The sequence below is a fragment of the Mesocricetus auratus genome, unplaced genomic scaffold (genome assembly GCF_017639785.1).
Source record: "Mesocricetus auratus isolate SY011 unplaced genomic scaffold, BCM_Maur_2.0 Super-Scaffold_100004, whole genome shotgun sequence".
In the NCBI taxonomy this organism is placed as follows: Eukaryota; Metazoa; Chordata; class Mammalia; order Rodentia; family Cricetidae; genus Mesocricetus; species Mesocricetus auratus.
Genome location: NW_024429189.1, coordinates 78,449,793 through 78,521,881, shown reverse-complemented (window position 1 = coordinate 78,521,881; position 72,089 = coordinate 78,449,793). Strand labels below are relative to the sequence as shown.

The 72,089-nt window shown below is 37.0% G+C and overlaps 4 protein-coding genes and 1 pseudogene across 4 annotated transcripts; 3 read left to right on the top strand and 2 right to left on the bottom strand.

Moving 5' to 3' along the window:
* Positions 1–19,602: 19,602 nt before the first annotated feature.
* LOC101832764 (olfactory receptor 4K3-like) lies at positions 19,603–20,541 on the bottom strand. Its single transcript, XM_005064795.1, has one exon. It carries the CDS (start codon positions 20,539–20,541, stop codon positions 19,603–19,605), a length of 939 nt encoding a protein of 312 aa, XP_005064852.1.
* Positions 20,542–33,708: 13,167 nt separating this feature from the next.
* On the top strand, positions 33,709–34,653 carry LOC101832062 (olfactory receptor 4K3-like). The gene has a single exon (XM_005064530.3). It carries the CDS (start codon positions 33,712–33,714, stop codon positions 34,651–34,653), a length of 942 nt encoding a protein of 313 aa, XP_005064587.1. The 5' UTR covers positions 33,709–33,711.
* A 7,511-nt stretch (positions 34,654–42,164) lies between these two features.
* LOC101832319 (olfactory receptor 4F4) lies at positions 42,165–43,157 on the bottom strand. Its single transcript, XM_005064531.3, has one exon. The coding sequence runs from the start codon at positions 43,155–43,157 to the stop codon at positions 42,165–42,167; it is 993 nt and encodes a 330-aa protein (XP_005064588.2).
* An 8,967-nt stretch (positions 43,158–52,124) lies between these two features.
* LOC101832580 (olfactory receptor 4K13-like) lies at positions 52,125–53,066 on the top strand. Its single transcript, XM_005064532.2, has one exon. It carries the CDS (start codon positions 52,128–52,130, stop codon positions 53,064–53,066), a length of 939 nt encoding a protein of 312 aa, XP_005064589.1. The 5' UTR covers positions 52,125–52,127.
* A 2,549-nt stretch (positions 53,067–55,615) lies between these two features.
* LOC101832838 lies at positions 55,616–56,517 on the top strand (annotated as a pseudogene).
* The last annotated feature ends 15,572 nt before the right edge of the window (positions 56,518–72,089 follow it).

Genomic DNA, 72,089 nt, shown 5'->3' with positions numbered 1-72,089 from the left:
TTCTTCACAGAAGTTTTACTGGAGTAACAAACTACTCTTTAGGGTAGGTCCCATTCCCAACAATAGGCGGCCAACAGAAAACGAATTTAAATGCATCTTCAGAGGTTTCTTGTTTCATAATGTCATATCAGTATTATATTTTAATTTTTACTTAGTTTAATTTTTTTAGTCATACAGATTTTATGCATATATCATGGCTTCTAGTTCCATGTTTCTATGGGATTCCTGAGAGTATGACCACGGGGATTCTCTGGGTCTATATGTATTTCTTGTCCCTTGGGTTCTTTTCCATCTGCTAGTTTACTTTGTCCTATTTTAACTTGTTTGTGTTTGATTTACCTTATTTTTTGTTTTATTTTACTATTATCCCTTAGATGCCTGTTTGTGTTTTTTAAAAATGGGAAACAGAATAGATGCAGATTCGGATGGGTGGGGAGTAAGAAGGAGCTGGGAGGGGTGGATGTGGGGGAACTGTAATTAGGACAAGGCAGAGCTTATCCGAAGTGTCTGAATTCATTTTAAGTCATGGTTTTCAGTGATTTTGAAGATGTCTTGCGCTCTATGGTGTGTGTGAATATTAGAAATCCCCTATCAATGTGTATCTACTTTTATTATAGTTCACTCACTGTGTTCTCAGAAACCATTTTAGAATTGCAGATTTTAGGAATCAAGCTTTAGATAGCTCTAGTCAGAATAAATCAACACTTCTAAGGCATGTATTGATATAATCATTGGTGTTTATACATTACATCATTGCTAATTAAAGATTTTTATGAACTAATGAGCCACAAATGATTCTACTCTCTTGATTTATGTGATTTCCACATCATTATCCTATTGGTTGCTTCTATTTGCTAACAAGAAGTTAATAAGTAGATAAGACAAAGGAAAATACTGTTCTATGCACTTCAATTATAATGTCTCTGATAATAATATGATTAGCATTCTTGTTTTTTTGTTTTGTTTTGTTTTGTTTTTTGAGACAGGGTTTCTCTGTATAGTTTTGGAGCTTGTCCTGGATGTGATTAGTATTCTTAATCAAGATCTCATATTGCAAAAACAGTTTTAAAAGAACATAATTGCTTTTCAGTTTTTCTTTCTGTTATTTTTAATTCAATTTTAATTTGATTGTTATTTAGCTTCCTGGACAGTAAATTATGGCAAGGAGAAATAAGCATTAATTTACGGGAATAGATACAAACCCCAAGTGACCCATTAACCAATATGATTCCAAAAGACAGCTCCCAAGACAGATCTTTGCAGGCAATGTCTGGTCTCTGAAGTTCCTCTTGGTCACTACCCAAGCACAATTAGGGCTCTTAATTAACTGCTTTCACTACGGCAGAATTTTATAACACTCTTTACACAGTGGACTCTCATGCAGCAGACAGAAACTTTCTGTGTTGCCATGATTCCCTGAAGACTTAGTTGCCTATGCCGTGTAGTCACAGGAGTGAAGTTTCCTTCTGTTTATTGTTTCCACCAATAGTACAGGGGCTGAAATGATTTGTTTCTATCAGTGTTGATTGAACATTGGTCTCAGATATGGGGGATTATAAATTGGAGGTATATTCTCAACTTGCTCACTAAGCACTGAATTTTAATTTTTAAATTAAATTTGTAAATAAATTACAATACAGAAAAGAGTGCTATCTTTGTTAGCATTTCATGTTTCTGTGATAAAATACCATGACCATACACAACTTGAAGATTACAGTCCATCATTGAGAGAAATCAGGCCAGGAATTCAGGGCAGGGACTTAGAGATGGGTACTGGGGCAAAGATGATAAGGAGTGCTATGGCCCACTCAGTTGCCTTTTTTTTTTTTAAATTCTTCTCAGATATATTACATTCTGATTTCAGTTTTCCCTCCCTCCATTCCTCCCAGACCCTTCTCCTACCTCCCCTGTCTCCTTGATCCATTCCTCTTCCATTCCCTTAAGAAAAGAGCAGGCCTCCCCAGAATATCCACTAACATAACACAAGTTACAAAAAGACTGGGCACAAACCTGCTTTCTTAACCCTCCTGGATCACCTCCCCAGGATGGTACCTCCCACAGTGATCTGGGTCTTCTCAACTCAATCATAAGTAAGGAAAATATCCCACAGCCATGTCCATCTGCAAAGCTGGTGGAGAAATTTCCTCAATTGGGGTTCCCTCTTCCCAAATTACTCCAGCTAGTGTCAGGTTGACAAAAAAGTTAGCCAGTACACCTGCTAGACAAATTATTTTTATAAAGTGATTGCCCTTGTAATTCTTACCCAAGTCAAGATATTGCCAGATGAGCAGGATGTTGGTGGCACATGCCTTTAATCCCAGCACTCGGGAGGCAGACGCAGGTGGATCGAGTTCCAGGACCCTCCAAAACAATACAGAGAAACCCAGTTTCAAAAAAAAAAAACAACCAAACAAAAAAAGATATTGCCAGACATCCAGAAAATGCTCATGGGATTCTTCCCAATCACATCTGCCTTTCTCCACAAATGCAGATGTGATCTGAATTGGTGTCCAAAGATTCCATTGTGTGTTAGTTTTCCATGTCCCGTGTGTTTTACAAAGCACCACAGTGTATTCTTACTTGATTTTGTGTTTTTTTCCTCCCATGTGTGTTGGAGTATATGTCATTTAGTCTGTAGTCCCTCCCTCTACTTCCCACTATATATATTTGTTTTGCTTTTATGTCAGTCCTCTGGTGAATTTTGTCTATTTGAACATAATCAAGGGAGAAAGTCAACTGTAGTCACAACTGTGATAGTATGACATTAATAAATCCCAATGTTAACTGAAGGAAAATATACTTAATTTGTGTCTCCTATAAAGTTTAGAAACAAGGTATACTAGAAGCATGCCTTTAGTGAAAGGGAGAATCATGTAGAGGTTATGAAGGGATAACATAAGAATGAGAAAGAAAGTGTATGGGTTAGAGGTGTGAAAATTGGTAGAAAATGTTGTCTATTAGGTTTGGAGGAAGGAAAGGCAGACATAGGAGAAATGTCCAACACAAGAGAAATGTCTCTGAGGGAACCACACCCTTTCTTACACATAGCATCAGGCTTTTCTTTATTCTGTTTACACTTCCTGGTTCCTCCTTACTCCTCAAATTGTATATTTTGTATTTTTTCTTTCTCAGCTTGCTCCTTTTCATTATAGATCTGTATAAGACTAATAACCAGGCAACACAGTCAACGCTAGGTTGCTTTGAAATGTCTTCTGCCAAAGCTGCTAATCCAAAAGTCTTCAACTTAACCTCAGGTGATTTTTTTTGGATATGGGAAGAAAGCAGCCACATTCTTCACCAAAATATCACAAGAATGGTCTCCAGGCCACATATTAATATTCTTCTTTGAAACCTCTTGAGCCAGGCTGTCACAGTTCAAATCATCCTAAGCACACAGTCTTCCATGCTCCTACTTGTATGGTCCATTAAGTTCCACTTACAGCATCCCAATGCTTTCCAGTGTTCACATTCCTCAAAACAAAAGCATGGTCATGCCTTTCAAAGCCATACCCTATTCCCTGATACCAAATTCTGTCTTAGGGTTTTATTTCTGTAATACCTTGACTATGACAATTTTCCCTAAAGTTTCCATTCTTCCCTCGCCAATGCCTCCTTCCGGTCCCCTCATCCCCCGCTGTGTTCCCCCCTTCCCAATTTACACAGGAGATCTCTTCTATGTCCCTTTCCTAGGGAATTCCATGCATCCCTCTTTGGGTCCTCTTTGTTATCTAGCCTCTCTGGGATTGTGAATTGTAAATTGGTTATCCTATTCTTTACTCCTAACATTCACTTATGAGTCAGTACAAACCATGTTTGTCTTTCTGGGTCTGGGTTAACCCACTCAATATGATTTTATCTAGTTACATCCATTTGCCTGCAAATTTCATGAGGTCATTATTTTTTATAGCTGACTAATACTCCATTGTGTAAATGTCCCACATTTTCTTTATCTGTTCTTCAGCTGAGGGGTTGTTTCAAGATTCTTGCTATTATTAATACTGTTATTATGAACATAGTTGAGCAAGTGCCCTTAGAGTATGATTGAGCATCCTTTGGGTATATGCCCAATGTTGGGGTAGCTGGGTCTTGAGGTAAATTGATTCCCATTTTTTCTGGCAAATTACCATATTGATTTCCAAAGTGGCTGTACAAGTTTGTATTCCCATCAGCAGTAGAGGAGTGTTCCCCTACTCCACATCTTTTCCAACATAAGCTGTCATTAGTGTTTTTGATAGCCATTCTGACAAGTGTATGATGGTATCTCAGAGTCATTTTGATTTGCATTTCTCTGGTGACTGAGGATGTTGAACAATTCTTTAAGCATATTTCAATCACATGAGATTCTTCTGTTGAAAATTTTCTATTTAGATATGTGCCCTATTTTAAAATTGGTTGATTCGGTATTTTGATGCCTAGTTTCTTGAGTTCTTTATATATTTGGAGATCAGTTCTCTGTCAGATGTGGGTTTGGTGAAGATCTTTTCCCATTCTGTATGGTGCTGTCTTGTTTCATTGACTGTGTCCTTAGCATTACAGAAATATTTCAGTTTTAGGAGGTCCTATTTATTGTTGATCTCAGTGTCTGTGTTACTGGTGTTATAATCAGGAAGTAGTCTTTTATGCCAAGGTTACTTCCCATTTTTCTCTTCTATCAGGTTCAGTGTATCTGGATTTATGTTGAGGTCATTTATTCACATGGAGTTGAGTTTTGTGGATCTATTTGCATTCTTCAACATGCCAACATCCACTTATGTTAGCACCATTTGTTGAAGGTGCTTTCTTTTTTCTATTGTATCATTTTGGCTTCTTTGTCAAAAATAAGGTGTTCATAGGTGTGTGGATTTATTTCAGGGCCTTTGATTTGGTTCCATTGATCCACAAGTCTGTTTTCATGCTAACTAAGATGTTTTTATTACTATAGAGCTATGTTAGAGCTTGAAGTTAGGAATGGTAATACCTCTGGAAGTTCCTTTATTACACAGGATTGTTCTGGCTATCCTGGGTTTTTTTGTTTTTCCATATAAAGTTGAGTATTGTTCTTTCAATGTCTGTAAAGAATTGTGCTGGGATTTTGATGGGGATTGCATTGAATCTGTAGATAGCATTTTGGCAAGATTGCTATTTTTATTATGTTAATCTTACCTATCTGGCAAGATCCTCTGAACAGATGGGGAACACAGCGAGGGGTGGGGGGAGGGGGACCTGGGAAATAGAGAGGGGGAGAAGTGGAAGAGAGAGTAGGTCATGGAGGAACAGGAAGGTTGACTGGGGGGGGTAGGATAGGGGGAAGAGGGAATCATAGGTTAGAAGACAGATCAGGCACCAGTGTGACCTCTAGTGATCTAAACGGATGACACCAATTGGCAAGGTAAGCAATAGTGTAGAGACCACCTCGAATGCCCATTCCTGATAGTGAACTTGATGTCTATAACCATCCTGGAGCCTTCATCCAGTGACTGATGGAAGCAGAGGCAAACACCCACAGTTAAATACTGATCCGAACAGGGGAGAGCTCTTGGACCCCAGACCGACAGCTGGGAGGCCAACATGGGACTGATCCAGACCCCCTGAATGTGAAAGTCAATGAGGAGACCTGGGCTACCTATGGGGTCCTGAGCAGTGGATCAATGTTTATCCCTCAAATACTAAAAGTCATTGTGTGTCCATAGCACAAAGAGGGATGCTCTCTCTGCCTGGACTCTTATGGAAGTGCCTGGACCCTACCCTGAGTGAAATGATAGACTCTAGATATCCCCTATGCGGAAGGAATTGGCAATAGGGTGGGAGGATGGGGGGGATGGTGGGTGTGTGCGGGAGGAGGGGAGGGAGAGGGAACTGGGATTGACATGTAAAACAAGCTATTTAAAATTAAAATATAAATAAATAAATTAATAAAAGAAAAAAGAATTCGGCAATGTTACTTCTGTTTCTATTGTGTGGAACAATTTGTGGAGTATTGGTATTAGTTCTTCTTTGAAAATCTGATAAAATTCTACACTGAAACCATCTGGCCCTGGGCTTCTTTTTTTTGATAGGGGAATTTTTTTATGAGTGTTTCTATTTCCTTAGGGATTATAGGTTTACTTAAATTGTTTGGCATGTAGTACCTATGGTGAAAATTTGTCCATTTCTTTTAGATTTTCCAATTTTGTGGAGTACAAGTTTATGAAGCATGAAATCATTATTCTCTGAATTTCCTCAGTGTCTGTTGTTATGTCCCCCTTTTCATTTCTGATTTTGTAAATTTGGATATTCTTTCTCTGCCTTTTGGTTGTTTGGATAAGGATTGTCTATTGTGTTGAGTTTTTGGAAGAATCAACTCTTTGTTTCAATGATTCTTTGTATTGTTCTCTTTGTTTCTATTATGTTGATTTCAGTCCTGACTTTATTGCCTGCTGTCTACTCCTGTTTAGTGAGTTTCTTCTTTGTGTTCTAGAGCTTTCGGGTGTGCTGTGAAGTCACCAGCGTGAGATTTTCCAACTTCTTTATGTAGGCATTTAGTACAATGAACTTTCTTCATAGCACTGCTTTCATTATGTCCTGTAAGTTTGGGTACGTGTGCATTCATTTTCATTGAAATCTTGGAAGCCTTTGGTTTCTTTATTTATTCCTTGATCCAGTGGTAATTCAGTTGAAAGTTTTCAGTTTCCATGAGTTTGTAGGCTTTCTGTTGTTTGTATTGTTGAATTCTAACTTTAACCCATGTTGATTTGGTAAAATACAGCAAATCATTCCAATTTTTTTTAATCTGTTGAGATTTCCTTTGTGACTGAATATATGGTCAAATTTTAGAGAAGGTTTCTTTAGGTGTTGGGAAGAAAGTAAATTCTTTTGTGTTTGGGTGAAATGTTCTGTAGATGTCAAAGTGTTGTTTAATCTTATTTGCAAGTATTATATTGAAGATTTTGTGTATCGTTCATCAAGGAAATTTTCCTGTAATTTTTACTTCTGCTATTGTGTTGGCCTCATCTGGATTTACAGTCTGGTTGATACTGAGTTTATAGAACATGCTTCAAAGTTTTTTCTTTCATTTTTCACATAATTTATTTTAGGAACATTGTTGTTTCTTGTTTTTGATAGGCCTTGAATACAATTCATATTTGTCGTTCTAGGTCTGTGTTACCTCACTCACAATAATTTTTATGCATCCATTTTCCTGCAAATTTTAAGATGTCATTTTTTTAAACAGTGGAGTAATAAATACTCTACTTTGTAAATGTAACTTTGAAGGCAGCCATGGAAGTATACAGCAGGTGACAATTAGTGTTCAACAGGGGGAGCCCCAATTGGAAAACTGCAGGGTAACTGTTTGTCTCTGTAATTTCTCTCATGATTTACTTTATTTCTTCTCCAAGAATAGCTTTGGGTGTTTTCCCAGTGTTTGTGTGTTTACCTCATGGAAATATTCTGTTCTCTGGGCACACATATATCTGTGCATGATCAGGAAGGTGACTTATCGTTAATATGTATAATTTTGATATATAGCTAATATACTAGGACATGCTTCATCACTACACCTATTATTCCACAAGAGTATAAGACACTTAAAGCCAGTTTTGTTCCTTTTACTCAGACTAACATGAGAAAATAACAATTTCTCTTTTTTTTCATTTTTTAAAATTTTTTATTTTAATTTTAAATAGCTTGTTTTACATGTCAATCCCAGTTCCCTCTCGCTCCCCTCCTCCCACACTCCCCGATCCCCCCCCCCCCCAGCCTCCCACCCTATTGCCAATTCCTTCTACATAGGGGATATCTAGAGTCTGTCATTTCACTCAGGGTAGGGTCCAGGCACACAATTTCTTCTCAGTCTAATGCAAACTCCATACAATTAGCTCATTTTACCTCAGAGCAAGTTCAAACTAGACTAAAGGTTTTTGTAAATGTAGCATAAGTTTAGAAGCTTACCGTTATACACAAAGTCAAAGTCGTAGGGGTCTACCCAAGGTTGTTAACACAAAGCAGCCTAAAAAATTCATGCCATTTCTTCTTGTGTCAAGTCTTAAAGATGTTGTCTTGAAACTTGTCTCATTGGGGACTATACCCCGCCCTCTGGTCACAGTCTTCCTTCAGAAACCTTGAAACTTTGCATTGTCATGGTAAAGGCAGAGCCCTTATTGCAGATACCAAAGGAATGTGCCTTGACCAATGAGATGTAACTTTTGTAATTTTTTTATTATTGCTTCAATGTGAAAAATGCATTTAAGCTAGGTGAACAGAGAAGCAGGGAGAACTGAAACAGAGAATTGAAACAAAGGAGCACTAGTATCTATAGAGGCAGAATTAGAGCTAACAGAAGAATAAAGACCATGACTCAAGTTATTCCCTTAACTCACAGATTAGAAATTTTCTAAATTCCCTTTGCTAAGCTGTAGCCTCTGACCTGAACCCTGGGAGGCAGTTTTGCGACCTGTACTCACACACTATTGATATACCACATTTTCTTTATCCATTCTTTTTTTTTAAGGTCTTTTTTTATTTCAAGCTTGCTTCACATGTCAATCCCAACTCCCTCTCCCTCCCCTCCTCTCCTAATCCCCACCAGTTACCCCAGGGAAGGTGAGACCCTCTGTTGGGGATACCCAGAGTCTGCCATTTCAACCAGGGCAGGGCTCAGGTCAGTTGAGGGATATCTTGGTTGTTTCCACTTTCTGATAGTTATGAATAAAGCTGTTGTGAACATAGCTGAGCAAATGTCGTGGTAGATATTCACTTATAGGTAAACACTAGTTGTTAAGTAAATAATAAACAAGCTATAATCCACAGACCCACAGAAGTAAACCATAGTATATAGAATTATCTGCATGAAATGCTTGAATTCATTAGGGCATATGCTTTCAAAATATCTCCAAGTGTTTCTATTGATTTCAGTGGTTGTATTGTAATTTCCCCTTTATTCTTTTAATTTTATTAATTTATCTTACCTGTTTTTTGTTTATATTTTTGCTAAGGTTCTGTCAAACTTTTTTATCCTCCAATTTAGCAATCTTAATTTTATTGATTCTTTGTATTTATATTGTTCTTTTCATTTATTTCAACTCAAATACTGATTTTTTTTACTGTATTAATTTAGTGTTTGCTTTTTCTCGTTTTTCTACAACCTTGACTTGTGCCATTAGGTTATCACTATGATTTGTATATAGGCAATTGTAAACATATCATTCTCTCATAGAATCACTGCTGTCATTGTATGTCATATTAGGTATGGCATGCATGCTATTAGGGAATTTAAAGTTTTAAAAATGTCTAACAGGGGTAAGACTTCAAAACCAAGTGCTTACTTAGTAGGTTTTCTTTGCATCTACATAATCACTCTGTTAACTGTTGTTTTGATCTCCCTTAAAACCTCCTTCCTATCCCATAGCACAGTATATGATGGGAAGTTTTCTGGGGAAATCAATATGTGCCTCAAGAAGAACAAATATTCTACATGCCACATTCCACACTGAACAGTCTCTTTGTTTCGTCTTTTAGGGAAAAGCAACCCTTTGTCATCTCCAGTTCTTCAGGTAGTAGATTTCTTTTGTATCCTTTCAAAACTGCAGTCACAATGTTAACATATATAGACTTTTGTCTCTTTGTATTTTCTCTTCTGACTTGTCTTTTTTGCAAGAGAGTCTTTTTTCCCTAGGGTCATTGAAAACTTTTGCTGTTTGACTACCTTTCAAAGTGAGAAAAGACATTATGGGTTTGACCAAGCACTGGACTGTACGTGATACAATACTGACTTGCCAAGTTGTATGAGCCAGCTGTGGCAAGAGTGGCTTGGCTATTACAGGCTAATCGATTCCTTTCTGATTGAATTTAAGGATTGCTCTATTGTAGGGAATGTATGCCTAGTATTATAAACCTAGCCAAAATCCAGTATCTAGAAGGTCATAGGAAATAGGGTGTAACCTACTATTGTTATTTCTAAATAATTATGCTTATATTCATAGACTTGCAAACTTTTTCATAGATGCTTATTTTTCCATGTGCAATGTCAATAGAAACATATGTACCTAGTCATGATGCTGATAATGCAACTGTAAACTCTCATCCATAAATGGAACATCTTTAGTCAAGACTAAAGGAACATATTGGAAGAAGAGGACACAAGAATGTTAGATCTGAAGGACGGAGAGATCTGTGTGAAATTCTGTCTTCGGCATGTGGTTATTGTATTCATTCAACACACAAAAGCTGTGTTTAGCTGCATGAGTCCTACACAAGTTCAAACCTGCCAAAATTCTAGCATGGATAGGGATGCGCTCCCTGGGCCCCACCCCTAACTGAACAGCTAGTAGTGGTTTTCAGCTGTCATTATTTAGTGTTTGTCCATTGTAATGTTGCTTGTGCTCCACTGGATGGCACCAGACCTCTGCACTTAATGTGACCACTTTAGACTGAAGAAGGTGACCTGAAATTTGGGAGGGAGTCATGTTTGCTGGCATCTGAGTAGATGTATTTCATTGTATACATATTTGGAATTCTTAATTATAAAAAGAAAATTTAATAGAAAATATTCCTCACTCAGGTCATACTCTGAGAATGCACTTAATGAGCTTGATAAGATCAAAAATTTAAAAGGTACAATGAATATAAATGGTGGACTTCTTATACTTGCCAGAAACAATATCTGTTATAAGTAAAACTGAAGAAATTAAATATATGAAAGTTATTTAGTGTTACCTATGTGTCAGCACGTGTTACATTTATACTTCAGAACCCATATCAGAATTACAAATTATACTGCATTGTAGAAACAGAATGCACAAAATAACAAAATTATACTACATTGTAGAAACAGAATGTACAAAATAAAAAGTGCATCATTAAAAATAATCTGAACTTAAGAGCTGTGTTTTGGCATTTCATTTAGCATGAGCTATTCTTTACTTCCTTGTAAAAAGTTATTATTTTAGTATATTGTACAATAGCATTTAAAAAATGAATATTGTTGAATATCATAGTTTTCTGCATTCTTCAAGTATGGAAAAACTCAACTCTTTTTTTGCCTGGAAGAATTTAATATATATTTCTAAGTCTTCAACTATTAAAACATTTGAAGTTTTACCACAGACCATGCCAGCTACCAAAACTCTAGGTAGGCTATCTGCCTGCTGACCTCCACTACTGTCTTACCTTGGTAACCCATCCTATCTCCAGTTCTATGCCCTCCTCATTAGACCCCAGCTGGGAAGGAGATTCTCTACTCTACCAGAGAACATGCTGGTTACCAGAAGTCCAGGTAGGTAACCTTTACATGGACCTCCCGCACTCTTTCACTCTCTCCTACTCCCCCCGTTCCCCAGTCACTACCATCTCTTGGTCATCATGTTCTAGCCCCCAACTCAGGTGGAGACCTGCTTGACCAGAGAAAATGCTGGTCACCAGAATTTAAATCCCCAACTCTAGTGGAGACCCCCGCTCAACCAAGGGTCATGCCCACCATAACTCCAGGGAGGAAGCAGAAACTAAGGAACAAAACATCCATCCAAAAAAGACAAAGTCAGAAATCAGCATGTAGACATATAATCACTACAAACCCAAGTGCCTAGACACCAACGCAAGAACACAATTAACAACAGCCAAGGCAATATGTCACCACAAAGCCCATCTATCATAATACAGCAGGTTCTGGATATTCCAACACAGGAGAAGCATAAGAAAAAGGCTTGAAAACCAACCTTATGAAGATAATTTAGGTTCTTAAAGAGGAAATGAAAAAAATTCCTCAAAGGAATTGAGAAAAGAAAAACAAAAATTAGAGGAAATGAATAAATTCATTAAAGAACATTAAGGAAAAGAAACAGTTAAAGGAAACAAATAACTGTTCAAGACCTGAAAGTGGAAACAGAAGCATTAAGAAAACACAAACAGGGAATTCTGGAAATGGAAGTGATTAGGAACTACAGATTCAAATGTCACCAACAGAATACAAGAGATGGAAGAAAGAATTTCAGGTGTTGAATGTATGATAGAACTCAATACACAAGTCAAAGAAAAGGTTAAATCTAAAAAAAAAATCCCTGACACAAAACATCTAGGATCTGGGACACCATGAGAAGACCAGACCTAAGAATAATATTAATTGCTGGTGGCCATGTCAGAGGCACAAGGTGGCAAATGAGCTTTGGGAGATCAGACAGCCAGTAAGCAAGGCACTGATGGGTGAATCTCTGATAGTCAAGGCCCTAAGGGCTTCACTCTAGAATGTCTCTTGCTACTGCTGCACCTTAACAGGTTTGCCATTGCCATTTTTCTCTGGTATCTGGCATGGTGTGAATGGGTATAGGGGGTCCCCACTACCTTTAATGTAGTGTGATTATCTCATGGAAATATTCCTTTCTACTGGGCATTTTCACCTGTGGATCATTATGAAGATGATTTCCTTTTAAGCTGTACTGTTTAACTGGAGCAATGATTTTTTATACAATAATGGTGTTAGTTTAAATAGAATTTTGATGACTGAGTGTTTTTAATAAATATAGCAAGGGGTTGTGATAGAGGTTTAGTGGGAAAATAAATATAGGTAAAGGCAGAATATGGTTTGCTCCTACCCCTGATAAAGCAGGGGCTGCAGAGAAAATAAGAACAAGGAATTATCACACAGCTAGGATTTAAGAGTTTCTCTTGAAGAACTGTATGCTGATTAATGATGAAGAAAAATAATTGTGTCCCTGAAGCTAGGCTAGCTAATGTTCTTTTAATCATAATGTTGGGTGATGTGTTCTCAGGTTTTGGTGTGCATCATAGCTAAAATGAAGGTTTAGATAATAACTTAAGGTTAGGCTAAATTGTTTTTGTTAATGTCTTTGAGGTAGAAATCTTGGGAAGGAATTTAAAGTTTAGAAAGAAACATAGTTGAGTGAGGAACTTGTTGAGATCAAGAAATAAGAGCAAAGATGTTCTTAGATTATGCCTAGCTGTTATTAGATGATGTGCCTTTCTTGGTAGGATAGATTGGTGATCAAAGATGATGATTAATTCCATTTCTGCCCTCAACTTCCTGAAAAAAAAACTGTTGATGAAGGGGTTTTCACCCTGAGGATTTAAAATAGAGCTGATATATTGTTTTTCTTATATAAAAGTTTAGATTTGTGCCAGGCAGTGGCAGCACACACCTTTAATCTCAACACTTGGGTTACAGAGGCAGGCAGATTTCTGTGAGTTCAAGACACGCCTGGTCTATAAAGCTCCACAGAGAAACCCTGACTTGAAAAAAAAAGTTTAGATTTGTGATTCTTTTAAGACCTTTTATAAGATCACCATTTGAGATAAATAATAAAATGATTGATCCTTCCCTTGTAATTGCAAAATGCAGCCTGCCAGCCAAAGAACTGGCTCAGAAAAATACCTTGCTTGCTTACACTCTGTTAATTTATAAGAAGTTGTCTAGACATGAGAGCATGTGTGTTCTTATGAATAATTTGTTTTTCACCTGTGGTAAATAAAGTGTTTAATCATGTAAGGAAAGTGAGAAAAATTATTTTTCACCTGTGTTTATTATAATCATTTACTTGAAAAATCGAATGTAATCACATTGCAATTTTTATATTTCTTGAAAGATTTTTCTGGGATATATAAGCTTTAAAGGAAAAATAAAGAGAGATGGTAGGTAGACACTAAAGGGGTGTGTGTGTGTGTGTGTTTTTTTTCCTGTTTCCCTTTTTTACCAGTCACAGAGAGTTAAGTTTTGCCCAACTTGCCAGCCCCAGAAAATTAAGTTTTACTCCCTCAGATAGAAAAGTCAAATTGAGTGATTAGTTTGCCAACTCTGTGGCTGCTGCTTAAACCCTGAGATGCTGAAGGCTGGTACTCATGGCAGCAATATCTATTATAAAATATAATATAAATGACTATAGAAAAAGAGGCCTTAAGTTTGTGAGAGATAGAAAATGGTAAATGGGAATGGTCAGAGGGAGAAAAAGGAAGAGGGAAGTTATACTATAATTTCACAAATATTATTAGGAAAAGAAGTATTTGTTATAGATTTTTCTTTGCAAGTTTGGTAGAATTCTGTTAATCTGTATGGGTCTGGGTGTTGTTTATTCAAAGTTTTTTAAAATTAATATTGCATATTTTTTATTGATTCTTTTGGAATTTCATCTCTTACTCCCAAATCCTACTCCTCAGGGCTCAGGGAATCCTGCAGAAGATGAGGCAGAAAGATTGTAAGATCCAGAAAATATGGACAACACCAGGAAAACATGGCCCTTTGGATTAATTAAGCAAGGTACATATAAGCTTACAGAGACTGAAGCAGCAAGCACAGGGCCTACATGCATCTGTACCAGGTCCTTTGCATATACACTATAGTTTTTATCTTAGTATTTTCAATGGGATTATGAGTCAGTGAGTCTCTGACTCTTGAGCCTGCTCTTGGGACTCTTTTCCTCCGCTTGGGTTGCTGTATCCAACTTTGATATTACAGTTTTTGCTTCATGTTATTATATTTTATTTTGATATATTTGGTTATCTCTTAGAAGCCTGTTTTCTAATGAGAGACATAAAGGGAGTAGATCTGGAGGGGAGGGGAAGTAAGGAAGAACTTAGAGGAGTAATGGGAGGGGAAACTATTATCAAGATAGATTGTTTGAGAAAAGACTATATTATCTTCTTTTTTTAAAACTTTCTTTTTATTTATTCTTTGTGTACTTCACATCATGCATCTTGATCCCATTCATTGTCCCATCTTTTCATATTCACCCTCTGCTCTTGCAAACCCTGCCCAATAAAATAAAATTTTAGAGAAAAAAATGAAAAAAAGGGGGGAAGGAAAATCTTGTCATGGAAGCTGTAGTGAGGAAAAGTGAGTCATGCAGTAAACCCTTTGTCTACGTATCTTTTCTTGCAAATGCTTGTTGTAAGGAATCATTGATCAGGTTTGAGACCTCTGGTTTCTATTACAATATCAAAGCTGGGCTCTCACTGAGGCCCCTCTTGAATATCCTGTTGTTGCCCTGTGTTGTGCAGATCCCACAGATTTGGGTCTGCAGGACTGGCCCTTTCACATTCTCTAACAAACCACAGATATGTTGGGTGTTGGGATGGGCCAATTCTGAGTCTGGGCAGTTGGAGGGTTGGTCAGCCCACCAGCTCTTCTCCATCCTCACCACCAGTGTGAGTTCTCCAGCATTGGCCCAGGACAGCTCTCTCACCTGCCCAACTGGTTGGTGCAGAGCAGTTGCTGGAGTCCTGATGCTGGCCATGGCTAGAATCCCTGGCTGCATTTGACCTCAGGGCACAGGGTGGAACTGTTGCTGGAGTCCTCTCCTGGGCTGGGGTTCAAAAGAATCTATTATAGAGCTATAGTCCTGAAAACAGCTTGGTATTGGCAGAAAAACAGAAAACCCTGATATTAACCCACACACGTATGAACATCTGATCTTTGACAAAGAAGCTAAAAATATACAATGGAATAAAGAAAGCATCTTCAACAAATGGTGCTGGCATAAGTGGAGGCTGGCATGTAGAAGAATGCGGATTGATTGATGTTTATTGCCATGCACAAAACTTAAGTCCAAATGGATCAAAGACCTCAACATAAATCCAGCCACACTGAACCTCTTAGAAGAGAAAGTGGGTGGTACCCTTGAATGAATTGGTACAAGAGGCAGCTTCTTGAACATAACACCAGTAGCACAGACAGTGAGATCAACAATTAATAAATGGGACCTCCTGAAACTGAGAAGCTTCTGTAAGGCAAAGGATACAGTCAGCAAGACAAAAAGGCAGCCCACAGAATGGGAAAATATTTTCATTAACCCCACATCTGACAGAGGGCTGATCTCCAAAATTTACAAAGAACTCAAGAAGCAAGTCTCCAAAACACCAAAGGATTCAATTAAAAAGTGGGCTACAGAACTAAATAGAGAAGTTTCAATCGAGGAGTCTAAAATGGCTGAGAGGCACTTGAGAAAGTGCTCAACATCCTTAGCCATCCGGAAATGCAAATCAAAACAACTCTGAGATAACATCTCACTCCTGTCAGAATGGCTGAAATCAAAAACACCAATGACAATTTATGCTGGCAAGGATGTGGTAAAAGGGGAACACTCCTCCATTGCTGGTGGGAGTGCCAACTGGTTCAGCCACTTTGGAAATCAGTGTGGAGATTCCTCATGAAAATGGGAATAAACCTATCACAAGACCCAGCAACTCCACTCTTAGGCATATATCCAAAAGATGCCCATTCATACAACAAGGATGTCTGTTCCACTATGTTCATAGCAGCATTTTTTGTAATATCCAGAACTTGGAAGCAACCTAGATGTCCCTCAACCGAAGAGTGGATAGAGAAAATGTGGTACATTTACACAATGGAGTACTATTCACCAGAAAAAAACAATGGAATCCTGAGATTTGCAGGCAAATGGATGACACTAGAAGAAACCATCCTGAGCGAGGTAACACAGTCACAAAAAGAGAAACATGGCATTTACTCTCTCATATATGGATTTTAGATGTAGATCTGGGGAGTGCCAGCCTACAATCCCATGGCCAGAGAGTCTGGGAAACAGAAACTGCATTCAGTGGCTGAGGGAAGAAGAGGCAGACTCCCTTGGTTAAGTACTGAGCTGAACTCAAGAAAGCCAGTAACAGAGAGGGAGGACTGATGACCAAAGGGATTATGATTGGGCTGGTTTAACCCCCAGAAACAGCTGACCTGACAAAGGTTAACTCTTGAATCCCAGGCATCAGCCTGGGAATCCAGCATGGGACTGATCAAGACCCCCTGAATGTGGGTGTCAGTGAGGAGGCCTAGGTAATCTATTGAGCCTTGGGCAGTAGATCAGTATTCATTCCGACTGTTCACATGGACTTTGGACTTCCATCCAACAATGAGAGATGCACTCTCACCCTGAACTCTTGTGGGGAGTGTCTAGGCCCTGCCCTGGATGAAATGACAGTCTATGGACACCCCCATGGAGGGCCTCACCCTCCCTGGGGAAATGAGGGGATAATCGGGGGGGGGGGCTGAGAGGAGGGCACGGGAGGAGGGGAGGGAAAGGGAGAGGGACCTGGAACTGACTTGTGAAGCAACTGTGTTTCTAATCTGAATTTAAACTTAAAAATAAATAATAAAAAAAACATAAAAAAGAAAAACAACTGAGATGATCCATATAAAATGCCTAGTATTGTGCCAGACACATAGTGAGCATTTAATAAATAGCTATTATAGAAAAAAAAGAATCTATTTTCAATAAAAGGAAAAAACTATAAATTCTTCATCAGAGACTTTGCAAATAATCTTAGGCACTCACCAGTAACGGACAGTTTTTCTCTGGTTAGTTTTTTTTTCAGGCCAATTTTTGTTATTAAGTGAAGTCATGATTGTCTCAAAGTTCTTTTTTCTTAAAATGACTTCTTTGATAGTTTGAGCTTTACAAGCTGTTGTGATTATTTACACCTCTCCTCCAACTCTCTTCAAATCTATCCCTCCCATACCGACTCAGCTTTGTGTTTTCATTTAAAACAAACAAAACCATCAAAATCATTTTCTGGTGCCCAAATATTCTTAGATGCATCTTCTTCCACTAGATGTGTGTTCTTCCACTGGAGACTGGTAGACTCATCAGGGGATACAGTTTTAGAGAAATCTGTATCAATATTTGCTGCTTGGAAAGGTTAGTTTCTCATTGAAGAAGTTTGTTTTTGATTGTAGTTTTTGCAACCTCCTTGATTTGTGCCTGCCTTAACACTCTTCATCACTAGATGGTGACCTACATCTAAGTTTGCGATGAATTTATCTGAATTTGTGGTCTTAGTATATTCGTTTTGTGTCTGATGTAAGATTCTAGCCTGCTACTGCTGATAGGGCTTATCTATCTTGCTATGTCGAGCAACCAAAAGCAAGATCAAACCAGATAAAAATTCCAACATGGACAGAAGAGAAACTTCCAAGGTCTCATCTCCAGTCTAGCAGTTATTTAAAACAGATAGCTGCTGGGGAGGCTACTTGTAGCTTTCCCATGTCCCAATGGATAACCCAATACTCATGTGCACATGGTCATCACTAATTGGACTCAGTGGGTTACTATAAAGAGAATGTGGATTTACAAGGTCCCTGTGTTAGAGGAAGCACTGGGGAAGTTGGAAGGATGTAATATGGATAGATATGATTCAGATACATTGTAGACATGTGTGAACCTTTTAAAAATAAAATTTAAGGAAACTGACACTTCATAGCCCCAGTCATTGTGTAACATATGTATTTTAGGTAGCAGAGATACGATATTTTGGTGCAAGTTTTATGAAAATATAATATTATTGGATCAGTTCATCTTTGATAAATTGTTTCTACTTATATCAACATTTAGATAGGGTTTGACTGTTTCATTATACCTTTTAGTGAATGTGATTACTTATTGTAATTCTATCAGAAGATTCACAAATTTAAATTTAAATTGCTGTATTATAATTGACCTACTTTTTCTATGTGCATTGATCTTTTTACTCTAGTAATATTCTTCCATCAGAAACTTGCTTTGACTAATATTAAAGCAGTTGCTGAAGTTTCTCTTAATATATGTTACTATCATGTGTGGTTTTCATTTTTTTGAGATGGAACTCCTGGTGGACACTGCTCATATAGCCAAGACCCTAAGACTAGACTGACCAAGAACCTAGGGGAAACCAAATACTACCATTTTACTAAAAGAATATAGTGATAAAATGACTCCTAATAACATGCTATACTCATAGATCAGTGTCTTGCTCAGCCATCATTAGAAAAGTTTCTTTCCACAGTAGATAGGAACGAATACTGAGGTTCACAACTGGACATTGTGCATTGAATAATTGACCTTGGAATATTCAGTCCTAACTGGATGTCTCTTTCTGATCTCTGCCCTCATGGCTCAGGGAAGTATGGAGAAGAGGATGCATAAAGATTATAGGAGCCATCTGGAAGAGCAGACACAAGGAAACAAGACCATATAGATACTGAAGGACTGATGCACATATGGAAAAACTGTAGTTCTTGATTTTCTTAAAATAATAAACAATAATTCAGGAGACAACTTTAGTTATTGAAATTCAGATGATTCGAGAAAGCATTGCATTTGATTATACAACAAGTTTATTTTTATTAAGGTAATAAAGTCAACACCAAACAATGTCTACTTGTATTTCTTTTGCAGTTTATAATTTTTGTTTTATCCTTCCACAATTTATTTGCTGTTTAATGCTATTAGAGAAAGTTGGAATAAGGTAAAGGCAGTGTGGTTGCCTTTTTAAAAATGGATGAATAAAATGTGGGATGTGATAAGATAAAGAATACATTTTATATGTTGTTGGAATAATATTTAAGTGACTTTTACAAAAAGTTAGGTATGAGCTTAATAAATACATTTATGTTCTTTTTCATATTTACTAAAGGTATATAAAAGCCAATTCATTAATTTTGTCAGGAAGAAGAGTCAGCTTTTGAAAAAATTCACAAATAATTTAGTGTTCTATATGATTAAAATGTTTAGCCTCTAGAATTATATTAAGCCTATTACATATCAAAATACTGAAACTAACTGTAAATTCAAATTAAATACCTAAACTTGTATCCTCTATTAATCTTATTAAAATGTCAATTTAAAATATTTATAGAGAATTTTCTGGGTTTTAAGTATTTACCTTGTGATTCATGAAATAGCTTTTAAATCTCTTCAGAGCAGTTTTTATTTCTTTATTTCTTAGTGTATAAATGGCTGGATTTAGGAGAGGTGTAACAACAGAGTAAAACACAGCAAGAAATTTGTCTAACCAGGTGATATTGAGGGGCCACACATAGATGAAAATGCAGGGCACAAAAAGGAGCATCACCACTGTGATGTGGGCACTGCAGGTGGAAAGAGCCTTAGAAGCACCAGCTTTGGCGCTCTGGCGAACAGTGATAAGGATGTATGTGTAGGAAATGAGCAACAGAATGAAACAGGTTACAACCACAACACCACAGTCAGCATTCATTAGAATATCCAAATCATGGGAATCTGTGCAGGCTAGCTTGATTACCAGTGGCATGTCACAGAAGAAGCTGTCAATTTCCAGTGGGCCACAGAGAGGCAGCTGCAGAACTGCCACAAGCTGACTCATGGCATGCACAAAGCCAATAGTCCAGGAAGTCAAGACGAGCCCCGTGCATCTTTTCAGGTTCATAATGGTGAAGTAGTGGAGTGGTTTGCAGATGGCCACATAGCGGTCATAAGCCATTACCAGCAATAACACCATCTCTCCTGCAGCAATGCAATGGGCAAAGAAGACCTGGGACATGCAGCCCTCAAAGGAAATGGTTTTGCGTTTCCTGAGAAAGTCTGTGATCATCTTTGGCGTGGTGACTGAGGAAAGCCATATATCGACAAAGGACAGGTTGGCCAGTAAGAAGTACATAGGAGAATGGAGATGGTGATCAATGGTTATTAAGATCATGATGGCAATATTTCCCAACATAATGAATAGATAAAATATCAAAAATATCACAAACAGTAAGACCTGAAGATTCTGTGATTGGGTAAGTCCCCGGAGCATGAATTCTGATACAGAGGACTGGTTGCTTCCATCCATTTTATCCTCAGAAACAACCTGCAGAGAGGGGTGTGTAAGAAGGCTTAGACTGCAGGGTTTGACATTCACACTGAGGCTTCATGTCTGTGCATCAAACAAATGTAAAGAGAAGTCTTTGCCAAATATGCTATCCAAAGTGAAAGCTCATGAGACATGATTAACTTTAGCAGAAGCAGAGCATGAGACTAATTCAAATGAACAATGGTTCATAAATTTTCTCTGTATGAGGGCAGTGAGCAACACAGGACAGCAAGCTCAGAAGGTGCTAATAATTATATTCTCTCTTTGAGGGATATTTTACCCACTAGTTCAGTTTAAACAATATCTGAATGTGGAACCAACAGTTATTCCACTACTCTATAAAAACTAACTCATAACCTCAGGGAAATGGTGATAAATTTTACAGAATTTCAATGCACAGGAAGTTCTACAGTCTTAATATTCTTATCACTACCGATAGTGATTCTTTTAAGATACAATGGAGTTTCTCTTAAAATACTTCATATTACTAAATATTATCTTACTCCTCTGAAGGAAATGCTATGATAATCATTTTGAGAGAACCTATAGAACACTATGTAGAATACTTGAGTACATGTTGATTGGGATGTGAACATCATATTCATACTTAATATCAATTAAAACATATCAGGGAATTTATTTGGTCAACTAGAGTCACTAAAAATATTGTCAGTGAAGTTGAATGTAGAAATGGTTTAGCCAAGCAGAAGGACTATTCAGATTCAAAGTTAAACTTTACATATGGTTTAATCTTATAATTAGAATGTATTTATTTAAAATCATATCATAGGTAGTAATGAATCACTAAACTGTACAGTATTAGTGACTTTTATTGTAAACTATGTATTCAACTCCTAAAAGCCTGTCATCTATGTATGTATGCATGTATGTATGTATATATGTATGTATCAATCTATCTATCTATCTATCTATCTATCTATCTGTTATCTATCATCTATCTATCCATCTCTCTATTATCTGTCTGTATGTATATCGTCATCATCATCTATTATCATTATCTATCATTTATTTATCTTCAATTTGTATCATTTATCTGTTGATCACTTATGTTACCTGAAAGATGAGGATATATTGCATATACATCTAAATAACATGAGTCTTTAACTGTTAGTCTTGTATTAATGTCAGGTCAAACATCCAGTGAAAACTAATTATGTACATTCAAGGACAACAGTGTCCATACTGACAGATAATATTAACAATACTCAAACTGCATGGGGGGGAGGATATTTACAATTTTTTTCTTACTTCACTAATTACTTGGGTATTCTCTTCAAATTGAGTGTCTTACATATTGTAACCCTTTTCAATAACTTGGGTGGGTAAGTGAAGAAGTTGACCAGGAGAACATTCCCATCATCATGCATTATTTTACCTTCCCTTTTACTGAGGACAAAACTAATGAACTAAGGAGCAAAGGAAAGAAATCAGACAAAACACTTGCTGTGCAAAAGGTGCATGTTAGACAATCTTTTAAGTTGAAAAGAAATCTATTTTCTATAACAGAGGTTCACCAGTTTTCTAAGGAAAAGATTCTAATATTACGGCAAACATGTTAGTGGTCCTTGTAAAGGCTGAATAAACTGAATTTGCCTCTAACTTTGTTTTATATCAGTATGAAATTTACGGTATTTTCAAAATATAATTTTGTACTTTATAGAATAGTTTATGATAATAGTAGTAAAGTTACACACAATAAACTTGGGCAGGCTAGGCTCAGGAGGCAGGTTAGAAGCAGGGCATAGGGGGATGTAATTAAAGAGATGTCCTGATGAGGGGTCGTTTGGAGATTAGGGAGAAACCAGGTTGGTGCCAGGGAAACTCCAAGGAATCCACAAGAATGATTCCAGCTAAGACTCATAGCAATCGTGGGTACCTGAACTGGTCATCTACTGTACTCAGATTGGTGACTACCCTGATTGTTATCAGAGAACTTTTATCCAGTACCTGATGGAAGCAGATGCAGAGATCCATAGCCAAGCACTGTGCTGAGCTAGGGGAACCCTGCTGAAGAAAGGGAAGAAGGGAGGAAGGACTGTACAAGCTAGGGACGTCAGAATCATCACAAGGGAACTCACTGAAACAACTAACCAGGGCTCATAGGAACTCACAGAGCCTGACCAACAGCTAGGGAACCTGCATTGACTGACCTAGTAACCACGATATATAGACACAAATGACATTCAGGAATGTGATAACTATCTCACTCTTCATGTCTTCTTCCCAGAAAAGCTACATAAAAATTTCCATTAAAACATCTTTAGAATTCTTGGTTTTGATATGGTTGGGATTCTTCTAGAAAATGCTAATTATTGGTTTTACATTTAATAATATTAAAGATTGTCAAATGGAGACTCTTTTGTGTTACTCCTTTATGAATATTGAAATGTTTTCATGTTGGAGCTGAAGAGATTGTTCAGTGGTCAAGAACACTGACTTCTCCTACAGATGACCTGAGTTCAGTCCCCAGCACCCATATGATGTCTCACAACTGACTGTAACTGTAACCATCTGTAACTTGCATGGGGATATGATGTGTTCTTATATACACACAGTACACAGACTTTATATAGGCAAAACACTCACATAAAATTAAAAAAATTACAAAATACATTCCTTCCCTTGTGGGATTAGTGTTCTTCCAGAAAGTTTATATATAAAACTATATAATAGTCTCAACATTTGTACCTTTGTAAGCAATTAAGCATATATTAGTACTTAGTAAAGCAGATTCTGTGTGGTGTACTCTGATGTAGTACCAAGGATATTCCAGGAGCTCATCGGTGTCTTTATATTTGTCATATTCCTTTTCATTTTTGCAATACCCAAGTGTCACACTACTTCTTACTAGATTGGTGATCCTTTTTACATTTCCCTCTATGCTGAAAGCTATCCTAAACACAAAGTATATCTAGTGTAAGAGGACTCTATCCTGTTAACTGGTAGAGGACTCTGAAGAAGAAGAGCTGGCAGCCATTCCTGTGGTATAGCAGGTAAATAACAATGATCTGATGAAGTCTTAAGCACACTTCCGGGACCACACTTTGTCTTGTGTGGACGAATGATAATCCACAGAATTCTAGCTGGAATAGGATATGTTGTGAAACCCATGTATTATTTTCTAAAATGAGACAAAGCAAAGAAACATTTCCCATTCCCCATCATACTGCATGTTGGTAAAACAGATGCACAAATGTATTTTCAGAGTTGTCAAAGAGAAGAGAATCAGGGAGACAACAGTTTACCAGATTCGATATTTTCTTTTAGATTAATTTTCTTCCTCTCCGATGTGCACTTGTGAAGATACCCATGTTGTTTAAGGTTGCTGTCTAGAAATCACTATTCTTTGACCTGGTTTTTATTCACCACCTGAATTTGTCCCAAGGTAAACTCATCTAGCCTACATTCTGAGAAAAGAGAACCCTGGAAGTAATTATCTCTGACATCTCTTGGGGATTTATTTGTTAGAGTGATAACCAGTGTTGCATATTTATTAAATATAACAGAGATACAAGCAGAAATTATAAATAGATACCAAATTTAAAATTAGTTAAGTATTATGAATTTCTCCCTTGACAAGTAACTGCAATAAATGCCGCCACAGTGATACCTTATTAATATTTGATCTGCTACTCTATGTAGCCAAAGTTCATAAAAATTTTGCTCCCAGTTCTAAGCATGTAATGTGTGGCCTATATGATCATAAAAAAGTGGTTCTCTAATACATGATGAAAGTTGTCTGAACCAGACAGAAAATGATGACCATATAGAAATTGTATTCAGTTTGTTCTTTGATCATTTGTTATGTTGGAGGATATAAACTTTATTTTTCAAATTATTAAGAACTATGGAGGCTTAAAAGAGGACATTAACGTGAATTTCAAACACATTCATTTTGATTCAGACTGACTAGGAGAAGACCCACATGCTCACCCAGTGCTCTCCTCCTTGGCAGGGAAAAGAAAACATGGGCCTGTCCAGTGCCTAGCAGTGCCTAGCAGTCGGGCACTATTATGGTGAGCAAATATGTATGGCGGTGTATGAAAGGGAGAGAGAGAGAGAGAGAGAGAGAGAGAGAGAGAGAGAGAGAGAGAGAGAGAGAGAGAGAGAGAATGGTTTATGTCCTGTTGAGACAGGCAGATATGACGAGGTGAAGATGATGAGTAGTGGGCTGAAGTCAGTGGACTTATTGCCATCTGGACATGGTGATGCCCAGGCCTGGGCAGCTGCCAAGGTCTGTGTCTCGACACATGGCCCTGCTGCAGCCACGGTCTGTGTTGTTTGTGGCTCCTATTTCCACCAGTGGCCCAGATGATAGGACTGCACAGTGTTGGCTCAGGCCTTTATGGGCTGCAGCACTAGGGCGAACTGGTCCTGCCCCTTAAGTGGGCAACAGGACAGAGCTGAAGCTGTTGGCAGGGGACAAGGGCAATCTGGCCCTGAGGGAATGAGGGTGGGAGAACTGGCCCTTCCCCTATCCTCTGCCATATGGTGGTATGGTATGGTTGAGGGAATGATGCCCCTTCTCTCCTGAGCTCACCAACTTTAGCGTTAAGGACAGCGGTCCTGCACCTAACCTGGACAGCACATCAGAGCAGATCCTGCTGACACAGGCCTGGGTGACCAGATCCAGAGAACATATGGGAGATTTTGTGAGTGAGAGCTCTCCACTTCCCCTACAAGAGTGAGAGAGCTGGTCCTGCCTCTCCCAAGAAGCAACACTCTGGAGAGTAGGCCCTGCATCTCACCTGGGCAGCACAGTAGAGTTACCCTGGTGGTGCAGGTATGAGTGAGCTGGCCCAGAGGGTAGAAGAGCAGGGGGAACTGGACCTGACCCTTGCTGCTTCCTGGATAGGATGAGCTAGCTGGGGTGATACTGGAGAGCTCGCCTTGATGGTCAGGATGAGGGAGTGCTGGTGGACTGACCAACCCAGCAGCTACCCAGGCTCGGAACCAGGGCTATGAGTTGGCCCATCGCAGCACCCACCCTATTTGTGTTTTACAGCATGTGAAGGGGCTGCTGCTTCAGAACCAAAGTGACAGGATCCCTATGACACAGGACAACAGGATATCCAAGAGGAGTCCCAGTGAGGGCACAGTATCAATAATGTAGCAGAAACAAGAGGCATCAAACCAGATGGATGACTCATTTCAATCAACATTTGCAAGTAAAGATGTATGGACTAAAGGGTATACTGTGTGATTTACTGTGTCACACTACAGCTTTCATAATGAGATTTTTCTTTAACATTTTATTTTGCTTTAATCTTGGGGTGAGGGAGATTGCAAGGGTAGAGGACAGATGTGAAGGGACAGGGAGATGAGTGGGATCTAGATGCATTATGTGAAATCCACAAAAAAATCAATAAAAAGTTAAATTAGGAAAAAACATTTATTTTGATCATATATCCTTATATAAAAACTGTGTATGTATATGTACATATATGTATATATCTTATATTCAAATTGCTTTATTGTAATAATGTAGATAACTCCTCTTTAAAATATGCAATTTAATATGTATTGAAACATGCATTTAAATATGAAAAATTCATATGAAATAGGTGAAAAATAAAATTTAACAAAATTAATAATTGTTTTATAGCCCAGATCATTGTGTAACATGTTATTATATACTTTACATATTTTAGGGAGATGAATAATTGATGCTCACTGAAAGTATAATGTCACACTCATCCAAGGCTGACAATCAAAGAATAGCTATGCTGACATGCTTATGTAATTTATTCTGCTCTTTAAAACAACAAAGATATTTGCTATGCAAGTGACAGTCTGAGATCAACTCCTAGAAAACTGGAAAAGGTAGAAGAGAATTGACAGAATGAACTCTGATCTACATACATGTGCATATATTTATGCACATATGCATACATACTATGCCAAAAATTCACATGCACACAAACACAATAAGCATAGGTAAATAATTAAAAAATATACTGAGTTCTGAATAACTTGCCAGCCAATTCAAACATAGCAAAATCTCATACAAGCATAGAATACACTGGAGTACATTAGTTATGTGACCAAGACTTGGAAAAGATTTGCCATACGTTAGGGAATTATGTTCACAACATGGGTTTGGTTCTAGTGATAGCTCACACTTTTAGCAAATGGTCTCATAACTATAATTTTAAAATTTAAATTTAAAACAAACTTGCTTCACATGTCAATCCCAGCTCCTCTCCCTCCCTTCCTTCTCTGTCCCCCATCAATCCCTCCAAATCCCCACCACATCCCCCCTCTGCTCCTCAGGGAGGGTGAGCCCCTCCATGGGGGATCTCCAAAGTCTGTTATATCATCCTGGGCAGGGCCTACTCTCTCCCTCATGTATCCAGGCTGACAGAGCATCCCTCCATGTGGAATAGGCTCCTAAATTCCATTTGTATGCCAGGGATAAATACTGATCTACTACTTAGGCCCCATAGAATGCTGATGCCTTCTCACTGATACCCACGCTCAGCGGGTCTGGATCAGTCCCATGTTAGCCTCTCAGTCATCAGTCTGGGGGTTCCTGAGCTCCACCTTGTTCAGGTCAGCTGTTTCTGTGGGTTTCACCAGCCAGGTTGATCCCTTTACTCATCACTCCTTCCTCTCTGCTACTGGTTTCCAGGAGTTCTGTTCAATGTTTAGCTGTGGATGTCTTCCTCTGCTTCCATCAGCTACTAGGTGAAGGCTCTAGGATGGCATAAAAGGTAGCCATCAATCTCATTATCGAGGGAGGGTACTTAAGGTAGCCTCAACACTATTGCCAGTTGGTGTCATCCTTGTAGATCTCTGAAAATCTCACTAGTGACAGATCTCTCCTCAAACTTATAATGGCTCCCTCTATTATGGTGTCTCTCATCCTGATCTCCTTCCCCTGACTTAACATTTCTGCTCCCTCATGTCCTCCTCTCCCCTCTTCTCCTCTTCTCTTTCTCCCAGCTCCCTCTTTCCTCTCCTCCCCCCATGCTGCCAGTCAGCTCAGGATATCCTGTCCATTTCCCTTCTCCAGGATTCCATACATATCTCTCTTAAGGTCCTCCCTGTTTCCCAGACTCTCTGGCAGTGGGATGGTAGGCTGGCAAGCCCCTGCTCCATGTGTAAAACCCATATATGAGTGAGTACATGCCGTGTTTGTCTTTTTGTGACTGGGTTAACTCACTCAGGATGGTTTCTTCTAGTGCCATCCATTTGCCTGTGAATTTCAAGATTCCATTGTTTTTTTTCAGCTGAGTAGTACTCCATTGTGTAAATGTACCACATTTACTTCATCCACTCTTCAGTTTAAGGGCATTTAGGTTGCTTCCAGGTTCTGACTATTACAAATAATGCTGCTATGAACATAGTTGAATAGATGTCCTTATTGTTTGAGTGTGAATCTTTTGGGTATATGCCTAAAAGTGGAATTTCTGGATTTTGTGGTATACCGATTTCCATTTTCCTGAGGAACCGTGATACTTAATGCAGAAATATTAAACTACACAAAATAGGTATGTCCTATATTATTTTATTGAAAGAGAAATCACTTACGTGAAAAGCCAAGAAAGCCGAGAACCAAAAGTGTGCAAGCTGCTCTCCAGGTCAAAACCTAAACCCAAAGAGAGTCTCCTCCCTCAGCTCTATTTTTCCCCTGTACATTCTACATACCTGTGATCACACCCACATGGGAGTTGTCAACACTACGGAAACGTAAAATCTCTCTCTACAGTTCCCCTTTTCATCTAAAGAAAAGATTTATACTTAAGACAAAACTAAATTGTGTCAGTATACAAATGTCTCAAACATATATAAAGCATATATACATAGATGATAAACAAATTATATACTACCTATATCCTATCCTAAGCATATCTATCCCATCTAAATCCTAACTTATCTGAAAGAGATGCCAAGTCTGAACACCTTCTTCCAATTACAACCCTAAATAATTGAAAATTAACACTAACAGGTGTAAACTATCCTGTAATATCAACAGTAGGGAAAGAGGTGCAGTATTCTCAAAATTACTTCCTGCTGAAATGGGACAACGATTTCATGGGATCCTGTAGGAAGAAAATGTTAGTGTAATGAAAGTCTCATTTACATTCAGTTTCTGTTGGTGGGAGATGCTTGATCAAAGTTCTTGACTGAAGTTCTAATGTTGATTGAAGCTCTTGTATGAGGCTGTGACAAGATTCTAGAAAATGCACCATGTCGGTTCATTGGTACTTGTCAGATGGAGTCGATGATGTGGGGCCCTATTTTCTTATGACGCTTTTGAAGATATTGCTCTTAGGAATTCCTTGTTCTCTGTAGAAAATACAAACATTAACGTTAACAGAGAAATTTTCATCTTTTATATGTATGCTTACCGGGAAAGGCAACAATAAGGAAGATGGTAAATGTGAGGGAAATTAGACTTTCATAGAAAGAACAGAGTATAAACAGTTGACAGTCCCTAGATTTTGTTTTCTTCTGTCTTACATCAATGGCTCCTTGATATGATACAGAAATTCTGAATTTCATTTTAACAACATGCTTAGATTTAGAGGAGAAGAACTCAATGGGTAGAGCATAAGACTCTCAATCTCAGGGTCGTGGGTTTGATGCCCACATTGGGTGCCATATGCAACATGTATTCTTCCTGCCAGCTGCCTGGGTCCTGCAGCTGTCTCAGCCCCTAAATAACACATGAAAACTATATTAATTATGAAGCTGTTTCACATTTGCTATGGTTTCTTAAGGGCTAGCACTGACGAAATTATTAACCAATAATTACTAATATATATTTATATAAGGACTTATCATTCTGAGGATGGCATCCTGACCCGTCCTTTCTTTCCTGGCATCCCATGGTGATGGTTCTCTTCACTACATTTCCCAGAATCCTCCTAGACTCCTAGTCCCACATATCTTGCTTCCCAATTGGCCTACAGTGCTTTATTCATCAACATATACACAGAAAGACTTCCCACATCAGATACTGATCTCCAAAGTGACCGTACAAGTAGGCCCTTCCATTTGTCGAGGAGTGTTCCCCTTTTTCCACATCCTGTCCAGCATAAATTGTCATTGGTATTTTTGATTTTAGCCATTCTGACAGGAGTAAGATGGTATCTAAGAGTTTTTTGATTTGCATTTCCCTGATGGCTAAGGATGTTGAGCATTTTCTTAAGTGTCCATCAGCCACTTTAGACTCCTCTAGTCACTTTGTTTATATTGACACAGTAATTGACTAGGCAGCAGCATGCTTATCCTTCATCATTATTGATGAAGTGAATAATTTTGAAAAGTTGACTAACATTATCAATGCTGGGCTGGCTAACAGAGCATTTTACTTGTCTCTCTTTCTATTTTCACAAATATGCAGCACTCAGTATCACTCTTAACAGTGAAATCCCTAAGAGATGCCCAAGATAATTATTTCCAAGGCTCTCATTTTGTTCAGAACACAGAACAAGTGACATAGTTTACCCATGGGACAATTTCAGCAAGTGGAGATTGGTCAGGCTGAAAAGAAGACTATTTCTATACAATGTGAATGTCTTCATAAGTACAGATCAGATGGGAAGAAAATCCGACCAAAGAGATAATTATGACTTTGGTAAGTCAGCTCTCTGATATTCTTCTGTTTAGGTAATTCTTAAAATATTTATAGTTTTCTGTTTTTACCAATACCCATTATGTGTTGGGTTGAGAATGGTTTATTTGTCTTTTTGTCATCTTGAAGGCCAATTAATGCATTTTTCATCTCTCATATTCCTTTCCTATTTATTTCTACTCAGAAGATCATTCTTTATCAGATAATCTATAAAGCAGTATAAAGCTACCATTATACAAATATTCCCTTCAACTTAACCAAGGTATTTTTAATTTAGAGTGAATAGTATATAAGAAAACTTTCATCATAGAAATAGGAAAAATGATAGCAAATTAAATGAGAATAGGCATAACATATGGTTACTATAGAACTCAAATTAAAACAATATGTAAGTGAATTATTCTAGGGAGAAGGAGAATAATCAGCTCCCAGATATGAGATCCTTAATTTGTTTTCAAATGTAGAGTGGAATCAACAGGTTATTGTGTATGTTTGTACATACAAATACATACACATGTATACAGGTAAGAATAATTACCAGAGAAAAAGAGGCTATTAATTTTATTGGTGGTATTGGAAGGGTTGATGGAGGCTAGTTGGGAGGCATTTTAGGGAGGAAAGGGAGGGAAAGAAGTTTTGTCATTTTATTTCATTTAAAAACTTATTTAAAAAGTAAAATAAATCTACACCCTGTAAAAACAAAACAGAATCACAAAAACCCAACAGCAACCAATCTGCTAGCAAGGAAAACTATTAGAAGCTTACTAAAATAAAACTCTTTAATTATTTATTACTTGATATCTATTAAATTCTATAAGTATGACTATATCCATAAATCTTCAAAGGAATATAAATATTGAGACTATTACAAAGTTCAGCAAATAGAAAAAACATTACACATAGAAGAAAATAGCTTGCTTCTAGACTCTAAAAAATATAATTCAGTTTGTTTCCCTTCATTATTGTTTGTTAATATAAAAGCCAACATTAGAACTGTGACACTTTAATAGAGTAATGTATATGCTATTCAGTCTTTTCAAATGCTAATAGGTCCTGGGTAAGATAAGAGAATGATGAAATAGTTATTATGCTTCTGAAAGGAAATTTGAAGTCAAATGTCTTTTATATCTTCTTATCTCATAACTACTTACTGCACAGATATGTGTGAACTTAGGAAAGTGGCAAGTATTTTAAAGAAAGGTCACATAAGTGCACATGTATTGTATAGCAAAGGTAATTGTTACCTGATCTATCTATCTATCTATCTATCTATCTATCTATCTATCTATCTATCTATCTATAATGTTTTATATGTGTGCTTATATACTTTACACAAAAACTCATTTGAACAACAAAATAATTGCCTATAACTTTAAGAACAATATTGTTTAAAAATACAGTAGGAAATATGATAGAAGGAGACAACTCATGTATCACTGTACTCTGGATACTAAAAAGACTTATTGATTCCTGTGTGTACATTTTCTTCTACATCTTTACTACATGTTACATTGAGTGTGTAATACTTTTTAAGCTATTGTAGTATCCGGAACCCTGTTAACTAATGTCTCATTCATCATCTAAAAGTAAAATATTCTGAATAACATCATTAAAAGAGTTTCAATGAATCATAGTCACCAGAATGTCTCACAAAGCAGGTGTAAGATATTTTACACCCATAGATGTATGATGCAGTAGTGTCATACATCTGTAATACTAGAGGAGGGAATTTAAAAGGTATTACTTGAGACTTGGTTCTACTTTGCAGCAGAGCTCAAAAAGATAGTCTGACAGCTCTGAAAAGAAATGTACTTGCTACCTTAGAAAGCAATTTCTTTCATGTGTGGCACAGTTCTATCGCGATTGCCTAAGCTTGTGCAGAACAAAGACAATGACACAAAACATGCAAAGGAGATAGGTGAAAGTCGAGGAAGACTCAACCCTACACACAAAAATAGACAATTAGAAAATGCTGAGAGCTGGGGAGAAATAGTCTTCCTCAGGAAGGAACACATCAATGAGTTATCTAATGCCACATGCTCACCCACTCCATATATATACAAGTAATATTATTTAGATTGAGCAGGTTACATTTTGGTATAAGCATTTTTCAGGTTGACCAGAAGCTGTCGTGTGAAAAATCAAAATTATCAAGAAATGTGTACTCATTTCTATATAATCAGTGTATTTTCCTTAGATATTTGATAAATCTTTGTAAGACTCATGTGTTTGTTTATCTGCTATCATGCTATAGCAGATGGATGTGGTACCTGATATCTTCAGAATTTTCTTGCTTTTCATCCTTACCCAACCTTTATGGGTCTTTGGAGAACAGGAATGTAAAATAGTTTAGATGATAGCATCAGGGATCTCATTGTTCACCTGCTGTAGTCCTTCTACCTAGAGATTCCAAAGACAAAGGATGATAAGCCCCACAAGTTGAGAACCACTAAATGGGGCAGAAAAAGAAGAATTATTGTCCAACATCCAGCTTGGGTGTTATCCACTAGATCAGTATAAGCATACCTGTCTGTGCTTTGAGGTGAATAACTGATGCTTGCTGAAAGTATGATGTCACACGCATCCAAGACAGATAGTCAAAGAACGGCTATGCTTACACGTTTATATAATTCATTCTTTTCTTTAAAACAACAAAGGTGATCAGTAGATAAGTGACATAATGAGAAAATACACTGTTGATAGATTTATGGTAGATAACATTATTTATGTCAAGAAACTACAATATTTCAACATCTAAAGATTCTCGATATCTGCTGATGCAAATTAAAAGCAACATTTTCTAGTGCTAAGACTGAATTAAATGTAACTTCGAGAGCTCAGGTTTGAATATGTAAATTCACTACTACAGATTTGCCATGTTATTTTGTTAAACAGTTAGTTGAATAAATACATTAAATGATATATGTTTGTTAATAAATAACTGTGAACATAGTTTAATATTTCTATCTGGTATTAGTGTATATCTCATATGGTACACTTCTCCACTGAGGTTTTCAAATTCTGTACTCCAGCATCTTAAGCTAAAACTTTTATTTATATCACAAATATTATTTTAATGATGTTCAATGAAATCATAATATATGATTCCAAAAACAGTATAATTTTTTCTGATCATTGAACTTCAATGCAATTTCTGAATTGAAACCTCATTTTATAAATGGAATATCATGATTACTAGTGACAAATTCAGACCATTTATTTAAGAAGCCACACATATTTTTTGGTATTCACATGGTTGTCCTGCTTCCTCACTGCACTTCTGCTGAGGAATTTCCTGGTGGAGTTTGTGGATAACAGTCACACCTAATGCTTCTCTTCATGGGGACCTGCTCTTGGCTCATTAGTTTTCACTTGGGCAGCAGTGTCCCTCATATTTGCCTTAGATTTCTGTTTACATTTATGCATTTATATTCAGGTAAGTTTCAAAGTGAGTATCAAGTTCTACAAAGGAAGCAGACTTCCGCATATGACAGTTGGTAATCTTTTTTTCTTTGCAGGTTACTTCTGAGGACACAATAAGTAAAATGGATGGAGGCAATCAGTCTGTGGTGTCAGAATTTATACTTTGCGGACTTGCCAACTCCAGGAACCTTCAGGTCTTACTCTTTGTGATGTTTTTGATACTTTATCTGCTCATTGTGTCTGGAAATATTGTCATCCTTGTTCTAATCACCACTGACCCCCATCTCCATTCTCCCATGTACTTCTTGTTGGCCAACCTGTCCTTTATTGATATGTGTCTTTCCTCAAACACTACTCCCAAGATGATCTCAGACTTTCTCAGAGAAAACAAGACCATTTCCTTTTCTTGCTGCATGTTCCAGGTCTTCTTTTCCCATTGCATTGCTGGAGGAGAGATGGTGTTGTTAGTTGTAATGGCTTATGACCGCTATGTGGCCATTTGCAAACCACTCCACTACTTCACCATTATGAACCTGAAAAGATGCATTGGGCTGGTGTTGATATCCTGGACCACTGGCTTCATACATGGTATAAGCTACTTGGCAGTGGTTGCACAGCTGCCTTTTTGTGGACCCAAGGAAATAGATAGTTTCTTCTGTGACATGCCATTGGTAATCAAGCTAGCCTGCATGGATTTCCATGATTTAAATACTTTAATGAATGCTGACTGTGGGGTTGTGGCTGTAACTTGCTTCATTCTGTTGCTCATTTCCTACACATATATCCTTATCACTGTTCGCCAGAGCTCTAAATCTGGTGCATCTAAGGCTCTGTCCACATGCAGTGCCCACATCACAGTGGTGATGATATTTTTTGTACCCTGTATCTTCATCTATGTGTGGCCACTCAATATCACCTGGTTGGACAAATTTTTTGCTGTTTTTTACTCTGTTTTTACACCTCTCCTAAACCCAGCCATTTATACACTGAGAAATAAAGAGATGAAAAATGCAATGAAAAGGTTCATAAACAACTTTCTGCATCCCAAAGGAACTTCCTTGTAGGCAGGCTTTACTTTCCCACTGACAGTTCACAAATAACTTACAGGGAGACTTCATTTTAATTATAAATGTTTTGCCAATAGCTCAGGCTTATTACTAACTAGCTCTTATAACTTAAGTTATAACTCAATTGCTAACAGTATACTGTCCAAAATGAACTAGTATGATGCAAAAAAGTGACTGCCAAACTTTGCCAAGACAAGGTAGGAAGTTGTTCAAAATGCTTTGTTTTCAGAAATGTTTGACAAATATATCAGGCCTATAAGCCAGAGTTGTTTGCCTTAACATTACAGAAGAACTTAGGGTAATAGTCCAGGAAGTCAGATGTCTGGTTGTTAGGTAACATTTCACCCTTCTGAGGTCTTTGACGGAGTTAAAGACTAAATAATTAGATAAAAAGTTTTCCTTAGCTATGATTAAAAGGTAAATTAGATATGAAACTGTAGGTTCACAAAGATAAGATAGATAACAGAATATTTTCTCTGATTTTGTAAGACTGGATACTGTAACTGTAATTCTTACTTGATAACTGTTTTGTTGTATATCATTTTACTATGTTGAAGTTAAAAATTTCCTTCTTTATTTAGAAGGGAAAATTCTGTGAAATAATCCTTCTGTACATTGTGTGAATTATGCTGTCATTGGTTTAATTAAGAAGCTGACTGGGCAATATCTCTACAGTTAAGGTTATGTAGAAAAACCAGACAAAAGACTCTGACAAGAAGAAGTAGGGAACCTGAGGAGTCACCAGCCAGATATGGAAAGGAAAGAGAAGGCACAAGATGAAAGTGAGGTAATGCCAGATTGCAGAATGTAGACTAATATGAATGGGTTAATTTAAGCTGCAATAACTAGTTAGTAATAGGCCTGAGCTATTGGCCAAACATTTATAATTAATAGGAATCTCCATGTCAGTTATTTGGCAACTGGCCCATGGGACAGAAAATTTGACCTAAATTTCCTAAAACCCAGAAATGTAAACTAATCATTTCAAATAATGAGACTGATTTATAAAATGAATTTAAAGTCAGGATGGCCAACATCATCATTTTTGCCTCATCACAACTATCTACCAAAACACTAATGGGGTGGGCAGAAAAAAATTAAGAAAAGATGAAAGAAAATGATAAACTTCAGAAGAAATAACAGTGAACCTTTCTTTGTGCTTTTTATTAGATAAATAATATGTCATTATAAAATGTATGAATAAAGATTAATTACATTTCTAATTTATCTCTATCTAGCTCGATCGTTTATACTTTAAACCATCATCTAATAGTATACAATACACTGAAATTTAATCTCTATGCAGACTGTGTCCATAAATCCACTGATTAACTATTTCAACTATTGTATTTAATTCAGTAGCTAACACACATGAGCCATTTAAAAAATATTTGGAAGTACACATATGCTGTTGTTGGTCTGTAAGGCTGCATATGTACCTAAAACAGCAAAGCTATTGTCCTTGCCCTTGTTTGCCCACAATAAATACATGGAAAGATGGTGTGGATGAATAGACAGCATACTTTGGTTGCAGGATACAGAGAAATCAATTTCAATTTAACTGGGGAACTTCCTCTTATTCAATAGCATTCATGTTGTCAACAGCTTCACAGGGCACAGTGGAAGAAAAACAATACTTCAATGTTCTTACCTACCTCTAAACACTGATGGGAAAATACAAACTCACTCAGTGTCATTATTCTGATGGGGTAGCCAACTGTATTTTGGATGCGTTTTCACATGACAGAATTTATTCCTGACACTGTAAAGCTGGTTAAACTCTGTAGTCATTTGAATATTAAGAGTTTCAGATTTTTAAAAAAAATTTTTTATTTAACTTTTTACACATGTTTAGGAGCTATGAGTTCTTGTCAGGCTAACTACCTTTATTTATTTATTTATTTATTTTATATATATATATTTTTATTCTTTTTTATTAATTTAGATAAGAAATAAGGTTGCTTCACAAGTCAGTTCCAGGTCCCTCTCCCTTTCCCTCCCCTCCTCCCGTGCCCTCCCCCCATCCCCCCCCCCCCGTTATCCCCTCGTTCCCCCAGGGAGGGTGAGGCCCTCCATGGGGGTGTCCATAGTCTGTCATTTCATATAGGGCAGGGCCTAGACCCTTCCCCAAGAGTTCAGGGTGAGAGTGCACCTCACATTGTTCTATGGGAGTCCAAAGTCCGTGTGTATACTTGGGATGGGTACTGATCTGCTGCCCAAGGCTCAATAGATTCCCTAGGCCTCCTCACTGACACCCAGATTCAGGGGGTCTTGATCAGTCCCATGCTGGATTCCCAGGCTGATGCCTGGGATTCAAGAGTTAACCTTTGTCTGGTCAGCTGTTTCTGGGGGTTAAACCAGCCCAGTCTTAATCCCTTTGATCATCAGTCCTCCCTCTCTGATACTGGCTTTCTTGAGTTCAGCTCAGTACTTAACCAGCCACTAAATGTAGTTTCTGTTTCCCAGACTGTCTGGTAAGTCAATTCTTAAACCCGGTAAGGGGCTCCATATATGGTGCTTGCTGGCTCAAGCCCACGGGCAGTGGCTGAGAGCCTCAACTGTGTATGCCATGGTCTGTCCAAGAGACTAGGACTACGAAACTATGTCTGGCTCCATGTTTGTGTGTTTGAAACTTTTAAAAACCACTTTGTCAGGTCCTATGAGGAAATATGTGCCCCTACATTGAATGCCATATGTAATTGGACTTTCCTTTCAATTGCCATGGTGAGCTCACAAATAATGATATCGAAACTTACCATTAATTACGAAAACTCAGCCTTAGCTTAGGTGTGTTGCACTAGCTCTTATAATTTTGGTTGTGAGCCTAGCCTTTAATGGCTGAGCCATCTCTCCAGCCCTCCACTAGCTCTTATAACTTATAACTTATAACTTATAACTTAAATTAACCCATATGGGTTAATTTAGCTACATTATATCATTTGGTTTTTATCTCTTCAATTTTGTGGGTCCAACTCATTTCACATCTTGACTGTGTTTCCTACAACCCATAACAGTGGTTAATGGTTTTTTAGTCTTCCAGTCTATACCACTTCTTCACAACTGCTTTTTTACTCCTTGAATTTGATAAAGATTCCAGACCATTTGTCCCTGTGACCATTCAGTTTCAATAATATGTTATTGAATCTCTCTAGTATTTTTGTACGTTTCTCTTTTGTACATATTTTCTATAGTAGATCATAAGAAAATATGAATTGAATAGGCTAATTAATATTTATATTTTATTTTCCTCACATGATATGAATCATGATCTATGTGTTCAAGTTGCCTGCTTATCTATCTCTTGTAAATTTTATTGAAAAACTCTTATCTCATAACTTTAGCTTATATTGTTTACTTTATACCATTAATTGACTTTCTAGTATCATGTTACAAATTTGAGTTATGAATTTGAATTTTCCTATTTGAACTATGTAATTACCTCTTCCCAAACGTAAAATATGAAAGGAAATATACTTGATTCTGTCTTCATTTTTAATAATCACATTATAGAATATTTTGGTTTCATTATATTTATTGCAGAACCCAAGAAATTTCAGAATATTTAAGCTTACTAGTTCCATCACAGGAACGGAAAATGTCATTTTTAAATTTGTTATCTTTTTAATATGTATTTATTTTTATTTGTTTTTTTTTTTGGTTTTTGCGACAGGGTTTCTGTGTATGTAGCTTTGGAGCTTGTCCTGGAACTCGCTCTGTAGACCAGGCTGGCCTCAAACTCATGGAGATTCACTTCCCTCTGCCTTCCAAGTTCTGGGATTAAAGATGTTAGCCACCACCTCCCAGCTGTTTTTGTTTTGTTTGAGATAGGGTCTCCCTGTACAGTCTTGGATGTTCTGGAACTTGCTCAGTAGATCAAGTTGGCCTCAAATTCACAGATATCTACCGGCTGTGCCTTCCGAATGGAGTAATGAGGTTAAAGGTGTGTGCCACCACTACCTAGCTTTTGTTGTTTTATTTTGAAAATCATTTTGTGCATATTTTATGTACTAATGCTTCAACTTAGGCTCATCATTCCCTCTCTGATCCTCACATTAATCATTTCTTGGTAAAGTATTCTATTTTTTTCAGCGTTATTTTAGTTTTACCATAGAAATTAGATTCCTTTAACTGTGATACAAAAATTGTTTGTATCTGTGCATAATAGTACATGTCTGCATTCAATTCATGAATTTGAGGCATCATGGGCAACATGATGAGTTATAGGCCAGTCTTGATTTCAGGGCATGATACTCTGTCACAAAGAGTAAAATACAGAAGTTACAGAATAATCTTGCATGTTTATACTGCAGACCTAGGATCAACTATTTACCTAAGAATTATAGATTTGTTTTAGCGACACACTTATGAACTACTTATATTTTTATTAAAACAAACAATTAACTGATACTCACAATTGAAATGAAAGAAAATTGATTTATTATTTTAGTGCTGAAAATTTTTACTATTAGTATTAATATTGTTCAATCATTTGCCATTTGATGTGATGTTTCAATTTTTTTTAGTCTCATGGCTGATTGTTTTGTACTTTAGATAAGATTGCTCTTTGATAGAAGTAAAATACATTACTGATTAGTTACATGTTATTTTTCAGCCACTGCCATTTTAGTTGCTCCATTTATGTTCTCATCAAGAGTATAATTAGCAATTTTTCTTTCTCTATGTCTCCATCCATAGACTGTACAACTAAATATTTAGATCATGTATCTCCTAGCCAGAGCTAATAATTAGGTATAATTTTAACATGCATGTATTTTACCATAAAACAACTTTATAATTTTTCTTGTAAGTATGGTTTTCATCTTACATATAAACTTTAAGATCATACCTTTTGCCCAACTTATATGAGATCATTGAGTTCATGGAAAGTTACATATATTAATATATATAGTACTGTCTGTTTTTTAATTAGTAAAGTTATTACTCTTTGAAATGAAAGTTATTCTCTCATTCATCTTCTTTTTATGTAATTCAGTATAACATTAAAATTAATTATGTATATTGGTATCAGAACACTTTACTTCTTTATGAATTATAATGATATCAGTTCAGTTAAAAAAGTCTATACAATTTGTAAACAGATTTATGGCTTGAGAAAATTAAGAAATTGTTCTCTTTTTAAACCTATACTGGTGTCCTCTATTGATGTGTTTCTTTTCTTGCTCTCCTCTATTCCTAACCCCACTCAATCTTCCTGATCCTTCATATTATCCTCCTCCCTCCACTTCTACCCTCCCCCCCCCCAAGCTCCCCATTTGTTCAGGGGCTCTTGTCCCTTTCAGCTTCACTGGGGGACCGTGTAAGTCTCTCTTATGGTCCTCTTTGTTTCCTAGCTTCTCTGGAGGTGTGAATTGTAGGCTGGTAATCCTTTTCTCTATGTCTAGAATCCATGTATGCAAAAGGATGACGTCCGATTAGGACTCTAAGCAATAGTGGAGAGGCTACCTTAAATGTCCTTTGCCTATAATGAGAATGATGACGACCTTAAATGCCATCCTAGAGCCTTCATCCAGTAGCTGATGGAAACAGAAGCAGAGATCCACAGCCAAGCACTGAGTCAAACTCCTGGAATCCAGTTTCAGAGAGGTAGTAGTGACAAACAAATAGGTCAAGACCCCGCTGGGAAAACCCACAGAAGCAGCTGACCTGAGCAAGTGGGAACTCATGGACCCTGTCTGACAGCTGGGAAAACAACATAGGACCAATCCAGGCTCAGTGAACGTGGGTGTCTTTTAGGAGCATAGGTGTCTCTGGGACCTCTGACAGTGGAACCAGGATGTATCCCTAGTCCACAAATGGACGTTACATTTTCCATACTCTTAGCCTAGATACACAGGGGAGGGCCTAAGCCCTGCCCCAAATGATTTGACAGATTTTGATAATCCCTCATGGAAGACATCTTTCTTGGGGAGTGGATGGGAGATGGGATGGTGGGCATCCATGGTGGGGCATGGGAGGATGGGAGGGGGAGATAACTGGAATTGATATGTAAAATAATATTGTTTCTCATTTAAATAAAATTTATATATACACAAAAGAAATTGTTCTCTGAAATGAAGACTAGATCCAATAACTCATGTTCCACATTATCCCAGTTAATCCACCAATTTATCAATAGCTCCTATATCTTACCATTGATTAGATAAGTCTTTTGATGTGATTTAATATTTGTGAATATTTGTACTATTTTTTCAGGTGAGTAGGCATAATTTCAAGGCTGTTATTATCTTAACTTCCATTTCTATTCATTCATTCATTCAGATTACAAATCATTCACCTGTGTTGCTTTTCCTCACAATATGGGATGCTGAACTTTAGCTTGATTCCATGACAATCACTGGAATGGTAAAAGAGTTAACAGAATCATTCATTTTTGTTCTGATCTTTAGAATTTCTCACTAGGTTGGTAGGGTATGTACACATAAGTATGCCCACAAATATATACATTTTCACATAAATGTATACTTCCATTGCCTCTACATTGTTCCAGATTAATGTCTGCTAAGATAAGAATATGTAATGTCTCTGGAGTATGTTGCAAAAAATGTTTGAGAACTCCTAATTGTGCTAACATAGAGCAATATTGGTGTGGATATTATCGTACAACAAATTATTCACTGAGTGGTGAATATGTAACATGCTTGTATTACCTTATGTATCTGCATTATTTCATTACTTCTTGTAATAACTACATGTAATACATATCCTGATCTCCTTTTTATCTCTGTGAAAACAAAGCATTACAAAAGGTAAATAAATATCCATACTTCTATTTGTAAGGCTGAAGTAGAGTTGAACCTGCATCTTTTAACTTTACAATGGAAAATGAAAAGTACATATAAGTGATATAATTTGTGCCAACATGGTAAGATCCTGGAACATTCTTAATTATTTTTACTTATTTACAACCAGTTGTTGTATCACAGGTTTTCAAATAATTTGAGGGCAAACAATATTGGAGAGTTTGATCTTCCTGACAAACTTTTAATGGACTAATATATTATGGTTTCTTATAGTAACAGGACACAAATCATAGATGGTTAACAAGTGGGAATATTATTCATGTATCTCTATAGTGGGCATGGAAACCCTTATGACTGAATGCATTTTTAGTAAGGTAGTAGTAATTATTTTAGTATGTGTTTTGAAAAATGAACCAAATAAAATTTTCTTTAATATAAAATATTACAGCTTCTAACTTTTATTATCTCAAACCCCAGAGTATCTAAAAACTCTCAACAATACATAAAAATAACATAATGCCATCAATTGTTCTAAAATTAGTGAAATAGTGTTTTGAATTAGTCTTACTGATTTGGAAACTATATAAAATATAAGTTATGATCAAATAGAATAAATTGAGGCAATATGAAAAACTTTTGTCAAATACTAAGTTAGGCAAAAATGAAATGTTGAAGTCAATATAAGGTTTGCTGAATAATCTTATAACTTACTTCTCTTATTGTCCCAATCTCATGGCTACAAAAGTTCTAAGACTTTACTGAAAAGTTTAAATTCCATTGTCTCAGACGTCTCATTGCAATTTTCATCTCTGTGTTCCTCAATGTGTATATAATGGGGTTCAAGAGAGGAGTGACCACAGAATAAAACACAGCAAGGAATTTATCTAATGACTTGGTGGGAAAGGGCCAGGCATAAATGAAGATACAGGGTCCAAAAAACAAAAGAACTACTGTGATGTGAGCAGTCAGTGTGGACAGAGCCTTAGGTGATCTATCAGAAGGGCGGCGCTGGATGGTCATTAGAATGATAGTATAGGAAATGATGAGGAGAACGAAAGAACACACAGTGAGTATACCACTGTTGGCAAGGACCATGATGTCTAATCTATATGTGTCTGCACAGGCAAGTTTGATTACTCTAGGAAGGTCACAATAAAAGCTGTCAACCTTATTGGGACCACAAAAGGGTAAGTTCACTGCAAAGGCCAATTGGCTCACTGAGTGTAGGAAGCCAACTCCCCATGCAGCAACCACAATGCCAATACATACATTGCTACACATAATTGTAGTGTAGCGTAGAGGCTTACAAATTGCTACATATCTGTCAAAGCCCATGGCTATGAGGGTCACCAGCTCACTCCCACCAAAGAAGTGAAGGAGAAATATCTGTGCAAGGCAGCCCTTAAGAGAAATGACTTTGCGTTTTCTGAAAAAGTCAGCAATCATCTTGGGAGCTGTGACAGAGGACAGAGACAGATCTATGAAGGAGAGGTTGGCCAACAGGAAGTACATAGGAGAGTGGAGGTGGGAATCAGAAGTCACGGTTATGACAATAAGAAGGTTGCCAAACACAATTCCTACATAGAAAACAAAAAATAATGCAAACAGAAATATCTGAAGTTCTTGAGAATCAGACAGTCCAAGAAAAATGAATTCAGTCACCAGAGAGTGATTTGCTTCATTTGTTGATTCATTCCAGAAAATAGGGTCTGTACTTGCCTTGGAGAAGACAATGAACATAAGTTAGAGTAGTTATATGAAAATTCTATTTTTGGCTCATTCATTAGAGACTCGTTATGGTCAATTGCACAAAAGTACCTAAGCTAAAAAATCATAATTCCTGATTTATACTACATTGCATCCTTGGTTATCCTGTTCTTCAGGTCACCAAGGCTCCCATGTCTGCATGGTTCTAGCCTCCATTCTCACACAATGGTACTACTGTCTGTGCTGTTCTCTCTGACTTTACTTTCATCCTAGACTGAATTCACTTTCCTCTGAAAGTCAAAACACTGTGATGTATAGAACATTCCTTGCATTTTGTATGTTAAATTGCTTAGGATAAAAAGAAATTTACAAGAATGTAACAGTAGAAAAGACAAAAATAAGTAAAATATTATTTAAAAGATTATGTTACAAGCAGACATGTATAACATAGAAGATAGATGGATATCATGAGTAATGTCTTATGGGAGAAATGAAGATAAGGAGATATGTGTCTTAAATTCCATGGGATAATTCTGATATTTCTTATTTGCTTAGAGATTTATTTCTCACAACAAATTGTGCTTAGAAATTACATTTATCTTTGTATTCTTCCAGGCCTTTAAAAAAACCCTGAATAGTTATAAATCAAACTACTGTTTATAATGTTCTATGAAAATTAGTGACTCTACTTTTCCCAAAACATATGGACAGATCTACTCATAAAGTAATTCATGAAACTTCTTTCAGTTCGTATCTTCCTTATTCAGTAAAACAAAATCATCCTAACACAGATAATACTCAAAACTGGTTTCCTTTTGGGAGATAAAGCATGGTGTGACTAGTTCATTAAAGCCTTTCTTTAGAACAATGTTAAGCAAATTCAAGATGGTTTCACTGATAGAAAAGGAAAAATTCCATGAAAAACATGCTATGTATAAAGATGGTTCAAGGTTTCTCACATGCAGAACTCCAAAATCTAATATAATACAAAATAAGAATTTAAGAATGGCATCTTTTAGCAAAAAGAAACTTTGAGCTCACTTTGCGTCATAGCTTCAGAATTTATATTGCCAAGAGGAGAATGGTTAAATAGAATGTTCATCTAGGTCCTTGTACCAGTTCATTTGTGACTCTTAAAAATTGAAGAAGTTTTAGAAGAATGTAATAATTTTATTATTAAATTTACTGAAGGGATACTACTGCATATTAAACACTACTTATGATAATCAAGGGCCATGAGTGAATAAAGATAAGATACTTTCATCCCATGCACTTTGAATTCAATCGTTAAAATGTGTGGTTTTCATAAACAACTTTACCTTGACTTTTTTTTTCTTTTAAAGAAAACATTTTTGTACTCATCAGGATGGGAATCAGCGCTTTGGGTTTAAGTACAGATCCACTGCTTGGTCCTGGATATATTTAGAAAAAATTGTGGGCCTTCATTTATCTGTCTTCAAAGTAGTTCAGCCCAATCAATAATACTTAGGATTTCTACAGTTCTAACATATTGCAAATACTATGTGAAAGAAATGTACAAAACTAAGTTTCACTGTGATTGTATAAAATACAATAATAAAAACAAACAAACAACCCCACAGAGAGACAGAGAGAGAGAGAGAGAGAGAGAGAGAGAGAGAGAGAGAGAGAGAGAGAGAGAGAGAGAAAAGGAAAATGCTAGATTTTGAGGGACAGAGGAGTTGTATAATATCACTAAATAATGCAAGGAATATGCTAAGTAAAATTAGTTTTAGGAGGCAATCATTATTGCTGTTAGAACACTTCTAACAAGAGTTATTCTTTTAAAATTAACTCATGTTAATTATTGTAATTAATTAAAGCAACCCCTTTAGGCTTTTTCATTTGTTTCTGAAGAAAAAAAGCTTAATTGAATTCTTAATAATGAATTTCAACTGAGAGAAGCATTCAAATGCCAATAGATCTCTAACCTGTAGTTGTTTTTGATGAAATTCAATTTTGTCATTGTACCTACCTCTTGCATAACTAGAAGAGACAACAGTAATTTTAAGAGAAAGAATAGTACAGAAGCTGTGTCATATATTCTTTTGAAGCATTAACATTTCTGGGAGATTGGATTTTATGTGAATTGTCCTGCTGAGGAAACTGGCTGGCTAATGAGAAGCATCATGTAGTAATCAGAAGTCCTTGGAGGATCCAGAAATAGGCTGAGTTTGACTAGAGAGAGTGACTCTTCTAGTGTCACAGTTTCCCTCTGCCATTGGAGGAAACATGGTTTATTATTGAGTTAGGTGACATTAATATTACCTCAATTAGTTCGATTATTAGATAATACTAACAACAACTCACTCAATATAAGTGTGATTGCCAAAAAACAAAATTAATAAAGTAAAAGTCAGAAATTAAAATCTAGATGTATTAATCAGGCCATGAATGGTAGTTTTCAAAATTTATAAGAGAATTGCTTATGGCATTGATGTCCATTATGTGGAGGACATATAAGAAATTCCCTGACTAATGTTAAAGTCTCAGTGATTATCAATTTCTTTTAATTTGCAGCATTAATTATCACAAAGATGTTAAAATAAGCTGAGATAAAAACTATAGAAAATGTTTAATAGCCTACAATCCACACCTTCAGAGAAGCTAAGAAGCAAGGAGGACCCTAAGAGAAACATGCATGGTCCCCTGGATAAGGGGAAAGGGACAAGATCTACTGAGCAAATTAGGAGCACTGGGGGAGGGGAGAGGGAGCTAGGAGATAGAGAAGGGGAGAAGAGGGGAGGAGAGGTGTACATGAGGGATCAGGAAGATTGATTCAGGGGAAGAATAGAGGAGATCAAGAAAAGAGATAACTGAACAGAGGGAGCCATTATAGATTTAAAGAGAAATCTGACATTAGGGAAATGTTCAGAGAGCTGCAAGGATGACCCCAACTAAAATCTAAGCAATAGTGGAGAGGCAACCTTAAATGCCCTTCCCTGATAATGAGATTGATGACGACTTTATATGCCATCCTAGAGCCTTCATCCAGTAGCTGATGTATGTAGAAGCGGAGACCCTCAACTAAGTACTGAGGTGAACTCCTGGAATCCAGTATCAGAGAGGGAGGATAATGAGCAAAGGTGTCAAGACCAGTCTGGGCAAATCTACAGAAACAACTGACCTGAACAAGGGGGAGCTCATGGACCCCTGACTAATAGTTGGGAAACTAGCATAGGACAGCACCCCTGAACATGGGTGTTAGTTAAGAGGCCTGGGAAGTATATGGGGCCTCTGGTAGTGGAACAGTATTCATCCCTAGTACATAAATGGACCTTGGGAGCCCATTCCCCATTGAGGATACTCTCTTAGCCTAGACACATGGGGGAGGGCCTAGGCCCTGCCCTAAATGATGTGACAGACTTTGATGATCCCTCATGGAAGGCATCACTCTCCCTGGGGAGCAGAAGCAGAATGGGATGGGGGGGCTTTGGAGGAGGCATGGGAAGATGGGAGGAAGAGGGACCTGGGATTGATATGTAATATAAGATTGTTTATAATTTAAATAAAAATTATTAAAAAACAAAATACTAAGGACTATAAATTCTATCTAACTTTAGAAAATAATATGTCTTTTGAAATAATTTAAATTATACATGTCTTTGTGCAAATCATGAGATTCTTAAAATAATACTAACAGGGCAACAATATTGTGATATTATAAAACAGGGATATACAAAAACATTTCATAATGAAAAGTACTATAGCCTATGTTTAAAATGACAATATACGTTGTGCTTTGGAAACCAGGTGGAGAGAACACAGATAAATTTTTATAGTGCTGCTTTTCCTACTTTTCTATCTTAAAGTGCACAATAATATTTTCTATTCCATTGCATATTTATTGCTTTATATAAAACAATATTTTATTTATTGGATTAACATATTTTCCATAAGAGATATCTATTAATACTCAGTGTTGTTTCATCTGCAAATAGATGCTGACAAAGTTACACTTACATAAGTATTTACAATCAAAAATGACATGGAAGTTGCACAGTAATCACTGATAATTACAATTTTGGTGTGCCTATTTAAAACTACATAGCAAGTTTACTTGTTGATCAACTGAAATTACTGCAACTCCATCTCAAGTGAAATTGTAGAGGTATACCCCCCAATTTCCTAAAATAAATAAAATAAATATTTGTATTCTGTAGAGGTAATAGTCATTGTATCCAATTTATACCTGTTAATATGACATACAGAGCACACTGAACTTCATTGGTCATGAGACTAAGATTTGACCCATATTTGGCATGCTCTGTAGACTTATGTTTACAGTACAGATTTTTGTTTGTTTTGTTTCTTTTTTAATTCAATTAATATCTCACATTCTGCAGCAGATTATGTCATAAGTACAAATATATTAACCACTTTGGTTATATTTATTCAGTAAGAGATGAGGCAGCAGAAATCTCTTTTATCTTATTGGTGAAATAAATGTGAGAAGTTGTCTAACATCAATGTTGGACTAACAGAGGGTTTTAATTTTCTGTCTATTTCCACAAATATTCAATACTCAATATCACTCTTAATGGAGAAATTCTTAAGGGGTTACAAAGACAATTATTTCCAGGGTCCTTATTTAGTCAGAACACAAGCAGACAAATATTACCCATGGGCCAAATTCAGGAAGTGAATATATATCCAGCTGAAGGGAAGACTGTCTCTACACAAAAGGAATAACTTCATAAGCACGCATCAGATTGGAAGAAAATAGGATCCAAAAGAAAATATGAAGTTTGATAAGTCATCACTCTGATAGTCTTCTGTAAGTTAATAATTTATTTATTTCTAGTTACCTCTTTTTACCAACACCCACTATGTTTTAGATGAGTCGTTTCTTTTACTTCTGTGTTCTTTAGAGTCCCATTAATGTTTTCTCTACATCTTCTATTTCATGTATGCTTAGGTCCATATCAGAAAATTATCATTCTTTATCTGATAATCACAAGAGTAATATCCTGCTAACATTGTACAAATACTCAATTTTCCTTAATAAGATCAAATATTTATGTCTGCAGTGCACCGAAGATAAGACAGTATGCAGAATAAAGATGGGAGTAAAAATGAAACAAGTTAAGTGAATATTGTGGAAATAAGGTGAAAATATTCTGTCAAGAAAAATCAGTCTCTCCCAGGGATGAGCCACATAATTAATTGTTAAATGTACAGTGGTCAATCCTGAATCCTTATGCAACAAAAAATGGATTCAAAAAATTGAAATTATACATTTGTGCGTATGCATACATACATACACCCAGATAAGAATCAAGAAAAAAAGAAGCTAGTCACTCGAGGGTAGCATGGGAACAGTATGTGAGGATGATATTTGGGAGTGGTTTGAGGAAGAAAAAGGGACAGGTGGAATTCTACTCAAAAACACATTTTAATAGTAGAATATACACACAAGCAAAAAAATAAAACCAATAAAAACAAAACAAATAACACAGCATAGAAATGCTCAATTTGCTAGCAAAGCAAGTTATTATAAACAACTAAAATACCTCTATTCAGTTATGAGTGTCTACCACATGGTGTCTCTTATGCTGTGTAATTATTATTACAACAATAAATACTTACAGAAAGGCAAATACTATTACAAAGGTTAGCACTTTGGTAGAAGGGCCAACATAGAAAAAATAGAAGAAAATAATGAGTTTGCTTCTAGACTCATAAAAAGGTTATTCAGTTTATTTCTGTTCATTAATGTTTACATTTATTATGTATAACCAACATTAGATTTTCTAGGGGAATTGCTGCTAATTTAGATGCAAGAATTACAGAGATACTTTAATAGATCAGTGTATTTCATTAGGTCTTCGAAGAAACTGATAGATCCTGGGAAAGAGAAGAGGAGGGTGAGTGGTTGTTTTGTTCCTAAAATCAATTTGCATATTGAATGTGCTTTTGCATTTGCAAACTTCATAGATACAGAATAAGTATACGAAAATTTAGAAAAAGTGTAAGTAGCAATTATTTTTAAAAAAGGTAATTATATATAACTATGTGAACATGCACATAAATATGTATATGGACATTTAAGTCTATATAAATATGTTTGTGCATATATAAGATATGTATGTACAAATATATAGATACATTCAGGTGTATATATAAATGGAAAAGGATATCCATAAATATATTTACATATGAACATGAATATCTTGTACAAAATATTAAGATGGATAATAAAATCATTGGCCATAACTTTACAAACAGTATTGTTTCAAGATATACTAGAAAATATGACTTTAGGACAGAATTCATGTATCATTCCACTCTGGATACTAGAAAAGTTTAATAATTCCTTTGTGCATTTTATTCTATATATTCATAATTCATTACTTATTGCATGTATAACATTTGTAAAGCTTTTGTAATATCTGGCATAATTTTTCCTAGCTTTTCAGTCATCTTGTTGAAACAAAACAGCCTGAGCATCATCATCTGAGCAGGTCTATTAAAGCATGCTCACTCTTAAGTATCAGAAAGTAGCTGTAAGACACTTTACATTGGAAGAGGTCTGATACAGTAGTGTCCAATACCTATATTTCTAGAGGGTACAACTTAAAGGCATCACTTGAGACTTGGTTGTACTTTGCAGCAATAGCAGTCCCAAAGACACTCTGAAATAAATGAATGCTCTATTTTATTAATTACTTTTATTAGTGGCACAGTTCTATTATGATTGTCAAAATTGAGCTCAACAAATCCAACACCAATAGGCATGCTGCAGTGGATAGGGAAAGTCTAGGCATTCTCAATTATATGCAAAACATCCCGAACAAACAAACATAAAAAATAAAAACAAAAAACTCCCAGACAACTAAGGAATTCTGGGAGTGGAAAAAGGAGGCTATCTTAGGGAAGAATACACCAATTGGTCTTCCAATACCAAATGGTCAACCCTGAAAATGTATTTACAAGTTACATTATACAGACAGAAACGTTTGTATATGAAAACAGAAGGAATGAATTTCTTTTCTTCCCCCTTATATTAAACACGGATTATCACTAATACAATATAGTCTAAATAACAGGTTCACCTCCCTCTATTTCTCACACTTCATTTGCATCTCCTCTGTCATCTGGATCCACTCCCTTTAGAGCTATCACTAGAAAGAATAGACTTCTAGGACATAACAAAACATCATAAAATAAAATAACATAAAAGCCATCACATCAAAGTTGGACAAGCCAAGCCAACATAAAACTTTAAGATCCCAAAGCAAATGCTCAAGAATCAGAGACCCTCTCATTTATACTTTAGGAGTCTCATAAAGCACTAAACCAAAAGGTATAGTACATATGCAGAGGACCTGGTGTGGAACCATGTAGGCACCATGCTTGCTGCTTCAGTTCTGTGAGTATATTTGAGGTTTGTCTAGTTAATTTAGAGGGCCCCTTTTTCCCCAGGAATTTGAAAGAAAACAAGGATCAGAATATGGAAGAATTTGGAGAAAGAAAATAAAGGTAGAAGTGTAACTATATTATAATCTTAAAAACTAAAAGAAATAATTCAGAAAAAACTTAAAGTTAATGTTTGCCTGAAACATTTTGAAATATTAAATAATAAAACACCCAAGGAACCCAAGGTCTATACTGTATGATCAGTGTGTTTTCCTGGGATATTTGGTAAATCTCTGTAAGGCATGTGTGTTTATTTATCTGTAATCATGTTCCTATAACAATTGAATGTGTTACCTGATATTTTCAGACATTCTTGTTTTTCAACCTTACTCCAACTTTCTCAGTCCTCAGAAAATAGGAATTAAACAATTCTGATTATTTCATATACTATTTTATTGTTCACGAGCTTTAGGATAATAAAAACTAAGACTTGTAACTTGAAGAGCATCAAGAGACTTACTGAAGGGAGCAGAAAATGGACAATGATAATCTACCATCTGACTTGAGTACAAGCACCCCACTGGTGCTTTGAGGTTGATAATTGCTGCTCAATGGAAGTATAATGTCACGTTCATCCAAGGCTGACAGTCAAAGACAACCTGGCTTATATGTTTATATAATATATTCTGCTCTTTAACATAAAGGTGATCAGTAAGTAAGTGATATAATGAGAAAATATTCTAACTATAGATGGATGGCAGATGATATATTATTTATGTCAGAAAATTGCACTATTTCAAAAACTCAGGGCTCTCAAGATTAGTTTATGTAATTTAAAATCAATATTTTCCACTACTAAGACTAAACAAATTATAACTTCAAGAACTCAGGTCTGAATATGCTTTGCTGTACTCTTTGGAAATCCATCCCTACAGGTATTTGCAATGGTATTTTGTTAATTAGTTTAGTTGAGAAAATGAATTCTGTAATACATATTTGTTAATGACTAACTGTAAACCTGGTTTGTATACTTCAATCTGGTATCTGCATGAATCTTATATGGTATTCTGCATGCTTCCTTAATGTAGTTTTACAATATTTTACTTCGTAGATTTAAGTCAAAATTTTAATTTACTGATGTCACAAAAGCAATTCTACTGATGTCAATGAAATCATTATTCATGCTGCCAAAAATGGTAGTATCCTGTCAGAACATTTGCACTGATATTTAATGTAACTCTCCACCAGTTTCCAAATTTAATCTTCATTTTAATTATAGCATGTCATGATTGCTAGTGACAAATTTAGACATTATTCAATTAAGAAACCACACACATTTTTGGTTTTTACATTGCTGTCCTGCTTCCTCCCAGCTCTCTTTTAGAGTAATTTCCTGATAGACCACGTGTGATACAGACCAACCCATACTTATCTTCTTGAGGTGTTGTTCTTGTCTCGTTATCTCATTAGCTTTCAGTTGGGCAACAGTGTCATTTATTTGCCTTTGATTTCTTTTTTACATTCAAAATTTCGAAGGGAATTCTCCACAGGAAGTAGAATTCCTCATATGACTTGTTGATAATATTTCTCTCTTTGCAGGACATTTCTGATGACACACTAGGAATAATGGATGAAGGCAATCAATCTGTGGTGACAGAATTTATACTTTGGGGACTTTCTAACTCAAAGAATCTTCAGGTGTTACTCTTTTTGATGTTTCTGATACTTTATCTTCTCATTGTGTCAGGAAATATTGTCATCATGGTCTTAATTACCACTGACCACCATCTCCATTCTCCCATGTACTTCTTGTTGGCCAACCTGTCATTTGTTGATATGTGGCTTTCCTCTGTTACTACTCCCAAGATGATATCAGACTTTCTCATAGAAAAAAAGACCATTTCCTTTGTATTCTGCATGTCCCAGGTCTTCTTTGTCCATTGCATTGGTGCAGGAGAAATGATGCTGTTGGTGGTAATGGCTTATGACCGCTATGTGGCCATCTGCAAACCACTCCACTACTTCACCATTATGAACCTGAAAAGATGCACTGGGCTGGTGTTGATTTCTTGGACTACTGGCTTTGTGCATGGCATGAGTCACCTGGTAGTGATTGTGGAGTTGCCTTTTTGTGGTCCAAAGGAAATAGATAGTTTTTTTTGTGACGTGCCATTGCTCATCAAGCTAGCTTGCATAGATTCCCATAATTTGGATATTCTAACGAATGCTGACTGTGGGGTGGTGGCTGTAACCTGCTTCATTCTGTTGCTCATTTCCTACACATTTATTCTCATCAGTGTTCTCCAGAGTTCCAAATCTGGTGCATCTAAGGCTCTGTCCACATGCAGTGCCCATGTCATAGTGGTAATGATCTTTTTTGTGCCTTGCCTTTTCATTTATGTATGGCCACTCAATATTGTCTGGTTGGATAAATTTTTTGCTGTGTTTTACTCTGTTTTTACACCTCTACTAAATCCAGCAATTTATACACTGAGAAACAAAGAGATGAAAAATGCTATGAAAAGATTCATAAGTAAGTATCTTGGTTCCAAATGGAATCCCTAATATCTATAAATGTAAACTAATTATTTCAAATGATGGAATAACTGTATGAAATAAATTTCAATTCATGAAATAAAAATTTGTCTCAATTTCACTATATAGATATAATTTACCTTGTTAAAGAGAATGTAACATTTTACTGACCCACCATGGAACCACTGTGAGTCCTTCATCTTAAATCTATACACCAATGTCCTTTGTATACAAGAATACAATTAAACTTTTCTTCTGTCTCTAGTAAAGTTAAGTTTAACACTTACTAAGCAAGCTCATATGTTTATCTACGTGTATACCATCTTATTAAATTTTACCTGAGTCTAAATCTGCACCATCACATGCCCCAAATTGTTCAGTTTGTCAAATCACCAAAGTCATCACTCTTGTTTTATCACAGCTATTTGGCAAAACACCTATCCAGTGGGAAGAATAAATTAAGAAGAAAAGAAACAAAAGTTATTAGTTCACAAATTGGCAATGGAATATTGTGGAGATATTTTGCTTATGATCTAACAAATAAGTTTGCCTGAAGATCAGAGTGCAAACCTAACCACAGCCACAGATGCCAGGCAGCTGTGACACACACCTTTAATTCCTGCAACCACACTAGTTAGCCATAGAGGCCAGGCAGTGGTGGTAGACAACTTAAATCCCAGCACTCAGGAGACAGAGACAGATAGATCTCTTTGAGTTCAAGGGCACCCTGAGCTACATGAAAATGATGCAGTCTAAAAGAGAAATAAGCTCACACAAAGGTGACCTCTACACTTGGGATCCCACGCCTTTAATTCTACTACTAGAAAGGAATATAGGTTGGGAGGAGAGAGGAGTTCAATGAATCTGAGGAGTAATGCAGTTGGGAGCAATCTGAGGTTCAGAGGATTATCCCTTTGGTCTGAGCATTGGTAGAGGTGAGAATTCTCTAGTGGTTGGCTGCTTTGCTTCTCTGATCTTCAGCTTTAGCTCCAATATCTGTTTCTGAGTTTTTATAATTTATGCTACCACTGGTGCCCCACTTTTGGGGAGTGAATTCATGAAAAAGCCACTAGCCTGTGGCTTTGCAGCCACAAGCGTAACCCAGAGTGAGGCTACTGCTGGAGTCATTGCCCAGCCAGCTAGCTTTTCTTCTTTTTTTCCCCAAAGCCTCTGAGTTAGTTTGGGATTTTCCTGCTGTGTCCTCTCTAAAACAGTTTCCCAAACTCCAGAAGCATGTGGACTCCAAATGTCACAAGAATTATTTGTTCTAGACCAGCTGATTCTGGCTTCAGTCTATTCCTGCCACATTTGGTTTTTCCACACTATCCTGTGTGCAGGGTTTTCAGTCTTGCCTCTCTTTTTTTCTCTCCCCCTGCTGTGGTTGCAGGCTTTTTTTACAATCTCTCCTCCGGATGCCACTCTCAGCTCCCATTACATGACCACGAGGTACTATGCCTCAAAGTTCACTGCATTGTAGGCATACTTGGTAAGACTACTGGAAATTCTTAAAGGAAGGGATTAGTTTAAAAGAGAGAGTTTTCCCCCACATTATAACATTGGGGAATACTATTACAAGAGAGCAATTTAGGTCTCTGTTTGATAATATGCTGGATGATTTGAAAGTGGAACAATTAAATGAGGGGATAGCTAATCTACATGGGACTTACATAGTATCAATTATAAACATTAGTTTTTATCATTTTTGATTTATCACTAAAATGTTGGTTAATATTAGTGCTAAGATTCAAGTTTTAGAAAAACTTAATAAAACAGATAGATCATAGAGCTATTCAGACCCAGACAGAGGAATTTAAAGGAGAACCATTTTCTGCATTGCATTATAAGATTAGAGAGGGTCAGCCTAGGGTTCAAACAACCAACCTAAATATATCCAGTAACCTTACTGGAATTGCCAAATGATAGAGGCTCTGTAAGAGCTAATTTTACTTCTGTGGAAATGTTAGATTTAAAGAGATTCAAAGAAGCAGTAGTCTCATATGGCATGCATTCACCTTTTGTGAAGCAGATGTTAAACTTGTGGTCAGCTTGCAATATTATTATTCCTAGAGACTGGAGAGACTTGATTAAAGCTGTTTTAAATCCTGACCAACAATTACAAAGGAGTACTGGGTTCAAAGAAGATACTAAGGTCATTGAACATGGAGTAGAGCTAGAGGTATGGAAATCTTCCAGGATCAACTTCTTGGAGAAGGGCATTATGCTGGTTTAGAAAGGCAATCTCTGTATGATAACCATGCCCTGACTTTATGCCACATAGCAGCTTTGAAAGCCTGGGACAGAATTAGAGAAGTAAGAAAAAATAGTGAGTCATTTACTAAAGTTATACAGGGCCCAAAGAAGACTTCATGGATTTCCTACAAAGATTGACATTTACTAATAGAATGACACTAAATTCAGAAGGTAGACAAATAGTAATTGAATCTCTGGCTATTGAGAATGCTAATTCTCAATGCAAAAGGATAATTAGGCCTTTAAAGGCAAGGTCAGTGCCTTTGAAGGAATGGGTCCAAGATACAACCCAAATAATGTGGAATTTTGTACAGGGACTGCTGTAATTGTCAGAATTTACACTTTATGGACTTTCTTATTCACAGAACACACAAGCCTTACTCTTTGATACTGTATCTTCTCATTGTGTCAGGAAATATTGTCATCATGGTTTTAATCACCACTGACCGACATCTCCATTCTCCCATGTACTTCTTGTTGGCCAACCTGTCCTTTGTTGATATGTGGTTTTCCTCTGTTACTACTCCTAAGATGCTCTCAGACTTTCTCATAGAAAACAAGACCATTTCCTTTGCAGGATTCATGTCCCAGATTTTCTTTGCTCATTGCATTGCTGGAGTAGAGATGGTGCTGTTAGTGGTAATGGCTTATGACCGTTATGTGGGCATCTGCAAACCACTCCACTACTTCACCATTATGAACCTGAAAAGATGCACTGGGGTGGTGTTCATTTCTTGGACTACTGGCTTTGTGCATGCTTTGAGTCACCTGGTAGTGATCGTGAAGCTGCCTTTTTGTTGTTTCAAGGAAACAGACAGCTTTTTTTTGTGACATGCCATTGGTGATTAAGTTAGCTTGCTTAGATTCACATGATTTGGATATTCTAATGAATGCTGACTCTGGGGTTGCAGATGTAATCTGTTTTCTTTGTGTTACTCATTTCCTGCACATATATCCTTACCAATGTTCTCCATAGTTTCAAAGCTGGTACATCTAAGGCTCTGTCCACATGCACGGAACACCTCACAGTGGTGATGATATTTTTGTGCCTTACCTTTTCATTTATGTATGGCCCCTCAGTATCACCTCACTGGACAAGTTTCTTGCTGTGTTTTACTCTGTTTTTACACCTCTTTTAAACCCAGCAATTTATACACTGAGAAACAAAGAGATTAAACATGCTATGAGAAGATTCCTAAGCAACTGTCTTGGTTCCAAAGGAAATTCCTAATACTCACAAATGTAAACTAATTGCTAAAAATAAGGAGACTGAATATATGAAATAGATTTAAAATCAAGAAATAAAATTTTGTGTCAATTTCTCTATATAGATATAATTTAATCTTTTAAAGAGAATGTGACATTTTATAGTCCAAACACCTAAATACTGTGCATCCTTCATCTTGAATCTATATTCAAATGCCTTTTGTATACAGGAATACCATTAAAATATTCTTCTAAGTCTTTAATAAATTTTAGTTAAACATCTATTGAGCAAACCTGTATGTTTCTTTGTGGTTAATATCTTATTAAATTTTACTAGAGTATAATTCTGTGCACCGTCACATGCTCCAAAATTTTCAATTTCTTTGTCAATGTCCAAAATTATCACACTTGGTTTATCACAGCTATATAGTGAAAACAATAATCCAATGAGCAGTGTAAATTCAGAAGAGAAGAAATTGAAGTTGTTACTTTCTAAAATAGAAATGGAGTATACTTTGTGGATTTTTTATTTTAAATCAGATACATAAAGTACAATAATAAACATACAAATAAAGTTTGATAATATTTCTAAAGTAACTCAATCTCTGACTAAAAGTTGTTCTTTAAGTTGTTAGTTATTATTGTAGAATAGTCTATAATATATTCTCCATGTGGACTGCATCCATAAATTGACTAATTATTGAAACTATTGTTCTTAATTCATTGGTCAACATATAGGACATTTAACAAACTCATTTGTCATTTCATATATAGTTCTGTTGATCTGCAAGGTTGCAGATGTCTCTTAAACAATCCATACTATTACATTTTTTCTTGCTTGCCCACCATAACTACGTGGATAGACATTGTTGATGAATGCATAACATACATTGGTTCCAGGCCACAGAGAACTCAGTCTCAAAATGACTTGAGAACTTCTTCCTATTCTATAGCATGCATGGTGCTAAAAGGTGACTAAGAAAGTAATTCAGTGGTCTTACCCAGCTCTAGATCCTGCATGGAAAAATACATATTAACCTGGCAGTATATGTCCACTTCTGTAATGATGCCATTATTGTGATGTGCTAACTATATTTTGGATGTGTTTTTGACAGGAAGGACTATTGTAAAGTTAGTTAAAGCTCCTTTAGTTTAAAATTTTCAGATATTACAAATATGTTTTTTATTCATTTGGATGTGATTGTTTTTCAAAATGAGAGATAAAGTTTTATTTTCACTCTTCTGCAGGTAGGCATATAAGTTTCCCAATATTTCTTAAGGACTCTGTCTTTCTTCCAGTATATAGTTTTGGCATCTTTGATGGAAATCTTAAACTCTTTATTTGGACTTAAGTAAAGAATTTCCACTACTATATGCTATTCATTTATCTGTAGGTACTCAAGTATGCCAGAACCATACTGTTTTGATAACCACGGCTCTGTAATATCTCTTGAGTCAGGGATGATGAACCAGTAATCATTTTTATTGTTTTTGCTGTTGTTCAGGAAAGCTTTGACTACCTTTGTTCTTCCAAATTGTTTTTTTTTCTTTTTTTCCCAAAGAACAAATCACAAAATTTATTCATTTACCTACATAGAATTCTTTGTTATTTTGGACACCTTTGTGCCTGATAATGAAGGATACAACAGTAAACAAAAGAAACCAGAAAACAAAAGAATCCAAGAGGACAGATCACATAATTAAGCAATGAAGCACAGATACACATGTGTGTGCTAAGTGATGTAGTAGATACCCTGTATCTGAAGGAGAGAATACCACACTATGCTAACGAGTGCTCTTAACACTCCCTCAATCCTTCATCCCTGATGAACTACTTTTTCTAAATGTGTCGCTGTCCCACATTTCTACCTGGTACTTAATATTTATTCTGTTCCATCTGTCTTTACTCAGCCTAACTCCACCCCACCTCCAGCAAGACTTCCAGGATCACTCCAGTTCTGGTTCTGCTTCAGTCCATCCCCAGACTCGCAAAGCAATAGGAATATCCCACGTTACATCATTTGCCATGCTATACTGTCACAGCACAGTGATCCATCTGTTCCTGAGTTACACATGACCACAGAGAGCAAAAAAAAAACAAAAAGGTATGCGCTGATTTTGAGATAGCCCAGCATTATTACAGTACAGCTGCTATAACAAAATGCCATGAGAGTCACCGTTTTTAACAGAAATGTCTTCCCTCAGTTCTTGAGGCTACAAAACATCTAAGATCAAAGTATCTGCAGATCTGCTTTCATTCCTCCATTTGGAAAGGTTCCCTGCCCCTGGTATTGCCATGATATCTTCCCTGCATGTGTCTCTGTGGTCATTCTCAGTTCATACATACACAACTCCAACTCTCACATAAGGGTATCAGTCAAATTCGATTAGGAAGGACCCAAATAGTGTCATTTTTAGCATCAAGGCTCCTGTTTGCAAATACAGACACATTGTTATTTTTTCTGTTATATATACTAATATATGTTTATATTAATACATAAGCATTTATTTATATATAAATAATATATTTAATTATATATAAATTCTTAGTTTTGTTTTGGTTTTGAATTGCAGAAGCTTTATTTTTCTCAACATCAAAGATTCATTCAGGAGAAATCCATGCTAGGAACATATAAATATCTACATGCCCCAGCCAGCAAACCCTTTTAAAAACTCTAGGCTAAGGATGTTGAGCACTTTCTCAAATGCCTCTCAGCCATTTAGACTCCTCTATTGAAAACTCTATTTAGTTCTGCAGCCCACTTTTTAATTGTGTCCTTTGATATTTTGAAGACTTGCTTCTTGAGTTCTTTGTAAATTTTGGAGATCAGCTCTCTGTCAGATGTGGGATTAGTGAATATTTTTTCCCATTCTATAGGCTGCCTTTTTGTCTTGCTGACTGTGTCCTTTGCCTTACAGAAGCTTCTCAGTTTCAGGAGGTCCCATTTATTAATTGTTGATCTCACTGTCTGTGATACTGGTGTTATGTTCAGGAAGCTGTCTCCTGTACCAATTCATTCAAGGGTACCTCCCACTTTCTCTTCTAAGAGGTTTAGTGTGGCTGGATTTATGTTGAGGTCTTTGATCCATTTGGACTTAAGTTATGTGCATTGCGATAAACATGGATCGATCCGCATTCTTCTACATGCCAGCCTCCAGTTATGCCAGCACCATTTTATGTTGTTCGTGGCAATTGTAAAGGGTGATGTTTCTCTGATTTCTTTTTCTGCCCTTTTATCATCTGTATATAGTAGGGCTACTGATTTTCTTGAGTTGATCTTGTATCCTGCCACTTTGCTGGAGGTATTAATCAGCTGTAAGAGTTCCCTGGTAGAGTTCTTTGGGTCATTGATGTAAAATATCATATCATCTTCAAACAGTGAAAGTTTGACCTCTTCCTTCCCAATTTGTATCCCCTTGATCCCCCTTTGTTGTCGTATGGCAATAGCTAGAACTTCAAGTACCATGTTGGAAAGGTATGGAGAGAGTGGACAGCCTTGTTTTGTTCCTGATTTTAGAGGAATTACATTGAGTTTCTGTCCATTTAGTTTGATGTTGGCTGTTGGTTTACTGTATATAGCTTTTATTATGTTTAAGTATGTCCCTCTTATCCCACATCTCTCCAAGACCTCTATCATGAAGGGGTGTTGGATTTTGTCAAAGGCTTTTTCAGCATCTAGTGAGATGATCATGGGATTTTTGTTTTTCAGCTTGTTTATATGGTGGATTACATTGATGGATTTTCGTAGGTTGAACCATCCCTGCATCCCTGGGATGAAACCTACTTGATCGTGGTGAATGATTTTGATGTGTTCTTGGATCTGATTTGCCAGTATTTTATTGAGTATTTTTGCATCAATGTTCATGATGGATATTGGTCTGAAGTTCTCTTTCTTAGTTGTATCTTTGTGTGGCTTGGGGATCAAGGTTATTGAAGCCTCATAGAAAGAGTTTGGCAAAGACCATTCTGCTTCTATTGTGTGGAATACTTTGAGAAGAATTGGTATAAGCTGTTCTTTGAATTTCTGGTAGAATTCTGCACTGAGGCCATCTGGACCTGTACTCTTTTTGATTGGTAGACTTTTGATGACAGCTTCTATTTCCATAGGGGTTATAGGTCTATTTAAATTGCTTATCTGTTCTTGATTTAGTTTTGGCAAGTGATAGCTATCCAGGGTGTCCTCCATTTCCTTTAAATTTTCAAATTTTGTGGAGTACAGGTTTTCAAAGTATGACCTAATGATTCTCTGGATTTCCTCAGAGTCTGTTGTTATGTCCCACTTTTCATTTCTGATTTTGTTAATTTGCTTGTTCACTCTCTGCTGTTTGGTAAGTTTGGACAAAGGATGTCTATGTTGTTGATTTTCTCAAAGAACCAACTCTTCATTGCATTGATTCTTTGTATTATTTTCCTAGTTTCTACTTTATTGATTTCAGCCCTCAATTTGATTATTTCCTGGGGTCTACTCCTCCTAGGGGAGTTTGCTTCTTTGTGTTCTAGAGCTTTCAGCTGTGATGTTAATTCTCTAGTATAACTGTTCTCCAGTTTCTTCATGTGGGCACTTAGTGTTATGAACATTCCCTTAGCACTGCTTTCAAACTGTCCCATAGGTTTGGGTATGTTGTGTCTTCATTCTCATTGAGTTCTAGGAAGTCTTTAATTTCTTTTTTTTATTTCCTCTTTGACCCAGAGATGGTGCAGTTGAGCATTATTCAATATCCATGAGTTTGTAGGTTTTCTGCAATTTGTGTTGTTGTTGAATTCTAATTTGAAAGCATGGTGGTCTGATAAGATGCATGGAGTTATTCCAATTTTTTTGTAGCTGCTGAGGTTTGATATATTACCAAGTATGTGGTCGATTTTTGAGAAGGTTCCATGTGGTGCTGAGAAGAAGGTATATTCTTTTTTATGTGGATGAAATGTTCTACAGATGTCTGTTAATCCCAGTTGGGTCATTACTTCTATTAGACCCTTTGCTTCTTTGTTGAGTTTCTGTCTGGTATTCCTGTCTAGTGGTGAGAGTGGTGTGTTGAAATCTCCCACTATAACTGTGTGGGGCTTTAGATGAGATTTAAGTTCTAATAATGTTTCTTTTACGAATGTGGATGCTTTTGTATTTCGGGCATAGGTGTTCTGGATAGACACTTCATCTTGGTGGGTTTCACCTGTGATGAGTATTTAATGACCTCCTTCATCTCTTTTGATTGATTTTATTTTAAAGTCTAGTTTGTTAGATATTAGGATTGCTACCCCTGCTTGTTTCTTGGGTCCATTTGATTGAAAATTTTTTCCCCAACCTTTAACTCTCAGGTAATGTCTGTCTTTGAGGGTGAGGTGTTTTTCTTGTATGCAGCAGAAGGAAGGGTTCTGTCTTTTAATCCATTCTGCTAGTCTGTGTCTTTTTATGGTTGAGTTAAGGCCATTAATATTGAGGGATATTAATGACCATTGATTGCTCATCCTTCTTCGATTTGCAATGGTTGTTGTTGGTGGAATTATGTGTGGAATTTCACCCCTTTGTTCTTTTTGCTGTTGGTAGAGAGGGATTCTCTAATGCCTATGTTTTTCTGGTTGTAGTCAGCTTTCTTGGGTTGGAGTTTTCCTTCCAAAATTTTCTGTAGGGCCGTGTTAGTGGATACATATTGCTTGAATCTAGTGTTGTCATGGAATATCTTGTTTTCTCCGTCTATAGTGATTGAGAGCTTTGCTGGGTATAGTAGTCTGGGCTGGCATCCATGGTCTCTTAGTGTAGGTAGAATATCTATCCAGGACCTTCTGGCTTTCAGAGTTTCCATGGAGAAGTCAGGTGTAATTCTGATAGGTCTGCATTTATATGTTATTTGACCTTTTTCGTTAGCTGCTCTTAATATTCTTTCTTTATTCTGTATGTTTGGGGTCATGATTATTATGTGTTGAGAGGATTTTTTTTGTGGTCCACTCTATTTGGTGTTCTGTAGGCTTCTTTACCTTCATTGGCATGTCTTTCTTAAGGTTGGGAAAGTTTTCTTCTATGATTGTTGAATATGTTTTCTGTCCCTTTGAGGTGGATTTCTTCTCCTTCTTCTATACCTATTATTCTTAGGTTTGGTCTTTTCATGATGTCCCATATTTCTTGGATGTTTTGTGTTAATGATTTGTTGGTCTTAAGGTTTTCTTTGGTTGATGAATCCATTTCTCCTAGTGTATCTTCAACTCTTGAGATTCTCTCTTCCATCTCTACTATTCTGTTGGAAATGCTTATATCGGTAGTACCTGACTGTTTGCCTAGCTTTTCTATTTTCTGCCTTTCTTCAGATTGTATTTTTTTATTGTCTCTATTTCTGTTTTAACCCTTGCAGTGTTTGCATTGCTTCTTTCAATTTTCGGTTTATCTTTTTGTCCATTCGTTGCCTTTTATGAATTTTTTGGTTTGTTCTTTCTTCCATTTCTTGCATTTTTTGGTTTGCTTTTTGTTCCATTTCTTGCATTTTTTGCTTTGTTTTTTCTTCCATTTCTTGCATTTTTTGCTTCGTTTCTTCTTCTGTTTCCTGTCTTTTTTTGGTTAGTTTTTTCTTCCAATTGTTGCATTTTTTTGGTTTGTTTTTTCTTCCATTTCTTGCATTTTTGGTTTGTTTTTTCTTCCATTTCTTTGAGGGATTTTCCTATATCCTCTTTTAGGGCCTCTATAATTTTCATGAAAGTGGTTTTAAGGTCGTTCTCTTCTGCTTCATTCGCATTGGAGTGTTGGAGTCTTGCTGGTGTGGAGTCTCTAGAATCTGGCAGTGTCATATTTCTGTTGCTGAGTGTGTTTTTGTATTGTCTCTTTTGCATCTCTTCTTCTAGTGGGTGCACAAAGAGCCCCTTACTGGTCTGGGGACCAGAGTTCCCTTTTGGTAGGTGCTAGCAAGTCCAATAATCTGGTGGTTCTTCTATTCCTTGTCCTCATTCTGGTCCCGTGGGTGGAAAAGAAAAACAGGAATCTGGGGCGCTTAGCCTCCTCCCTGGTCCCCTGGACCATATGCTGTGTCCTGTTGTACCTGATCCGGAACAGCTACTCCCCTGGTCTCCCTGGCTCCTCTGGTTTCCTGGTCTCATTGTTGGGAGAGAAGACCTGGAGTCTGGGGTGCTTGCCTCCTGCCGGGATTGGGAGCTCTTTGCAGTTCCCAGGCGTTCTGCAGGAAGCTGGCCTGTTTACCTGATGCTGCCACAGGAACAGCTGCTTCCCTGGACTCCCTGCCTCCTCTGGTTTCCTGGTCTCGTTGGTGGGACAGAAGACCTGAAGTCTGGGGTGCTTGGCTCCCGTGTTCTTTTTCTTTTAAACATTTTTTTTTCTTAAATTAGAAACAAGCTCTCTTCACGTGTCAATCCCAGCTCCCTCTTACTGCTTTTCTTCCCCATCCCCCAAGCTCTCACCCAATCCCAATTCCACTCTCCAGGGAGGGTGAGGCCTTTCATGGGGGAATCTCCAAAGATTGTTATATTGTTCCAGAGCAGGGACTAGGCCCTACCCATTATTGGTAATATTGTGGTGTGATTGGTGATTTCTTGAGAGTTTGTATTTATCAGCATAGAGAATAGAGATAAAGTTGCCAAAAAATCATACCTACCTGTAGTGATATATTATTTATGATTTACTAAAGCTTGTCTGAGGATTTAGAAAGCAAAGCTAGCCTGAAGTTATAGAGATCAGACAGTAGTGATACACACCTTTAATGCCAGCAGCCATAGAAGTAGGTGTTGGTGGTGGTATATCCCATTAATCCCAGGATTTAGGGTTAAGATTTAGATGAATCTCTCTTCATGGCTGCACTGACTATACTACATTGATCCAGTCCTAAAAGATACAGCTCACACAAGGATGATCTCAGCACTAGGGGTCATATGTTATCAGTTTAGGGTGCAAGATCTCCCCCTTGTTCACGTTAGCTGTTTCTCTGGGTTTCACCAGCCCAGTCTTGATCCCATTGCTCATCAATCCTTCTTTGTCACTGGGTTCCAGGAGTTCAGTTCAGTGTTTAGCTGTGGGTGTTTGCCTCTGCTTCCATCTGTTACTGGATGGAGGTTCTAGGATGGTATATAAGACAGTCATCAAAATCATTATCAGGGAGGGGCATTTAAGGTAGTCTCTCTTATTGCTTAGTTTGCCAGTTGGTGTTATCCTTGTAGATCTCTGGAAATCTCACTAATGCCAGATCTCCCTTCAAACCTAGAATGACTCCTTCTATTATGGTATCTCTCATCCTGTTCTCCTCCATTCTTGCCCTAACTCAAACTTCCTGCTCCCCCATGTCCTTGTCTCACCTCCTCTTCTCCCTCCCTCTTTTTCCTGGCTCCCTCTCCCCTCCCACCCATGCTCCCAATCTGTTCAGAAGATCTTGCCTCATTTCACCATCTCTGGGGTACCATACATATCACTCTTAAGGTCCTTCTTGTTTCCCAGACTCTCTGCCAATGGGATTGTTGATTGGTGCTCCCCTGATTCATGTCTAAAATCCATATATGAGTGAGTACATACCATGTTTGTCTTTTTGCGACTGCATTACCTCACTCAGGATCATTTCCTCTAGTGCTATCCATTTGCCTGCAAATTTCAAGATTCCATTGTTTTTTTCCCGCTGAATAGTACTCCATTGTGTAAATGTACCACATTTTCTCTATCCATTTGTCAGTTGAGGAGCATGTGGGTTGCTTCGAGGTTCTGGCTGCTACAAATAGTGCTGCTATAAACATAGTGGAATAGACATCCTTGTTATATGAATATGCATCTTTTGGGTATATTCCTAAGAGTGGAATTGCTGGGACTTGTGGTAGACTAATTCCCATTTTTCTGAGGATTCTCCATGCTGATTTCCATAGTGGCTATAAGAGTTGGTATTCCCACCAGCAATGAAGGAGTGTTCCCCTTTCTCCACATCCTCTCCAGCATAAACTGTCATTGGTGTATTTGATTTTAGCCATTCTGACAGGAGTAAGATTGTATCTCAGAGTTGTTTTAATTTGCATTTCCCTGATTGCTAGGGATGTCGAGCACTTTCTTAAGTGTTTTCCAGCCATTTTCGATTCCTCTAGTGATAATTCTCTATTTAGTTATGCATACCAGTTTTTAATTGGATCCTTTGGTGATTTGGTGACTAGCTTTGTGTGTTCATTTTATACTTTAGAAATTAGCCCTCTGTCTGATGTGGTGTTGGAGATGATGCTTTCCCATTCTGTGGGCTGTTAGTTTGTCTTGTTGACTGTGTCCTTTGCCTTATGGAAGCTTCTCAGTTTCAGGAGGTCTCATTTATTAATTGTTGATATCAATGTCTGTGCTAATGCTGTTATGTTCAGGAAGTGGTTTCCTGTACCAATTAATTCAAGGGAACCTCCCAATTTCTCTTCTAAGAGGTTCTGTATGGCTGCATTTATGTTGAGGTCTTTGATCCATTTGAACTGAATTTTTTGCATGATGATAAATATGTATCTACCTGTAATCTTTTTTATGTCTGCATCCAGTGATACCAGCACCATTTGTTGAAGATGCTTTCTTTTTTCCATTGTACAACACCTTTGTCACACATCAGGTGTTTGTAGGTATATGGGAAAACATCAGGGTTTTCAGTTCAGTTCCATTGATATGACTACTTACTTTTTTGCCATTATGAAGCTGTTTTCATGACTATGGGTTTATAATAGAGCTTGAAGTCAGAGATGGTGTTGCCTCTAGAAGTTGCGTTATTTTACAGGTTTGTTTTGACTTCTTTTTTTCCCACATAAAGCTGATTATTGTGGACAGCCTTGTTTTGTTCCTGATTTTAGAGGAATTGCATTGAGTTTCTCTCCATTTAGTTTTATGTTAGCTGTTGGTTTACTGTATATTGCTTTTATTATGTTCAGGTATGTTCCTGTTATCGCTGATCTTTCTAGCACCTTTACCTTGAAGGGGTGCTGGATTTTGTCAAAGGCTTTTTCAGCATCTAATGAGATGATCATGTGGTTTTTCTTTCACAGTTTTTTTATATGGTGGATTACATTGATAGATTTTCTAATGTTGAACCATCCCTGCATTCCTGGAATGAAGCCTACTTGATCATGGTGGATGATTTTTCTGATGTGTTCTTGAATCCGGTTTGCTAGTATTTTATTGAGTGTTTTTGCATCGATGTTCATGAGGGAAATTGGTCTATAGTTCTCTTTCTTAGTTGTGTCTTTGTGTGGCTTGGGTATCAAGGTAATTGTAGCCTCACAAAAAGAGTTTGGCAGTGAGCCTCCTGCTTCTATTGTGTGGAATATTTTGAGGAGTATTGGAATTAGCTCTTCTCTGAATTCCTATAGAATTCTGCACTGAAGCCATCTGCATGTGGGCTGTTTTGGCTGAGAGACTTTTAATGACTGCTTCTGTTTCATTAGAGGTTATATGTCTATTTAAATTGCTTATCTGCTCTTGATTTAGTTTTGGTAAGTGGTGTCTATCCAGAAAATTATCCATTTCCTTTAAAATTTCAAATGTTGTAGAGTACACAGGTTTGCAAAGTATGACCTGAAGATTCTTTGCATTTCTTCAGTGTCTGTTGTTATGTCCCTTTTTTTCCTGATTTTGTTAACTTGCAAGTTTTCTTTCTGTCTTTTGGTTAGTTTGGATTAAGGTTTTTCTATATTGTTGATTTTCTCAAATAATAAACTCTTTGTTACATTGATTCTTTGTATTGTTTCCTTTGTTTCAACTTTATTGATTTCATCCCTCAATTTTATTATTTCTTGGCATCTACTCCTCCTTTGTGAGTTTGCTTCTTTTTGTTCTAAAGCTTTCAGTTTTGCTGTTAATTCCCTAATGTGACTATTTTCCAGTTTCTTCATGTGGACACTTACTGCTATGAACTTTCGTGTTAGGACTGCTTTCAAAGTGTCCCATGAGTTTGGGATTGTTGTGTCTTAATTCTCATTGAATTCTAACAAGTTTTAATTTCTTTTTTTGTTTCTTTCTTGACTCAGGAATGGTGCAATTGTGCATAGTTCAATTTCCATGATTTTGTAGGGTCTCTGCAATTTGTGTTGTTGTTGATTTGTAACTTTAAACCATGGTGATCCTATAGGATACAGGGTGTTAAATTCCACTTTTTTGCATCTGTTGTGGTTTGGTATGTTGCCTAGTAAGTGGCTAAGCTTAGTTAAGGTTCTATTTGGCTCTTAGAAGAAGGTATAATCTTTTGTGTTTGGATGGAATGTCCTATAGATGTCTGTTAATCCCAATTGGGTCATAACTTTTGTTAGTTCTTTTGTTTCTGTGTTAAGTTTCTGTCTGGTGGTCCTGTATAATGGTGAACATGGGGTGTTGATGTCTTCCACTATATGCGTGTAATGTTTTATGTTTGATTTGTGCTTTAGCAATGTTTCGTTTATGAACATGGGTGCCTTGTATTTGGGGCATAGATGTTCAGAATTGAGACTTTGTCTTGATAGACTTTTCCTGTGATGAATATGAAATGCCCTTCTTCATCTCTTTTGATTGATTTTAGTTTGAAGTCTAATTTGTTAGACATTAGGATTGCTACCCCTGCTTGTTTCTTGGGATCATTTGATTGGAAAATCTTTTCCCAACCGTTTACTTTGAGGTAATGTCTGTCTTTGATGTTGAGATGTGTTTCTTGTAAGCAATAGAAGAATGTTTTTTTTTGTATTCATTCTTATTATAGGCAAGTTGAGACCATTGAATTTGAGGGATATTAATCAACACTGATTGTTGATTCTTGTGTGTTTGGGATTTGTAGGTGGTGTAACTGTGTGTGGATCCCCTTTTATCCTTTGATGTTTGCTAAAGTGGGATTATCTATTGCCTATGTTTTTGTGAGTGTAGCTGTCTTTGTTGGGATGGAGTTTTCTTTCCACAATTTTCTGTAGGGATGGATTTTTGGATATTTATTGTTTGAATCTGGTTTTGTCTTGTAATATCTTGTTATTCTACATCTACAGTGATTGAAAGCTTTGCTGAGTACAGTAGTCTGGGCTGGCATCCTTGCTGTCTTAGCTTTTGTAGAATATCTATCCAGGATCTTCTGGCCTTCAAAGTTTCCTTTGAGAAGTTGGTTGTAATTCAGATAGGTCTGTCTTTATATGTTACTTGGCATTTTTCTCTGTCTACTATCAATATTTTTTCTTTATTCTGCAAGTTTTGTGTTTTGATTATTATATGGTGAGGGGACTTCTTTTTGTGGTCCAGTCTATTTGTTGTTCTGTAAGCTTATTGTACTTTCATAGGCATATCCTTTTTTAGGTTGGGGAAGTTTTCTTCTATAATTTGTTGAATATGTTTTCTGTACCTCTGAGCTGTATTTCTTCACCTTCTTCTATACGTATTTTTCTTAGGTTTGGCCTTTTCAGGGTGTCTCATATTTCCTGCATAGTTACTTTTAGTGATTTGTTGGACTTGAGATTTTCTTTGGTCGATAACTGTATATTGTCTCTTGAGTCTTCAACACCTGAAGATTCTCTCTTCCATCTCTTGTATTCTATTGGTTATACTTACATCTATAGTTGTTGACCATTTACCCAGCTTTTCTATTTGCAGCATTTCCTATTTCTGTGTTTTCTTTTTTTTTCTATTTCAGGTTTCAAGACCTGAAGTGTTTGAGTTGCTCCCTTCACTAGTTTGGCTGCTTTTTCTTGACTTTCTTTAGATTCTTCAGGAGATTTGCTTATTTCTTGAATTTTTTTGGTTTGTCGTTTCCTCCATTTCATGCATGTTTTGTTTGTTTTCTATTTCTTTAAGGGATTTTCTTATTTCCCCTTTAAAGTTCTCTATCATCTTCATAAAATAGTTTTTAAGGTCTTTCTCTTCTGCTTCATCTGCATTGAACTTTTCAGGTCTTCCTGTTGTGGAGTCCCTGGATTCTGGTGGAGTCATACTGGTCTTTCTGTTGTTGTGTGTGTTCTTATACTGTCATCTTCCCATCCCTTTTCAAAGTGGGTGCAGGTGGGGTCTCTTCCTCTCCTCTATTCTTCTGGTGGTACATGTGGGCCAAGACTTCAGGGTCTGCAACTCTGTATGGTCTGGCATCTCATGGAATTCTCAGGCAAGTAGAAGGCATAGGGTTCCAAGACTCAAGTAGAAGTCTGAGGGCAGAGGGCAGAGAGCAGAGGGAAGGTACAACAGGCCCTTCATCCAGGCCAGTGTTTCAGTGCCTGGGGATCACCAGGGAACTGCATGGAGCTTCCAATCCCAGCAGGAGCCAAACACCCCAGACTCCAGGTTTCTCTCCCACCAAAGAGACCAGCTGTTCTGGCTGGACCAGGTAAAACAGGCCCTGAGGATTGCCTGGGAACTGCACAGAGCTTGCAATCACCGCAGGAGGCAAACACTCCAGACTCCAGGTTTCTCTCCCACCAACGACCAGCAAACCAGCAGATCCAGGGAGACCAGGGGACCAGGTGCTCAAGAGGGACCAGGTAAAACAGGCCCTGCATCTGGGCCCGCCTTCCAGCACCTGGGGATTGCCTGGGAACTGCATGGAGCTCCGAATCCTAGCAGGAGGCAAGCACCCCAGATTCCAGGTCTTCTCTCCCACCAGCGAAAACGGGAAACCAGCAGATCCAGCAAAGGGACCAGGGGACCAGGTGGGAGGCTAAGCACCCCAGATTCCTGGTCTTCTTCTCCTCCCATGGGACTAGAACGAGGACGAGGAATAGAAGAACTACCAGATTACTGGACTTGCTAGCACCCACCAATAGGGAACTCTGGTCCCCTAATGACAAGACCAGTAAGGGGCTCTTTCTGTAGCCACTAGAAGAAGAGATGGGAGAGAGACAATGCAAAAACACACTCAGCAACAGAAAAACAAATATGACACCAACAGATTCTAGAGACTCCATACCAGCAAGACTCCAACATTCCAATGCAAACTAAGCAGAAGAGAATGACCTTAAAACCATATCATGAAAATGATAGAGGCCCTCAAAAAGGATATAGGAAAATCCCTCAAAGAAATGGAAGAAAAAACAAACCAAAAAATGCAAGTAATGGATGAAAAAACAAACCAAAAAATGCAAGAAATGGAAGAAAAAACAAAGCAAAAAATGCAAGAAATGGAAGAAAAAGCAAACCAAAAAATTTATAAAATGCAACAAATGGACAAAAGGATAAATGGAAAATTGCAAAAACAATGCAAACAGTACAAGGGTTGAAAACTAAAATAGAGAAAATAAAAAACAATCTGAGGAAAGGCTGGAAATAGAAAAGCTGGGCAAACGGTCAGGTACTACTGGTACAAGCATTACCAACAGAATACAAGAGATGGAAGAAGGAATCTCAGGAGTTGAAGATACACTAGGAGAAATAGATTCATCAACGAAAGAAAATCTTAAGTCCAACAAATCCTTAACACAAAGCATCCAGGAAATATTCGACACCATGAAAAGTCCAAACCTAAGAATAATAGGTATAGAAGAAGGAAAGAAAACCACCTCAAAGGGGCATAAAACATATTCAACAAAATCATAGAAGAAAACTTTCCCAACCTTAAGAAAGACATGCCAATGAAGGTACAAGAAGCTTACGGAACACCAAATAGAGTGGATCACACAAAAAGTCCCCTCACTTCATAATAATCAAGACCCCAAATATTATTTACAGAATAAAGAAAGAATATTAAGAGAAGCTAAGGAAAAAGGCCAAGTAACATATAAAGGCAAACCTATCAGAATTACACCTGACTTCTCCATGGAATCTCTGAAAGCCAGAAGGTCCTGGATAGATATTCTACCAACCCTAAGAGACCATGGCTGCCAGCCCAGACTACTATAACTGGCAAAGCTCTCAATTACTATAGAAGGAGAAAACAAGATATTCCGTGACAAAACTAGATTCAATCAATACATTTCCACTAACCCAGACCTACAGAAAGTTTTGGAAGGAAAACTCCAACCCAAGGAAGTTAACTACAACCAGAAAAACATAGGTATGAGAGAATCCCTCTCTACCAACTGCCAAAAGAACAAAGGGGTGATTCCACACATAATTCCACCATCAACAACATTCCAAATCAAAGAAGAATGAGCAATCAGTGGTCATTAATATCCCTCAACATTTATGGCCTTAACTCACCCATAAAAAGACACAGGCTAGTAAAATGGATTCGAAGACAGAACCCATCCTTCTGCTGCATACAAGAAACATACTTCATCCTCAAAGACAGACATTACCTGAGAGTTAAAGGTTGGAAAAAGATTTTCCAATAAAATGGACCCAAGAAACAAGCAGGGGTAGCAATTCTAATATCTAACAAATTAGACTTTAAAATAAAATCTATCAAAAGAGATGAAGGAGGTCATTACATACGCATCACAGGTGAAATCCACCAAGATGAAGTGTCTATCCAGAACACCTATGCCCGAAATACAAAAGCATCCACATTCATAAAAGAAACATTACTAAAACTTAAGTCACATCTAAAGCCCCACACAGTTATAGTGGGAGATTTCAACACACCACTCTCACCACTAGACAGGAATAGCAGAAAGAAACTCAACAAAGAAGCAAAGGGTCTAATAGAAGTAATGACCCAACTGGGTTTAACAGATATCTATAGAAAATTTCATCCACATAAAAAAGAATACACCTTCTTCTCACCACCACATGAAACCTT

Excerpts from the sequence above, each read along its gene's own strand:
- LOC101832764 (XM_005064795.1), bottom strand. The coding sequence starts at position 20,541 with ATGGATGGAAGCAACCAGTCCTCTGTATCAGAATTCATGCTCCGGGGA.
- LOC101832062 (XM_005064530.3), top strand. The coding sequence starts at position 33,712 with ATGGATGGAGGCAATCAGTCTGTGGTGTCAGAATTTATACTTTGCGGA.
- LOC101832319 (XM_005064531.3), bottom strand. The coding sequence starts at position 43,157 with ATGTTCATTGTCTTCTCCAAGGCAAGTACAGACCCTATTTTCTGGAAT.
- LOC101832580 (XM_005064532.2), top strand. The coding sequence starts at position 52,128 with ATGGATGAAGGCAATCAATCTGTGGTGACAGAATTTATACTTTGGGGA.